The sequence below is a fragment of the Sinohyriopsis cumingii genome, unplaced genomic scaffold, assembly GCF_028554795.1.
Source record: "Sinohyriopsis cumingii isolate HCF-2022 unplaced genomic scaffold, ASM2855479v2 utg001603l, whole genome shotgun sequence".
In the NCBI taxonomy this organism is placed as follows: Eukaryota; Metazoa; Mollusca; class Bivalvia; order Unionida; family Unionidae; genus Sinohyriopsis; species Sinohyriopsis cumingii.
The window spans coordinates 1,253,018-1,318,986 of NW_028316025.1; the positions used below are offsets into that span (position 1 = coordinate 1,253,018).

The window sequence follows — 65,969 nt, forward strand, 5'->3', positions numbered from 1 at the left end:
TTTCTGATGTGAAATCATGGATGACATGTAACAAGCTGCAGATGAATGATGATCAAACTGAGGCCATTCTGATCACAACACAAAGACTTTCTCATTCACATCCTTTACCTCAAACAATAAGTATCAGCAGCACCAACATTAAATTCATACAATCAGTACAAAACCTAGGTGTTACTCTGGACAGTACTCTCACATTGCACCAACATGTCATGAACATATGCAATGATGCATATCTTGAGCTGAGACACATCAGCTCAATTCGCAAATATCTTTCAGTTGATGCCACTAAAACACTTGTGTGTTCATTAGGACTTTCAAGACTGGACTATTGTAACTCAGTTCTGTCTAGTTCATCTCAATACCTGCTCCAGAAACTTCAAAAAGTTCAAAACACAGCTGCTTGGATCATACTTAGAGTACCACGATCAAAGCACACATCCACGCTGCTCTGTACCCTATACTGGCTATCCATTCGATCCAGAATCAAACACAAAATTTGTTCGCTGTGCTTCATTTCACTGTCGGACTCTAATCCAACATACCTATCCGACCTCACCCATGTGTACACACTAGCAAGATACTTACGCTCCTCTTCTGACAATCGTATACTCATTATTCCCACTATGAAAACAAAGTCATATGAACAGCGTTCTTTTGCACACCAGGGCCAAGCAACGTGGAATGAATTGCCCACTGAACTTATATACAAAGACACAGTGATCACATTCAAGAGGGCTATCAAAACTCACTTATTTCGACTGCAAGAACAAACTTAAAGATCTAATAATGTTTCCTACCTTAAATATTCTCAGCATGTTTTTTAATGTTTCCTAATTTCATGGTGTTTGTTTTTGTAATATCATTGTTTTTTTTTTTTTGTTTTTTTTTTTTGTCTTATAGGTGTTGTCTAATGTTGTAATGCATTTGGAGCTTCTAAAGATTAGGCGCTATACAAAGTCCTCATTATTATTATTATTATTATTATTATTATTATGTATACGCAATTTTGAAGGCATGCACATGGCCAAATAGGGACAAACGTCTAGTTTTCTTGCGTCCGTTCGTCTCAAAACAAATCGAAGCTCCCGTCTCTTCTCACAGAAACCATGTTCATTAGTCATCATAAAGACAATTCTGCTGCATCAGATTCTTACTCATTCAGAATAACATTTTGAAATTCGCTAGTTCCGCAGCCTCTACAATGTACAGAAAGTAATTTTTGCTGACAAGATACATGTATAGTGCAAGATAGTTTTTCCGTTGTTCATAAGGGCGCAATCTTTATTAAAAAAGATTTAATTGTAATACAGAAAAAAATGAAATTAATTTTAATATATTTTAGTAGAAAATTAATTTCAATATAATTTAATGAAAAGTTACTTTTAATATAATTTAGAGAAAATTTCAATCTTATGACTTTTACTAAACAATTCTGTCCTAATAATAATATTAAACAGGAATGAATGAATTTGTTTGCCAACCTACTTTTTATATACAAATTTTCACCTTAACAGTGACGTATCATAATGATATGTAAATTGACCATTTCTGATGGAACAATTCACAAAAATGGTCACATCTTGAATTTAACTTCAAGTTAACATATTGTTTACTTCTTAGAATTATCATATAAAATATGTAGACAAAACATTCCAATCATCAGGTATGCACAAAGTCTACCATCAATCGCTTATTAAGGTCAAACACACAATAAAAATTAAAAAATATAATACAGTATACATGGTTTACCATTCGTTGTTAATTTCAGTTTGCAATTTTTGTTTTTCACTTCCGTTTAATTTTAGTCTTTGTTGCGTTCTTTATTTATGCGGATATGTAGCGAAAACAAAAGATCTAAGTAATGTATGTATGGTAGGACTCATTTCGTGGTCTCATCACGTTTGTTTCTTCATCGACTTAACACAATTATTTAAAATATAGTAAACGGATCATTGTTTCCATCATGAGGTTATATCGTTCTAGTCTCAGATTTATACCACTTCCTGATTTAGTTATACGTATGAGCAAAATATGGGATGATAGTACTACATATAGCTTGCTTGAAGTCCTTAACGATTTCACAGAAGAGCAGATTAATAGATAACTCAAGAGTAATCTTACAAACGCCTCGTATTTAAATAATATCAGCGTCCCACTTTTCTTTGCACGGTCTGTTTATCCATGTTTTGATTTATTTGTGTTTTGACCGCGTGGCAGCCCAACTTGCTGCTGACAGTCATCCTAATCTGGGACCAGACGTAGAGACTCGGTTAGTAGTTCCTTATATGACACATATATCTCCTCAGTTTATTCACTCAGTCTGTTTGATTTTTCTCTCCATCTATCCATTACAGACAATAATGTTCAAGTGCATTGCCCAAAAGCGATACATTATACGCAGAATTGCAGGAATTTTATATATTTGGTTTTTCGTCAGTCCCTTCGTTTCTTTTGGCGACATTAGCCAAAAATGTTACCATAAGCATGTTAGGAAAACCAAAAACGTAATTTGTTTCCAAGGCATATATGAATATATGATTAAAGCGATTACAACCTCCTCTGACGTAAGTCATCCTGTACCTACTGCGATTGGTGACAGTATATATATATATATATATATATATATATATATATATATATATATATATATATATATATATATATATATTATGTGCTTAGATTTTGACCGTGATTGAGGACTGTTACTGTAATGTTTACCTACTTGACTTTTGTCATGGTTTAAGTATCACATAATATGTTTAATAGTATCTGCTTTCAAAGCCTTACTTTTGTTGCTACTCCCTGGTCTTCAACTAATTAACCGAAAATAGCAAATACAACAAGTTTTGCAAAATTAAACAAATAATTATCTCCTTAGAATGGAAAGTGAAACGTCCTAAAAGTTATATCACAAGTCCAAATGTATGAAGTTCCAACTGAATTATAATGGTGTCCCAAATAATTTCCAATACTGAATGTGTTGATTACAAGCACATGTTTGTTATCTGATTAGCAATGTGGTCCTTATGAATAAATGGAGACTACCTGAGGTACCCGCTGGCGAAGGGTGGTTGGTGAAATATCACATTGTCGTTCCGATGTCATATTGACAAGAAATTTTTAGTCTAGCCCAGAAAACTCCCTTAGCTGGTCAAATAGGATGTCAACAAAATTTATCAAACAATTTTGTATCATTATAAATACCCGAAAATTAAAAGTCATGTTTCTAAATATTGTGCATCGTGTCACTGTCATCAAATGATAGGAAAACCCAATCAAACGATACCAAAGGCTAATCTGCAAACCATTCCTGCATTTGAGGAACCATTTAAAAAAATAACGACAGATTGTGTGTGTCTCTTAACTAAGACTAACTCAGCAACCATTACTTGTTCCCCATATTGTATGCGTCCACAAGATCTGCAGAGGAAATTTCTTGGAGAAATGCTAAAACTAAAGCCATAAAACCTTTCATAAAGTATCCTACACGTGTTGGCCTTCCGAATTCTGTTCAGTCTGATCAGAGTTTGTGTGAAATTTTCAGCAGTTTATGCTTTCTATAGACTAAATTGTCTGCCTATCGTTTGCCGTTGTTTGCTGTTCAATTTTTTTTTATTTTTTTTTTATTTTTTTGTGGTGGGGGTAGTACTTTTGAACATGTATTTGCTTATATTGTCCGTGGATCATTGCACATACTAAAAGAGAAACATTATTTCAAACGAATATTAGAAACAAATTTCTTATTGATTATGCCTCTGATTTCAAATATACATTTTCAATGGCCTGTGCAGTAGCAGGAACTAATCGCCACACTAGTAAGACAAAAATTCAATTAAGGTTTGATGGAAACACGACAAAAAAGGAGTTTGAAGCCTGGTGATATAGTTAAGGCTCTCATGCCCATGCCTCCAAATCCTCTAAGAGAAATATAGTATGGGCCTTATACAATTTAAAAGAATGAATCACATAAACTATTTTATCAATATTCCAGGGAGGTGTAAGCAGAACTAGCTTTGCTATACACATTTTTATAAGAGTATTTTCGTAATGATACCCCGGTTAATTCGTAAAATTATTTGTTGTACCTGCCCTTACCAGCGAGGACAAAAACAATGGAATACAGTCTTCAGCATTCATAAATATTAGACAAGCAAGACCAGAAATATTCACATCTGCAAAGACAAGGAAAGAGTGAACTGAAACAACTTTTATACGAAGATGAACGCTCGTTTACGACGTTCCAATACGAACAAAATAAAATATATCATGACGTTGAGATAGTAGAATCTACATCAGTGAAACAGCATAACTGCAGACTGAATCCTTTCCATCCGGAATTGTTGGCAAAACATTCAATATTTACTGGAGTAGGATTTCACAGACACAAGTAAAAGTAACTGGAGTTCACCATTTATTCTTACACCAAAACCATGTAATGGTTTCCACATGTGTAGTGACGATCGCTGTTTCCGCTATAGGCATGTAGCATTATGTATTTAGCTCAAACTGCAAATCATAATTAGATCTATACTACTAAGAATACGTTGAATACGATCCGCTGTATACTAACTGTTACTTTAACAAGTACTATATTTTATTTTAGTGTGTAAAACTTCATATAGTGCTTGAATATTTCGAGCCATTCACATCTACTATTTTGTACCGATCCCTTAAATTTACAGTTGTACAGTTAAGATTACTCAAACATAACGTCAGAGATCACTCTAAATTTACAGTTGTACAATTAAGATTACTCAAACATAACATCAGGGATCACTATAAATTAAACACATGGCCACGATGGTCTGAAGGCATTTGTGTACATGATCTGTTGAAATGTATTGATGTTCTTTCAAAACAAGTTTGAGATTTTGCGACTTGGTCAATTTGCGTAACATTATAAACTGAATCAATCAATGGTAATATACCTCGCCTCTGCAAGATTTGTAGTGGTCTCCATCAAACACTTCTTTCGTCATCATGCAGATAATAACTTGAGACATACACTACATTAGAGCCCCTTTCTTCATCATCAAGTTTACTTGACAATATTTTAAGTTTGGTGTAACATACGTTTAAGTATATTATTTTAGAGCCCTTGCATAAATCGGAACACGGAACATTTATACTACATTGGGGATCCAATATCAAGGTCATGGTCATGGGTAAATGTTATGTTTTGCATCACACTTTCCAGTCCGTTCTATAACTTTCAAATCGTGTGAGATTTAAAAATGAAATTTATATACTTATCTACTATCTGGTAAGGGGCCCCGAATGGTCTAAAGCGCTCACCGTTCCGGATCACTGCCATCTCACCTCTGTCTGCAAGGGTGTGAGTCCAAGGCTCGGCTAGCGTAGGTACGTGGGAAAGCCTGCCAGTAGCTTCTCGTGGGTCGGTGGTTCTTCCTTGGGTTTTCGAGGATTCTTCCTCCACCAGTTATACTGGCCGCCATGTATAGCCTATCTTGTGCTGAAAATGGCGTTAAACCCTAGAACAACAACAACAACAACTATCTGGTAAAGGTATATCAGAGTGAGTGTCTTATCTTCAGGTCAAAGATCGCGGGTCATTGTCTAGTTTTCCTCGCACTTTCCTTTCTGCTCTGTGATTGAATAGCTGTTTCGGATTGCAGAACTAAGCTTCACATGCTTTTACGTCATCGTTAGGAGATGTGTCAAGATCAAACCTGGAGGCCCTATCATGAACGTCTAGATCACATTATAATGTTTTGCATTTACTTAAAATACAATCCATTCATTTTTTAGGTATATGCTTGAGACTTAGAAGGTGTATTTTGCTACAACAGTATGGGTCATATCTTTAAAATCAAGGTCATAGTATGCATAATACAAAGTTATGTTGGATTTCTTTGGGGTTTTTTTCAGTTATACAGAACGTATAAGTATATATGTGCAATATAGCACTGATGACTCCACAATTTAAAACGGACGTTTATAACGTCAGCTCCGGCACGTGCCACAATATCTGTGTTGATGGAACGTTGTTAAAGTTGATTTAAATAATGAAGGGGATTCGAAATTGCGCGTAAAAATTATTTGGTGTGCTTCTAGATTTTAACATAGTTGGGAGCATAAAACGAAACATCGAATGAAAACCTGTTTGTGTTTAAAGATTGTCGCAGATCAAAAGATCCCCATTTTCTTTTTAAACATTGGCGTGTGTAATGTTTTTGTTACCATGTGATTTTCTTAAATTGGAAAAAAGTGTCTAATTAAGAGAGGACGCCTGCTATATTGCTCATTAAATTTACATAAGTACTGTTATTAGTAAGCACTATCATTTTACATGGCAAAATATATCATCTGAAACGTACAGCCTCTGAGCCATGAAATCACTGGCACATGTCTCCACGTAAACAGGCAGCACAGACTGATCGTACGTTACACATGCAGTAAGGCCAACGATACAATGTTTTCATAATAATTCGATATTTTTATAAATAAATAACTATCTTTTGAATGAAAATTATGTGCAGATCTTTAAATATCATTTGTGAAACTGAATCATATATAAATCCACATAATATATGTGCTTTTATAAGGTTTAGCAAAAACGCATCAGTTTCATGGCCATATAGTGCCAGGTCAGTTCATGCATCACTCTAAAGGCACACAAAATGCCACGATAAAAACATACACTGAGTGATGTCCTTAAATGACAAAAGTCTAATTCTTACATAAACTGTATGTTTTAACATGTTCAATACCTTCTGAGCTGGAACATGGTCTAGGGACGCAAAATGATCGCCTGTATTTCCTCTTATCCACTGCGTATATGGTTGCATATGACACTAACTTAACCATCGTTGATTGTATATCTCTAGATAGATCTGATAGAAACCTATTAAGAAATATGTGTGGCAGTCAACGTTTGTATCAACTGGATAATCGAGTTACAACGTTTGTTTCAACCGGATAATCGAGTTACAACGTTTCTATTAACTGGATACTCCAGTTACAACGTTTGTATCAACTAGATACTCGAGTGATACACTTTGTATCAACTGGATACTCGAGTGATACAATTTGTATCAACTGGATACTCGAGTTACAACGAGCTATTCATGCAGCAGTGGCTTAATTGATCTGAGCACTTTATACACATGTATCTTAAACTCGTATTTTCACGGCCGTAATGAAGGCGAAGCATATGTAGCAGTTGCTTCAGGGTCACAGACCCGCCCGGCGGGAACAGGGTGGAGTACACGACTATGTGATATGGTATAGCAGTTTTTTCTTTAGAGGAAAGAAACTGAAAACAATTAATGTTACGCAACAATGGAAGACCCAAAACAATTACGATCTAATTAGCTAATGGGTTTACATTCAATATTAGGTTTCCTTTTAGTTATATTGATGGGCAGCAGACATAACCATATGTATCACCACAATAATATCAGAGAGAAGGAAAATCCATTTATATTATATTATGACATACCATTATTGTTATTCCCAACATGGTGTATTCCTAATTTAACGCACCGTAATAATCAATGCTCACTACTGTAGAAAAGCATCAGTTCTCATTTGGAAATTAAAACAAATCTCCAAATAAGAAATGCATTAGAATTAGGTATAATTGTTGACACATTTAAAAGTGTCAAGTTTTCATCCTAGCTTTCATATGCAAAGCACGTCATATAAGAACACAATTGTCATCTTCTATAATTTAGTAAAATGTTTACATATTATTGTTTTCTGGATGTTACTATTCATGTATTTTCCAGGTTCTTGATATTGTTTCCAATCAATGTCTTGGTGCTCTTAGTTTAATTATTGCAATATTTTTTTCCGAAATACTAACGTCGACTATGTATGACTGATTACGACAATTGACAAGTTCTATAAAACTCACGGAACAGTAAATGCTAGTTTTTGAATATTATAATCGGACACCATGGTATGCATAGTAAAATACACTAGATACTATAAGTTTTATCACGGTAGAGAGATGGTATTCGGGACCAGATAATATAAGTGTACGCATGGTAACCTAGGCCAGTAATAGATGGCTAATAGAAGTCTAAGCATGGTAGGCAAGGTATTATGGACCAGATAATATAAGTCGTAGCATGATAGACATAGTATTATGGACCAGATAATATAAGTCTTAGCATGGTAGACATGGTATTATGGACCAGGTATTAGAAGTCTTAGCATGGTAGACATGGTAGTATGGACCATATAATAAAAGTCTTAGCATGGCAGACATGGTATTATGGACCAGATAATATAAGTCTTAGCATGGTAGACATGGTATTATGGACCATATAATAAAAGTCTTAGCATGGCAGACATGGTATTATGGGCCAGATAATATAAGTCTTAGCATGGTAGACATGGTATTATGGGCCAGGTAATATAAGTCTTAGCATGGTAGACATGGTATTATGGACCATATAATAAAAGTCTTAGCATGGCAGACATGGTATTATGGACCAGATAATATAAGTCTTAGCATGGTAGACATGGCATTATGGGCCAGATAATATATGTCGTAGCATGGTAGACATGGTATTATGGACCAGGTAATATAAATCTTAGCATGGTAGACATGGTATTATGGAACAGATAATAGAAGCCTTAGCGTGGTAGACATGGTATTAAGGACTAGATAATAGACGTTTACGCATGACAACCTAGACCAGATAATATAAGTCTAATAATTGAATGCGTGTCAACCGAGTCCAGATACTAGATGTGTAAGCATGTTAGACATATTATTGTGGATCACATCATAGATGTATAAGCATGGCAACCTAGGTCCAATAACAGAAGTCTAAGCATGACAGGCATGGTAGCGTAGATCAGATAATAGATGTCTAGACATGGTAAACATAGTATTATGGACCATATAATATAAGTGTATGCATGGTAAGCATGGTAGACATGGCAGCATCGACCAGATAGAAGTTTAAGCATGGTGACATAAACCAGATAACAGAAGTCGAAGCATGGTAGATATGGTATCTTAGTCCAGATAATGCAGGTCTATACGTGGTGGGCATGGTAATGTCGACCAGATATCACAAAATCTAAGCATTGTTGGCATGGTAACCTAGACCAGGTAATATAAGTTTAAGCATGGTATGCACAGTAAACTAGACCATATACAGGTATAAGAATGGTGACAATTTTGCTTACTGGAAAAAACAAGACTATCATTCGACTTTATCGTGTACACGGGTTTTGTACATTTTCTTTCATTTATCGGCTTCGGTTTTAATCAATATTTAATTTTCATAATCTTTCTGACGATATCAAACAATGCATGACATAATGACAACTTTACTACATATAAAATCAAGCATGTCACTGTAACAAGTTCACCATATATAAATAATGCATGATATTATGACAACCTCACCATATCTAAATAATGTATGTCATTATGACAACCTCACCATCTATACAAATGCATGACAAAATGACAATTTCACTATAGATAAATAATGCATGACATAATGACAAATTCACCATATATAAATAATGCATGCCATTATGACAACTTCAACATCTGTAAATAATGCATGACATAATAATAACTTCGCCATCTATAAATAATGCATGCCATTGTGACAACTTCACCATACATAAATAATGCATGCGATTGTGATGAATTCACCATACATAAATAATGCATGACATTATGGCAACTTCACCATACACAAAAATATTAATGTGTGTGTGTGTGTGTGTGTGTGTGTGTACACTGCTTACGCCAAATTATCCATTTTGCAAATATAACTTGGCTCTTTTAACACAGTTGGCTGCGCCAAAAATCACATACGTATGTTACATAATAATCTTTAAAAATCAAAATATTGCTTATATACAAATCAGTATAAGGCTTTTAACTGACATACACATCAGTGTAAAGACGTTTAACTGACATATACACATCAGTGTAAAGACGTTTACCTGACATATACACATCAGTATAAGGCTTTTAACTGACATACACATCAGTGTAAATACGTTTAACTGACATATACACATCAGTGTAAAGACGTTTACCTGACAAATACACATCAGCAGCAGGGGGGGCGAATCCGACATTTTGTCCAATCGTTATTTTGCTTAATTAATACTTTCTGCACTCAACGATCTAGTGTCGTCAGCGCCTGGTAAAAAAAAAACGACGACGGTCCATCCTACACGATGGTGACGTCATTTGGTTTAATTAACACCTTCTGCGCGCCGATCCCCAGCGTCGTCAGCGTCCGGTAAGCACATCGACGACCGTGTCGATGTCATCGCCCCCCCTGCTGCTAAGTGGTTATTTACAATGATCTTACAAACAGAGTGATCACTAACTCCTCCTCTTGCAGATCAATTAGGTTATTTGACTGATCGGTAAGTCTAAAATTAATTCTCGTTAAAAACCGATCATGGCATCGCATATAGACCGGATTAATCGGACTCTCAATGATTAAAAATCCCGGAGGGGCTGTTGGTGAAAACGAATAAAGGATATACCCCTGTTGAGCTTGATTTGATTGTTTGGTATCCACCTGATAACTCCCTTCGATAACATCACACACTAGATTGATCGCTATCACCGATGCAATATTTACGTTGTATGGAGCAATATGCCTACCATCATCCCCGTTATCGTGTCTGAGGATAGTTGATGGGGGGGTGTCCTCGGGTGGATTCTTAGGCCATCCTAGTATGGTTCTTATTGAACTGTTATAAATATCAACCATATACCCCGGTGTGCTTATTTCAATCGTCGACGATAACGTCGGTTCATGAACCGTAATAGCGATTTTTGATTCTTTTCCTGTGATCGATTTTATCCTGCGTTGAAATTCTTTATTGATTTGCTCTATTTGGTATGACCCAGTTGGTATTGTAACCTCCTCCCAGTTTGGGGTCCCATCGGGTTTATTTGTCCGTGCAAAAACCAGCGAGTTATTAGGTTGTTGTCCGTTAAATGCGTCCGCTCGAATATTAGGCCAACTGTGATATATTCGCAATTTTGCCAGCGCTATTTCCTTTACTGGAACCGGTGATGGGAAGTTCACACTGAATTCGGGTTTCGTTGACGTTATCGATATCATATTTGTTTGTACCGGAGTGGTGTTCTCCGCGATCCGCTGAAGTAATTGAAACCCTTCGGGGTTCAGCGACATTATTATTATTCGTTGTTTTTAGTGTCTAATTTTAACAACCAGGTGGTTTCGGCTTCCAGTTGAAAATCCTCGATTTTTGACATCGCGGAGCTATATAACTGGACCATCGTGGAGAATTCAACATCGGATACGAACAAATTATCAATCGATAACGAGATCAACCCGGATAATTTCGAGTATGCGTCGGATACTATTTGATGTTTTACTGTATACTCGTTGAGTTTTTTCTGAAAACACGATGATATCTTCCTAGTGATTGCGTTGGCAACTCCAGCAACTGTTGTCATTGCGGAGACAGCGATTGGAACAGCGATCGGGGTTATCGTGGTCATCGTGGATAAAATAACACCGGCGCCAGCTACTATACCCGATACCGAGTACACGACCGCGTCGATGGCGGTTATTTTTCGGCGGTATTTTTTTATTTTTGCACGGTATTGTTCGGAAAGCGTTTTCAAGTTCGCGGAAAATTCTTTTGCGGTATCGAATCGATATTGATGTGACGTCGGTGATACCTCTGATTCAATTTCCTTGGTGGTCATTTTTATTTTAAAAGAGCTAGTGTTTTTAATTACTTAGATTCGCTACAAATTCCACATACCATGTAATGTTTGCCCTGGTTAAATTTCCATCAACGGCATAAATTGTAAACGGTTCAGTTGCGTCCTTGTCTATAATTGTTGATATTGTATTGTTAAACCCGGATGAACTCGACGATAATATATTAAACTGCATCATTGAAACCAGTGTCAGTCGATAAATGCCCTTAACAGTTGCGGTGATATTTACTGTATTCTGTGTAAGAGTCCAATCGAATGATCCATGCCGAATTGTGTATACTGTGTTGATGATGTTCTCATGAGGGGTTTTTATTTTTTCGAGTTGCTCTGCCATTCTCGGTAGTCTGTCTTTAATCGCTTCAACATCAGTTATAACTATTCCTACTCCCCGCCAACTCGCGTCTATATTATTCTTGTTCGCTGCAACATTAGTTTTGATTATTTCTATTTCCCGTGTATTCTCGGTCATACTTTTTTTGTTCGCTGCAACATCAAGTTTGATTGTTTCTATTTCATATGTATGCACGTCCATACCTTTTTTATTCGCTGCAACATCAGTTTTAATTAATCCTATTCCCCGCCAATACGCGTCTACATTTTTTTTGTTCGCTTCGACATCAGTTTTGATTGTTCCTATTTCCTGTGTATGCGCGTCCACACCCTTTTTGTTCGCTTCAATATCAGTTTTGATTGTTCCTATTTCCTGTGTATGCGCGTCCATATTATTTATGATCGTTGTAACATCAGTTTTGATTGTTTCTATTTTCCGTCCATGCGAGTCTACATTATTTATGATCGTTGCAACATTAGCGCCGATTATTTCTATTTCCCGTTCATGCGCGTCTACACTCCTTTTATTTGTTGCAACATCAGTTTTGATTGTTTTTATTTCCTGTCCATACGCAGTGATATCATTTATAGTTATTGTGATCTCATCCGGCTTGGTATTTTTTTTACCAAAGAATTTATCAAAGTTGTCATCGATCCTGTTAACATTTTTTCGCAACTGTGGTAAATTGGCCGACAGCGCCATAAGATCCGAAATAGCATTTTTTATTATTACAAGATTTGGTTCGTCTGCCGTCGGGGGTCCCCGAAAAAAACTATTGACAATGTGTTGCACATCGTCGAAATGCGTTAGCGTCAACACGATCCGTTCTTCATATAATTTAATTTCACTACGTAAACCCTTTAACGAATTTGACATGGTTATATAATTGTCGCCAAGTGTACTTATTTTTCCATTTATCGTCAAGATGGATTCACCCGGTTTGAGTCGTCCGTCGCTGGTATACAGCGCGATAGTGTCCTCGGCGGTATCACGCTGTCGTATTAAAACGTCATCCAGCGACACATTACTGGATTTCAATTTACCCTGGCGGTCTTGAAATACAACTATTTCATCTGGGTCAACACTGGTTAAGTTCAACGTATCAGCGATTTCATCCTCAATTAGTTTTTTTATGTCATCGGTGGCGGGCGTTTCCGTGGGCTTTTTCAGCGCCGAAACCGGTCGTCCCCAGATATCAATCATTATTATTGTAAATGTTATTCTCTAAAATCCGTTGAGCTTCTACGACCCCACTAGTGTATTCGTTTACAACCACATGAGGTGGTTTTCGCGATGATGAAATCGCCGCAAGTACGTTCAATACCTCGCGGCCACATATCGGTGGGTCACTTAACTGCTGTGTTGGCAGCGTGGAATAAAAAACCCGGGCCGAACACGCCCGGGCTGAACACGCCCGGATATACCGCATGAACTCTTTCGGCGGGGCTAACCCGTATGAATCAAAATAGACGATCGCACGCGGATCAATCGCGTATGCAACCCAATGAGTTCCCGCTCCGGAGGACCCATCGAGGTTAATTATGCCTGTTTCAATATTCCTTGGTGCCGCCGGTAATTGATCCCTCATAAAAACACCTCTGAAGTTTTTTATCGCTAGCGCGTTCGCGGCGTCTATTAAATCAAAATTAGACATGGGAGTCATTGACTCAGGAGTCATTGACTCCCGAGTTAATAAACGGTTCCCGGTAGTCTTAGACCCTTTCCCGAGTACCATGAATACGGGGTTCCCGGTAGTCTTAGACCCTTCCCCGAGTACCATGAATACGGGGTTCCCGGTAGTCTTAGACCCTTTCCGGCTACGGGTCGTTTTTTTTTGTAGCCTTTCCCGGTTGCCTTCTTTAATGCCATCCCCGCCGCGGTACCAACGGCCCCCAACGCAGCCGCCTTAGCCACTGCTGGGGCCGCCGCGGCAATCAACGCTGGAATCGCAGCTAACAGCGGAAATATCCCACCGGTCTTTTCCATGTTTTTGATTGCTGCGGCTGAAAAATCTATTTGAACACCCTTTTTATTCTTCATCGCATCATTGAAATGTTTTATTTGACGCGTCGTCAACGATATCTTATGATTACCACCTGCCATCTGCGACGGCTTCAGCGTTATTGTAGTCCCGCATTGTTTAGCCGACTTTGATCGTAATTTCTTGACTTGACCATCAGTCAACTCTACACTGACGACACTATACGACATTTTATTGTAAACGCGTTTATGCTTTCAATTACATGTTTTCCACTGGCGCATCAACGATTCTCATTCGTCCACCAACGCCTTCTAGCAGCATTGATTTATCGCTGAGAATGACAGCAACCGCTCTATAATTGGCACCAGCCGGGGCTATATGAGCTCGGAAGTGTATATCAACAACGGATTGTCTCGTTAAATCAAGATGTTCCAGCGAAAAATAATAAATCGGATACAGGTTTTTAAAATCAAGTTGTGATATTTGCAAACCAGTGTCGACGTTTTGATCACGACCCATATACGACAGCAATCGATGATACACACGTGCGATATGGTTGTCGCCGTAATTAAGCTGTATGTCCTCGGATGGTTCCTGTTGTCCGTTTATTCTCAGCGAAACATCCCTGACTCCTAATTGATCAAATATCATATGGCTGCGTTCTTGACTACCCAATCGTTCCCTATTCTGCAGCGCTATGAATATATGACGCGGGGCTGAAACACCTTGTTTTGATGCCAGGTGCCATGTAAACGTATCGGCGACGTTATCCTCTTTAGCATCAGTTGTTACCGCTAGCCAACTCAACAACGATTTCCCTCCCTGTTCCATAAATGCTAACAATCGTGCTTCCGTGGTAACTGATGGAGTCAGCACCGGCATCCACAATGCCATTTTAGTTAAAATGACTTTACCGGCAGCGACGCCAGCAGCACGCCATATTGCATTGTTATCATCGCCCCTTCGCGTCAGCGCGATTGTGTGCTTGGCCCCATAGACAACTTTTCTAACATTTCTGCAGAATCCAAATATGTGATGGAGTGGAATCGCGCATGAAAACTTTCGGCGTGGTCCTTGCAACATTCCTACTCGTGCTGCGAATCCCATATTGTAATTATCGTTAAGACTTTTTATAATATTGAAATTAGCGACTGGTCCTGCTCTGCGGTCTGGATTGGCTGCTTCAGCCTGTGGGTCAGTTGCGGTATCTCTTTCCACCAGCACGTTGATGTACTGAAGATGGTCAGCGTTATTGGTGGTGTCCTTCGAAAACATCATAGATGGGCCCGCCGATCTTGTATAATCATCCGAGTATCTCGCCAACCCAATTATCGTTGTTGCAACATCAACCTCGCGTTCTATTGATTCAATTTCTCGCCCGTCAATAAGATATCTGGCGCTCTCAAATAACGCCATGATACCGTTGTTGACGAAGCCAACTCGAACACGATGGTCATCTGCGTATGGTGCATTATCGGCGGCATTTGTCACGAGTTCTCCCTCGATTTCGATAAACGCTTCACACGGCAGAAAGTATTTACTGGTATCTTGGACCTGAAGTTCAATTCGCGATCGTAGGTCGGGTTGCGCTGCATAATAAGAATAATATTGATAATCGCGGACAGAATCATCCCTGTGCACTGGGGCATCCATATCAAACGCGGGATCAGCGGTTCGCGCAAACATTTTATTATTTATCATGTTGATGTTTTCAATTGCGATTTTTTCGTCGTAAATTCTTTGAATTTAAACCACTCCCCGCTATCGCGTTCATGAGCGCGTTGGTTGACGCATCGGCGGATGGCTGAGCCGCCAACGACTCTAATTTTTCTTCCACGGCGTTATTTATTACTTTACTGACATTTGCAGGCATCACTGTCGTTGATGGCATTACCGGTGGTTTCTGTTTTTTTCTCTTGGATTTCACCAATGACATTAGTTTGTCCCGCGCGGCTGAAAGCGCCTTTCCGGCAACATCTCCAATAGCACTAATTCCCTTATCACGAATAACATCAATAGCCTTCATTCCTAATTGTTTGGCTAACGGCGCTACTTTTGGAGCCATTCTTGTAAATAACCCCGCAATGGTGCTACCGAGACCATCTCCATAGTACGCACGGTAAACAGGCAATCGCGAGTTTACCACGTAGACGAGTACTGGTTTATCGTGATTGTAGTGTATGATCATCCTTATTAAAAACACCAGTTTTCCAATTAATCATCCACGAGTTCGTCTATGAGCGTTCGATATGCATTAATGTCCATAATACCGCCTGCAAATAAACGCTTGCAAATATCAGCGGCCTCATTGATTATTTCCGTAGAGTTATTTCCGGCTCGTTTTCCTCCGATTAGTACTTCCAGCCGTGATATATCACTGAGAACACTATTAGGACAGGTAACGCCATAGGATTCTTTACCAACAGAGTATCCTTTTCCTTTTTTTGGTGTTATACTCTTAACTTCCTTGTGGAATGCGTCGTAATCGGATTTACTATGATGTGGTAATGCATCTTTATGTTTACTTGCTAAATACACTATTCTTGCCCAGTCTTTTAACGACTTTATATTTTTCTCGTAACCGCTATTGATATGCTTCTTATCTCGTATGCTCTTAGCAAAATTGTTGGCAGTAAAATTAATTAATTCTTCCCTGTTGCTGAAGCCTCTAATTTGATCTATTGTGCTCTTCTTGAGTACAATACGGGGTATATTCCCCTCTTTTTCTTCCGGTATTTCTTCTTCTGGTATTTCTTCTTCTGGTATTTCTTCTTCTGGTTCTTTCGCAGTAGCGCCTGGTTCTTCTTCATCGGCCATTGTAACATAGGGTTCTTGTGGTTCGGTTATAGCGAGTGGTGGCGGCCTCCGTGTTGTAGCAGCCGCTATTTTTGCAGGAAGTGTTTCTAAAGACCTTTTTGTTTGTTCGGTCTGAGCCGCTATCTTTTCAAGCGCACCAAGAACGGGTACAGTTGCCGCCGTAACATCTTTGGTCGCTTTGGTTACCGGGGCAAAGAGTTGTTCGCTTCCAACAGTAAAATCGGTTTGTAGTTGCTGCCGCGTTTGAAGTTGTTCTCGGACCCTGTCCCGTAACGGTATAAACCTTCTAAGCGCCGCTAGCCGCTCTCTGGCTAGCCGAGTAGTAAGTGATTCGCCTACCATTATTGCAATTGCTTCGCAATTTCTAATTTCTCGCCGGAGTTTTCGTCTATAATCCTTCTAATGTTTTTGATCTTACTAGAAATCTCCCGGCGTCGTTCATAAACACGTCCGAGTTTTTTTCGTATTATTTCAACGGCAGTAAATAGTCCAATGAATGCATTTGCGTCATTGTGGTACAAGTTTTCATTAATCGTATGTTGTAATCGTTTTATAAAAAAGTACTCGCGGGCCAGGGTAAAACGCCCCCGTTTCGACTGTTCGTTAATAATCTCATAATCGGATAATATTTTTTCACTGTCGAGACCATCAGATAATTCAATTCCTTGATTTTTTAATTTTGAAATCTCGGCTAATATATTATTGATGTCTTCGATATTCATTATTCTTATAGAACATCTTGTTTTTAAATAAAAAAAAATGAAACCCCGTGTATCAATTCCGAAGGTGTTCATACTTTGTTTTCTTCCGGAATGGACAATAACGTTTCACACTGTCATGGTGGCCTTGTCAGCGCCATAGGCGCCGGTGACTTCGTCACTCGCTAATTTCTGTTATATATGAAAATCGAATTCTATGCCCGGTCTTTTTTGAGATCGCTGTTTGATATACTCGTTCTGCAACAAATTGTATTGAGGCTCTACAAATATCGAAATATTTTCCTGCCTCATTCATCGACTGAAATATTTTTTCCTCGTGAGTTGTTGTATCAAATGATTTTACGCTTTTTGCTTTTTTTGAGCATTTACCAGTTTGGCCTTTTTTACTATTTTCACTCTGAGAGATGGCTTGCAAGTTTGTAAGAGAATTATCAGTCTTATTATTATTAATATGATCAATAACAAGCCCATTCTCGATTAATCCGTGAAAACATTCATAGATGATTCTGTGACAGAGATATTTCTTCTTTCCGGCACCAAACATTAAATACCCGTGATTATTTACGGTACCAACCGGCTTCTTCAGTTTGCGGTTTCTAACAATGCCGTCGCGAGACGCCTCGTAACTGACGAACACAGGATGCGGCTGAAATTCTTGGTCCATTTGTATAATAATACTATTTGTCTAATTTATTATTTGGTTTAATTATAAATCTTTCAACGTAGTCTTGGGGGGTTTTGATGACGAAGTCGGCGGTGGGGTCAATGACGGCGTTTTTAATTCGCTTGTCATAATAGCGTTTTAGTTCCCTGTATCGCTTTCCGCCACAATTGATACACAACTGCGATTTTCCTCTTACACCAACGTGGCAAACCAAGCACGGGAGGGGGCCAAGAGAACCATTACGAACGCTTTGTAAATGATACCCGCAGAATTCACCTCTACATGATTTATTGCACGGGGTTGTCGACCCAATCATCAACCATTTGCAGTGATTCATTATACTATATTCTTTCATTTAAATACTTGTTTTAATTATATGGATGAGTTTGAGAGATTGGCAGCAATTAAACCCCGGAAAAATATTAGGTTTAATCTCGATAGAGTCCTCAAGGACACACCAAAAGCGTTAATAAACGATAAAACCCTGTTGAGTAAAATACGCGATTGTATCAATGAATTCAAGCGTGATGGCGCATCTCACAGTTGGTCAACATTTCGAATTGATGGTGTTGTTGATGCTATCATGAACGACAACCGCGCAGCAACGATAGTATCACAACTTGACGGTAAAAGATATTTCTTCAGAGTAAAATTCATTGTCCGGGTGGAATCAGGCGATTGGATCATACGTGATAAATTTGAACCAGTTCTCAGCGATAAGAAAACAGTCATTGTCAGCCGCGACTCCAAGCCGGGGTTGTTAACCGGAATTGACAAACCATACTATGAACGAGCGTATCCTGAAACAGCAGTTGTTTATGGAATATACCCGTTAAATAAGAAACCTGATATCGGAAAACTGAAACCGATGAAACAGTCAACGGGGATAAATTGTGTAGCAGAACGAATAATAGAGCATTTTACAAATGCATGTCGAGGAAACAAATTGACTGATTTACGACGTAGCAAAATCAACCAGTGGGAACTAACCGTAAAAGAGCGTGGAGCAACCATCAGCGACATAGCGAGATTAGAAACATTGCTGAGATTTCCAATAACCGTTACAACGATAACCGGTGAAGTATTATACGAATCAAAGTACAAATCAAATGGAGCCCCAATCAAAATTATTGATCATAACGAACACGCATGGACGCCCGCGATCACAATATTTCCACGGGATAGAACAGTAAAGTATATCCCGGGGGAATTCCTGGAAGAGAACGGTTTTCTCGCGGAGAGGAAACTATTTGATGCTATTGCTTGTTTGTGTAAAAACGACCCTGTATCAATGTGGTTACTTCGCAGCGCTGAAAACGATGCGGATACCTTTGATCAGTTTGTAAGACCAAACGGCGAATTATATCGCACTGAAGCATTTCACAACAGGATGAAAAAAACCGCCATAGAATTTGAGGAGCATGATGAACAACTGCTAACAAATTGTTTTACGATTCCATCGGTTGTAGCTCATGTTGCAGCAAGGAAAAATGCGTGGAGACCAACGCGCAGGGAATTTCTACCGGATGTACAATCCAGTTGTTTGGAATACTATCACGGTGGACTATGGAACACTGAATACAACCGCGACGCTATGATCTCGGTTGATATGGTTGCCTGTTATCCAGCGAGTTTTCTCGGGTATGGATCCGCCGCTGAGTACTTTAGACGATTTGGACACCCCAGTCATGAAATGACTCGTGTTGCTATTAATGGACCACTGCCTGATTTTGATTTAACCGGATTCGCTCGCATAGTATCATTTGAATTCGCGGCAGGACTCCATCGCTGTTGCTATATTTGGATCGGTAGACACATGGCTGAAAAGAGATGGTTGCCAATAGCGCTGCTACGGTATATGATTGATTGTAGCATGCTAGTTTCGTTGATTGTCAGTGACGCGATTATATCATACCGGGCACAGACTGAAGTCTGGTTACCAGAACCGGAGCGTCTAGATAGCATAATTGACGAGTCCAGAAAAAACATTGATGCCGACGAGGAATATATCATCGAATGGTCCAGGAGGATATTTAACCAACGAAACCGCGAGGCAAAAGATCTCGGTAGAAGAATAATTGGTAAGTTTACACAAGGTGGAAAAAACCACGACTACAAACGATATTGCTCACGGCTGATTATAGATGACGCAGAATATGATTTCGTAATCAAGGACACAGTGGCAAAAAATAGATACGTGAACTGCAAAACAGCTTTCTTGTCCAATGGAACGAGGTTGGGTACAGTTGTTACCTACAGCGATGGAGACAGCCCGGCGTATCCACATTTGAGGGCGTCTATGCTGGGATATGCCGCTATCAATTTATTCTCAATGATAAATAGATTCCCCGATACCGCGGTTAGAGTAGCCGTTGATTCGTTTTATATTGACGTAGCGTATAAGGAAAACGTAGCCGAGTTTACTAGTCCGAACGAGAGTTGGGGTACATGGAGAATTAAAAATGAAATACGACGCGATTATTCCCCGTCAGCAGATGTCACCGTTGAGAACAACTACTTACGTGGTGATAAATTGTCAGAATGGTCTAATGCACCATCGTGTTCTGATCCAATTTGTAGACACAAGACGGTTTATTTAAGCGGCTGTGGCGGGTCAGGAAAGACGACTCGGGCAATTGAATTATTTCGAACGCGGGCAAGTATAATCGTGCTTACACCGACCCATAGACTAGCGCGAGAGATAAAACAACGAAATGTTGACGCCGTTACTTATCACAGCTTTTTTCGATACAGCGGCGGTGAGTGGACTCCTGATCGAATGGGTGAAAAATTTATTCCCGACATTATCATCTGGGATGAGATATGTACTGTTTCGTTAGATACTTTACAAATGTTTCTTGAGTGGTTGCTGCGCGCGAATACAGCGGTAATCATGTGTGGGGACCATGGCCAACCACCACCATTTGTCGGCGAGGGTCCACATGATTGGTTAAGGGGTTTTGTGGACTATTATGAAGAAACCGATACTGATTACCGAGCACTTGATGAACAACTGCGCGAGGTTAAGAAATTAATCAGATTACAGCCGGATAGAATTCAATGTGAAATAATTCGCGAGGTGATTCCGGAAACGCCGTTAAATGAATTCTGGGAAACATGGAGACCAAACGATTTGATTGTAGCGAGTAGAAAGATAGTCAGAGACACACTTCAGCGGAAGTTGTTTACGTTGCATAAGGAAAAGTTTCCAACGCGTCCAGTGCCGTTATGTTATAGACCCGCGGACACACGGCGGCAGAACATTGAAGTTGAAATTCCAACCCCGACAGCGTCGGGGACAAAAAAACAAATTCTCGTGCTGAATGATATCGTGCTCGTTGATATCAGCGTCGTCGAGGACGCGCTACGTGCTGATAAATCCCCGTGGACGCTAGGATACGCAACAACAATACATTCCTCGCAGGGACTAACCATCACGGACACAATTGTTTGGATAGTTGATAATCGCATCGAATGGTCGAATCTAGTCTATCTTGCAGTGTCCAGAGTACGAAGGATAAATCAGCTTCGAAGAATTGTTATTGACGAAGCCGGTGACGGAGTCACTGACGAAGCCGGCGACAAAGTCACCATCGATGCAAGCGTCATTGATAGAAAACTCTCGGGTTACCGCCAACAGGATAAAAAAAAACAGCGGCGTTTTGATATTGATGCCGAATTAATAATCTCGCTACGACAACAACAGAATAATCACTGCGCGAGTTGCAATTGTATAATGAGTTGGCGTTATTCGGATAAAGACACTCGCCAATTTACCGTGGATAGGATCGATAACAGTCTCGGTCATGTCAAAAACAATGTGAGGTTGACCTGTCTTGAGTGCAATAGACGCAACGGCGCTAGTTAAGACCACGTGGGGGTAATTGAGTATCGTTAGGTATCACTTGTAGTTGCTCGCGTGTAAATCCGCGCTGAGGAGCAGTTGAATCCAGTCTATAGATCGGTGGTCTACCAGTTGATCGTGTTATCGTTGATATGTTATGTGTGGTAACACTCCAAATAGGATCGGTAGCCCTTTTTTTACCGCCTTCAAGCTCTCCTGGTTCATATAGATATCTAACAGTGACATCGCCAAGAATCGGCTTAGAAACGCTATTTATTTTTAATTTTCCGGGTATATACTCGTATTTAATCGCGTCGCTGGGCTTCATGTTGATTACTCGGGTAATCTCGTTATTTAACGCTGCGATTACACCTGGCAACCTTTTAACCCATTCACGAGATCGTTTTTCTTGGATGAATTCCTTCGCGTATTGATATCCAAATAACCGTTCAGCGAGAGTCCGATTGAATCGTTCAACAATTGCCTGATCACGATGTAGCGCAGTATGACCTCGTCGTATCGCGACGCTATGATGTTTCAGCGTTGATAAAACAGCGCCGCGAAATTCACTACCAGGATCAACTTGTAATAGATTTGGCCAGCGCAGAGGACCTCTTCGATAAATCCGCTCAAACGCATCGGCTACTTCAGTTGCTGACTTTGTTTTCAACGGTTCCGCTTGTTTGTATCGACTCGCAACATCAACTACGGTTAGCGCGTATTTGTAACCGTTGTCATGCGGCAGAAATAGTATATCAGCCTGATGAACTTCATTAGGTACGCTGACATCAAAGCGCGAGAAGTTGATTTGTTTAGGCGGTGGTAGATAGATTTGCCATATAGCCTGTTTGGATAACCAATTAGCCGCAGTGGTCTTTGTTACCTTTGCAGCGCTTGCAAGCTTACCAATTGCGGCCTTCCCCTTCCAGTATCCTCTCGGAGAATAATAGATGGAATCCATCGTTTTTCTTGGATGATTGTTATTAATTACCAGCGCCAATCATTAATTTACCTTTCATAGCCGATTTTACCAACCATGAGGCCAATTTTTCTTTGACGGATTTATCAGGAATAGCATTTAGCGCGTGAATTAATTTTACATCCGCGATATGACGCTGTTGCAGATCGCTACTTTTGTAAGCAACATCATGAGCATGACACGCCTTATCAATAGCATTTATCGGATACTCACCTGGATTGGGCTGATCCTGAGCATCGAGTCTAATATCTAATCGTGTTCCGGGGCCACAGTAGTTATATCCTGGGAGGTGTTTTTCTCCTGGATACTTTGCCCACGGTGTTCCGGGGAGTTTTGCCAATTTGGCTGCGATGTCACCTCCTCGCTTTTTTTTAAAACATCTCCGGGTCTAATAGAAATAAATCTAAATTTCTTTGTACCGCATTGTACACACTTACCAGTAAGCGCCGATCTGTTATTTCTTGTCGTAACGGTTGTCATATCATTTGTGCCAGTACGCACTCTACACTTCACACAATATAGATCCATAATTTATGTATAGAGATATGAATATAATTGATTTTTCGGCGACTAAAACAAAAGAACCAGTTAAGCATGTTGCAGCGTTACCAAACTCGATCCGGATGATTATCATCGGACCATCTGGATCCGGCAAGACGCAATTGTTACTCAATTTAATAATGAGATGGATGAAGTGGGATAAGTTGTATTTGGTTGCTCCTAGCGTAGATGATCAACGATGCTACGAGGTGTTGAAAGATTTCAACGAGAATGCATCAGCGATCGCTAAAAAGAATGTTATTGAGTTTATTACGGATATCAATGATGCACCGGGTATTGATGATATTGATGGCGACGTTAACAATCTAGTCGTGTACGATGATGTTATGTTAGACAATCAAAAGAACCCAGCTAGGATATTTTCCAGAGGCAGGCATAAAAACACTGACGTGATATATGTCACTCAACGATACACTCAGATTCCAAAAGTAATCAGAGATAACTGCAATATTCTTGCTGTATTCAACGGCGTTGATACACACACGCTACGAAATATTTGGCAGACATGGTGCGGCGGTGACATGGACTTTAATGTTTTTCGAAACTTTTTTAGTCATGCTCAGTCGACCCCACATGGATTCATAACGATAAATTTACATGATCCTCGGACACGATATCGTATCGGACTTGACCAAATATTCGGTTAGTTGTAAATAATTTTCATTGTAAATAACCACTTAGCAGCAGAGGGGGCGATGACATCGACACGGTCGTCGATGTGCTTACCGGACGCTGACGACGCTGGGGATCGGCGCGCAGAAGGTGTTAATTAAACCAAATGACGTCACCATCGTGTAGGATGGACCGTCGTCGTTTTTTTTTTACCAGGCGCTGACGACACTAGATCGTTGAGTGCAGAAAGTATTAATTAAGCAAAATAACGATTGGACAAAATGTCGGATTCGCCCCCCCTGCTGCTACATCAGTGTAAAGACGTTTAACTGACATATACACATCAGTGTAAATACGTTTAACTGACATATACACATCAGTGTAAAGACGTTTACCTGACATATACACATCAGTGTAAAGACGTTTAACTGACATATACACATCGGTATAAGGCTTTTAACTGACATACACATCAGTGTAAATACGTTTAACTGACATATACACATCAGTGTAAAGACGTTTACCTGACATATACTACATCAGTGTAAAGACGTTTACCTGACATATACACATCAGTGTAAAGACGTTTACCTGACATATACACATCAGTGTAAAGACGTTTAACTGACATATACACATCAGTGTAAATACGTTTAACTAAAATAAACACATCAGTGTAAAGACGTTTAACTGCAATATACACATCAGTATAATTACGTTTAACTGACATATACACATCAGTGTAAAGACGTTTAACTGACATATACACATCAGTGTAAATACGTTTAACTAACATATAAACATAAGTGTAAAGACATTTAACTGACATAATATCATCAATATAAAGGCACTTAACTGATAAGTAAACATCAACGTAAATGCATTTAACTGACATAAATATCAGCGCAAAGACATATAACTAAAAATAGGAACATCAGCGTAAAGACATTGAACTGAAATTGAACATCATTATAAATGCATCTAACTGACATATAATCACTAGCGTAAAATTATTTAACTTACAAAAGAAAACCTGTTTTTGAGAATGAATACAGACTATTATTAGCTTCTGAGAAAAAGCCATAAAAACACGAAAGCAATACAAAATTGACATTGTTTTACAATCACTATCACTACTTAGGCTCCACTGGTCAAGACTTGTGTAGCGAAATTGCATGCAGTAACTTTTGGACGGAAATACATACGTTTGACTGTTGATATCGTATACTTGCGCAGTTACTATTATGTTCTTAGAGTGAAGTATATTTAACACAATAATGCAAACAATACTCTTCGTATAATTTCATTGGAATTCTTGTTTACTTAGGTTATTTCACAATTGTCATCTATTAATGTGTCCTTCCTGACATCATTTCGACAGTTTCGGTTTCACTTTTTTCACTAACTTCACAACCATGTGCGAACGAATTAAAATTATCTCTGTCCTCAGTCGCATTGTTTCTTTGACTACCATTTTCAGTACTGACCATGCCAAGTATGTTATCCTTATTTGCAATGTCCATAACCTTATCCGCTTTGGATGAATTACTTGTATTCACGGAGTTTATATCTCCTTCAATATCTACACATATCTCATGCAACCTGTTGGATGTAGAGTTCGCTTGCTCTTCACTGAATATGACATCTCTTTGTACAGCGTCTTTCATAGATTTAACAGAACATTTTTTGTCATTTTTCAGTTTTGATAAACCCGGATCGGAATCAAATATGTTATCTCTTCCGTTTATTGTCGAAACATCGCTATTTGAATCTTCCATAATTGGGTTTTCCTTTTGGCTTGGATTGAAATCGGACCCGTATCTCCGATTCAGGTTTAACATCATTGACTGGCCTCTAAGGTCATTCTGCAATAAGAAGCCATTAATGCGATTAATAAAATGTTATATATATAATGGCCAAAAGTTATGATTTTGATATGCTGATCACAATTTCCGAATCACGTAAAGCGTTTGGAACAGATCTACATGTAAGTATTGTACAAGCAAGTACTACACTTTAATACCGTGATCATACTTATTTCTGGCATATGAGTCTAAATTCTCTCGAACAGTATATATATATATATATATATATATATATATATATATATATATATATATATATATATATATATATATATATATATATATATGTGTGTGTGTGTGTGCGTGTATGTGTGTGTGTGCGTGTGTGTGATTAGGATTTATAACTTAGTTTTAACAACTTTTCAGTCAAATCGCTACGATGTATGCAGTGTGGAAGTTTTTAGTGTAGTCTAGCAATGGGGCATCATGTCGCAGACATGTGGCGTGATGTCCCAATCTGTCACATTAACCAGAAACCCGGCCGACCAGTCCTAACACTAACCTCCTAATGCTGAGCGAGGAAGCTGTATATATATTTATATATATATATATATATATATATATATATATATATATATATATATATATATATATATATATATATATATATATGCGCGTATGTGCTTTCGTATGCATGTGTTTAGTAGCCTATAAGAGAACACGTTGTATTTCTTTCGGGAGAAGAATAGCTGCTAATGATATGTTCTAAATGACGCTTCTCAATTTCAATGATATGAAAGATGTAATCTGATGAATGGTGAAGTTCAGCAGAACATGATCAACATGTTAGATACTGATTTTCATCAGAATGCTTCGTATCCAAATGTCCTCTTGTCTGTTTGCCTTGTTATCTTACACTAATGAGGGAGGGCATGGTGGCACAGTATATTTTGTTCTTATTATCTTGCACTAATGTGTGGAGAGGCAGAGTCTCAGCCCACATCGTTATCTTGCAATAGAGATAAACAAATATCTGCCTACCGTGCTATCTTGCGCTAGAGGAGGAAAGGATTTTCCTAATTTGTTATCTGGCAGTTAACGAGCAGAGCTTCTGCTTGCCCTGTTATTTTGCACTAGATGGGTAGAATATCTGCCTAACTTGTTATCTGGCATTAAAGGGACAGAGTATCTGCTGACCATGTTATGTTACACTAGAGGGGTAAATTATCTGCCTGTCTTATTATATTGCGCTAGCGGGACGCCATATTTGCCTGCTTTGTTATTTTGCAGTAGAGTGGCAAAATATCTACCTACCTTGTTATCTTTCGTTAGAAGGGCAGAATATCTGTGAGGATAATCTTCATGGTGATCTTCTAAAGCAGTTTCCACCAGAAAGAAAGCTGCGACTTTTTTTGGATACTTGTAATCGGCCAGAATCATTAAGATTCCGAACAACGTGGTGATGATGCCTACAAATGGATGACAAACATATATGAGTGATGCTACACTGAGAAATGTAATAATTCGAATTCATTCAGTTTTAGTTTAAAGAGTTGCTTCTTCAAGATGAACAATCCAGTTTGACCCACTCTTCAAAATCAAACACCTAATATATTGTCATGCATGAAATGTGCGATTTCTACCACTGCCGGACGTATTTATTGAAATGACCTTGCCTGATTCGTGTTTATGATTGACTGAGATATATCGATGTAATTACTGAAATAATTTTCTGCCAGATTAGTGTGCGGGATGCATTGTGGAATCTAAATTTTCATGGTGTCTTGTAATGCTTGGAAGTTCTTATCATAACGTTCTTGCATGGAAATAAGTGTCTGCTAAATTAAACTGGTATATTTGAACAACTGTATCATATAAATTCTTCCTTCTCATTATCTTTTAGTGTCAAATAATATCTTCCCTTCATTGGCAATATGACAGGGTTTCTCTCCGCACCAAAGAAGACGAAAATTGTTTTTCAAAAGAGAAGAATATCTCTATCTGCTAAAACGCGTGTTGCGTATTTTCTCTTTTATTTAAGTAGTTGTTGCTCGAAATAAACCATTCAGCTATGACATGACATAATTATTGAATTATCAAGAATTTATTGATTTACATTTTTCTTAATAAATGATTGAGAAATTGCCAGATGCGTTATAAGCCTGAAATGATCCATAGCTGTGTAAATCTGTTTTCTTTACCTACACGATTTATTTATTTATCCATAAATCAATAATTCAACCCAAAAATCAATCAAAATTCATACTTAGAGCTCTTTATCAATCAATAAATCAATTACACAAGCAAAGAAAACAAAATTAATATTCTCTCGTACGCAGTTGACTAATGCACTCTTTCCATACTTTCAGCATACGATAACTATTATACTGTCCTAATCAATCATTACTAGATAAACCAATCAATATATCAATTATGCACCTAATAGCCGATTAATTTACCAAGCTATTATACCAATGGATCAACCAACCAAATACGCAGTCAGTTACTTACCTAAAATTAGATTAGACCAGAGACACCACCCGTAGCGTAGCTGCACATCTCCCTGAGATCCGGGTAGCCTGAACCCTTGGGACGGGTTCAGATGGTGGTACACCACTATAGCTAAAATAACACACACGCCTGATAGAGTGCAGAAGACAGCTCCATGCCAGACTACGCTAAAAAGAATGATATTAGCAGCGATCCAAAACGCAAAACTAGTCCTGAAAGTGAAACAGTGTTACGTTAAAGTTTATTTTTTCTGAGAACAGTTTCATCATATTTATATTGGTTCAAGGTTTACATCCAACGAAACAAAACAAGCTGTCACAAAGATGAACTTTCAACAAAACTGCAATTTGCAACATGTTAGTATTAAATTTTCAATTTTGTAACCTTTGAAATATTTTGTATCAGCAACATCGTATGCGGCCTCTTTATTAAACAATAATCCACAAAACAAAACTACCAATATTTTCAAGGGGTTATTATCTTCACGTTATTTACTAAATAATAGCGACTATCCTTTTTCTGGGATAAAAATAATCCTTATGTCGTGGCAAATATTGTAAAGTCTGCAAATTGGATGTAATCAATACCCTAAAAATACGTTTGTGATGTATCAAAATGAAACTGAATATTTTTGTATTGTGTTCAACCTAAAATTGATATAGAAAACTGTGAAACTGATTAATTGCCCAAAATAACTCCCTTAAAATCACCTGGAACATAACTAAATAATCGGAATAATAATATATGGTTGTTATCGTATGCATAACTGACATAACCCTTTTCTTTCTTGGTAAAATTTCATATCATTACATATCGTTTATCATTCTTGGCAGAAAGTCCGTTTAGATCTTGGAGAAGCACGAAAACTTCAGGCCACATTATACAGAGCTGTTTTTCAAGCGAAATTTCGTACTTTCGTAATGTATTTAGTTAAGTACAAATCGGAAACTGCAGTTATTCATTGGTTAGCGTGCCTTTAGATCAACCCGGGTCGACTACCTTGGTGTGTCGTGTGCAAGACACTTTGCTACAGTATTCTCGGCATTATTTAACCTTCATGCATGCCTTTGAAGTATAACGCTAAACCCGACTAAATCAAAACAAATCCATAAAATTCTCATTAATTCTTTCGGAATAATAGGCTGAAGTGAGTTCTTATGTATGTATGTATGTATGTATGTATGTATGTATGTATGTAGTATGCATATATGTATGTATGTATGTATGTATGTATGTATGTATGTAGTATGCATGCATGCATGCATGCATGTATGTATGTATGTATGTATGTATGTATGTACAATATGAATAAATATGTAAATATGCTTAACAATATTACATGAAATAAGCTTAGAAAGTATCACTTTATATTAGTCATAGTTAAACCCCAATAATGATTTTGGCGAAAGAAGGTCAAGAAAGTATGATGCATGCTAAATGCTTAATATGTAAAAGTGAATGATTATCTACACATATGGGTGTTTCCTGATTAAAGTCCATGCGCTTTTATTTGCAATAACGATCACACCCGTAAGGTTCTTAATTTTTGGTTAGGAACATAAAGAATGTATTACTTGCATTGATATCTGCAGTTAAAATTATTCTTCAATCAGGGAGTGAAATCTCAGAATATGAAACTATACACCAATTCGAAATTTTCGTAATGAATTTATATTGGAAATAACAAATTTGGGAAGAAGTATTTTATTAAGAACATTATACGCAGAATTTGGACAGCATCTATCATACGTGACTTTAAATATTTGAATGATTACCATTCGGCTCTCACACTTCATACTGCTACTATGTCTGCAGTGTGGCAGTTTATAGTGATGTCTAGTACTGGGGCACCATGCCGCAGATATGTAACATAATGTCCCACCCAGTCACATTATCCTGACACCGGGCCGACCAGTCCTAACACTAACCTCTAAATGCTGCGCGGCAAGCGAAGCAATTGTTAGTACCATTTTTATAAGTCTTTGGTATGGCACGGCCGGGGACCGGATCAACGACCTCCCGCATCCCAGGCGGAGTCAAGTCTGATATATATATATATATATATATATATATATATATATATATATATATATATATATATATATATATATATATGCGCTTACTTATTAGGATATGATTTTTTGTTTCAATACAGAAATGATCATATTAGTGGTATAAGGAACCATATTAAAACCGTCAAAATATATCAACACAACCAAAATTGCTTATCCCTTTGAGAAAAATCTTTGAAAGGAAACACATTTAAAATGTATAAAACAGGTATCGTACTGGAATAAAATATAATAAAACATTAGTATTTGCTATTGGGATTTGTAAAGCTTTATTAGATTTAAACGATTATATTGTATTTTTGGAGCCTGTGTGTTGAAGATATTTGTCAATCTGAGTAATGGGCAACTTTATAAAAGCAGATGTCGTTATGTATTTACGAGATTTTATGACAGCATAGATTAGTGTCGCAAAATGGGTCCTCCCTAAGTTGTTAAGGCAGGGAATTATCTGGATATTTTTAGAAACATGTTTAATAAAATTGAGATATGAATAATTCTTTACATTGAGTGTTTAGGTAGTGTTTTGAATTTCATGTTGTGAAGTATTAATATTCAGCCTGGAAAGGCTTTCTAAGAAGTCATACAGATGTGACACAAACAGCAAGCAAATGTGAAATTGGAAATATGGAAGGTGTACCCATTGTGTGATTAGAGAAAAGGTATTTGCAGTATTCGCGTTTTGAGGAACCTTCCAGTTCACATTGACTGTTGCTTTGAAGTCCTGGAAAAAAGGGAAAAATATTCGGCTCAAGCCAAGAAAGATTTTCTGGTCTCGGTGGTGGCATCCTGGATAGTATTGTGATACGTAATTTTATACTTTAAATAAAAACAGACTAACAGCGGTCTATTCGACTTGCATCCGAAAGGAAAACGCGCAATCTAAGAAGTTTAAAGCTTCCTTGAAAGTTCCCTTCCCGATTGGCAATATTTTTTGAATGAAAGATATATTACACACTTTGTTCTTTATGAGCCAGTATTGTTACCGGATGGAACTAATTGGGAGTTGGAACAGATTATAGATATATATGGATGGCGCTACAGATTGTCTAAAAGTGGGTCTTTGAGAAACGTTGTATCGCGCGACCTGTCTCGAGGTGATTTGAACAACATTTTCACTTATAAAGCACGTCGCTGAAACCCCATGCTCTATAACGGGTGAAGTAACATTATCATAATTATTTTGCAATGAGTTCCTTCCATTTTCGGAGTCATGAATATATAACGTGTTTGATTAACAAAAGAAGAACCTTGCGAGAACTTTGTTGATTGCCCCCACCCCGATTTTTTCAGTAAGATGATAACTCGATATCGTTTCAATTAATTTTCCGAAAGATGGAGTTTTTATAGAATTCTCCATATATGTGGACATATTAATGAATAGGAATCATTAGCAGGCTAAATTGGTTAAACAATAATACGTAGTTTATGGTCATTATAATAGCCACGCGTGGGTGCGCTTACAGATAAGCCAATACCACGGTCTGTTTAGAGGCGACTATTGTCACCCATACAGTGCAATGCTACTCCAAGTAGAAGTAATGTGATTATTAAATCCGAACATATCTTAATCACATGACCCATCTAAGCATGGTGTAATGATTGGTAATTGGTACGAAATCTAGAATGGTTTGCCCTTGGCTGCATGCTTAAGGAAGGCTGTCGTCCACGTTTTGATAGCCCTTTCATATCAAGCCTGGACAAATCAAGTACGGGAAGTTAAAAGCTTCCTTGGAAGCTCGCTTCGTGCCTCGTAACCAAGATGAATACAACGAGGTACAAATCTGTTTCAGCCAACTCATCAGTGATTCCAGTGATAAGTCTGAACCCATAGTCAAGCTGAATTCTTGTTGCTTCGAAAGGCGTCAAAAGTAATTCTTGTGTTAGATTGTTTTATGTCTACATACGCGGAACACCAGCAATACTGAATGCACACTAAAGGTACAAGTAGTGAATATTATGTATATTTGGGTTGTCATTGCATTTTGTCGCTGAAAACATCAGAGTCCCGGCAGAGAGGGTAGTTATCAATCAAGTATGGGAAGCGAATATTGAAGGGGGGGGGGGGCTGTCTGCAGAGTCATTACTAGAGTCTCCATCGATGTTTATTAATTAAATCAAGCAACCATTTAACACTCGAACAAACAACTGCTCTAGTAGCCATGATAATGAATTTTGCTGTGCTTGCTAAAGATAATGACGAATTGGATATAATAAATTTGATACGACACTCTGTTAGGACATTAAGTGCTTTATCGATCAGTGACACGTTCAAAAGTTTGCCGTTCTATAATATGTTGGAGACTGACACAAGTCGAAGTTCTGTTAATGAAGGCAATCAATGAAAATTCGGTAAGCTCTTTGGCTGCTCCAGCGGTAGCTAAGAAAGATCTAATGAATCTATTATATGTGGACTATAAAGCTCTGACTTCACTTAAGGATAAATATGCATACCTTCTTTCTTGAATCTACGAAACAATTTGATTCTCTGTCGGGCAAAATAAATTGGCAATCAAGCATCCTGGCCATCCAAAGAGGATATTTACAACCAAAACGTGTGAACTAGTGCAAAGTGATGTCCTATGGCTTGTCCAACGTGCGGTCCCGAAGAAGCTGTCTTAATTTGTGTCCGAATATAGGAAGGCAATCTGGCAGCAAACGAGCAAGCGCATTATAAATTAGCACCCGTTATTCTGCATCCAAAGGCTACCTACGTTCTCAAGGTTCAAGGTCAGTCTTTCTCTGATGCTGATCTTGTGTGGTTATATCATACTCCGGGAAAGAAAATGAATTCAACTTAGCTTCAGGTCATGAGGAGGAGAACATTGCGCATTGTTAAGAATATAACGGATGCCACGTACCACAACGCAGGAAATGATCATAAGACGACACAGATTGCTCGTTTCAATCGATTCAAACCCTGCGTGTCACCATAAAACTACCAACAGCCACGAAGAGTCGGCATATTCCATTCCGACTCTGAAAGGTAAGCTTGTGGCACCGCGACGGGCACGCCTTGAGTCCAAGAGGAACGAACACGAGAACTGTAACAATATCTGGTCAGATATGCAAGTTAACTGAGTGTAGAAGTGCATGCCAAGGATACGGAAAATGTTTTTTCTCGAATTTTAACCGCATGTTTCATACGCAGTCTTACGTTCCTCCATATTTATTTTTTCTTTGGGGGGTATTAACTAACTGACCAATTATAGAAAGAAAAATGAGGGTGGGTACATTTTATGTCCCCGTGACTGTTGAATTGTTGGGCTGTAACAATGAGCATGTAGAACCCAGATTGCTTGGTTGCGCTGGTGGTTGATTTTACCGTCGTAATAATTTGCAATTCTTGGCTACAAGTATGAAGCTTGGCTTCACACCTGGACTTGTGATTTTCAGGGGCGTGGGTGATGTACAATAAAACAAAAAACTATGATATCCGCCATTTGTATTTACGTATCCGTGTATAGCTTTGTTAGAATTTAATGATTAGTTGTTATGTGGTGTAGGTGATGATATTAGCTCAGACGTGAGACTCCATCCGTGTCATAATATTTAATCGAAATTATTAATATGAGTAAGTACATTACTACCATTCGGGACGTCAAAAAGCCAATAATTCATATGACGATAGCAAATGTACTAAGTTCTATAAAAATATTTTGGTTGGTTAAATCCATTAAACCTTGAATGTAAAAAAGTAGGGCAGTGAGACCGAATTTAGTTGAAGTATATTATTGCATACGTTTGTGTATTTTGAAATAACAGACATTAAGTATAAAAAATAACAGTATTTGTTAGCAAGTCTATGAATCGAATATTGGTCTCAGTAGGTATATACGCAAGTTTTGCAATTAAACGTACCGTAACCCTTCAAAACATTACCTTCAATAAATTAGAATTCATTTTTCAATTATCAGTACAGAAATAACTTTCTGTATCAAAATGGCGAATTTCACTTTTATTTAATTTACCACTGAATTTAATATCTATACATTCAATTCTATCTCTCTCTCTCTCTCTCTCTCTCTCTCTCTCTCTCTCTCTCTCTGATATTGTTTTCGGTGGGGGGTGCGGGTTCTTACCATAAAAGGATTCCTGCGAAGTACCCAGCAAATTTACAGCTCCGGCCGAATCTGAGACCACCCTCATCGATATCGAAGTGTTCTAACACCATCAATATTGGTTGAGGGAGACCACGATCCAGAGCATTGTAAAGTTCCGTCATGGGTCCACCTACTAATAAATATTATAAAATGATTGGTTAAATATAAAAGGAAATTATTTTGTTTCTCACTAAAATCAATTTAGGTATTTTGTATATAAGTTATAATGCAAGGAAAAGTTTGACACAAACGCATGAAAACAAAAGGGAACTGATGAAAATGTGTCAAGTCATACCTGATAAAAGCCAGGTGTATTTGTATAAACATGCATTGCTTGATTTTGATTCCATGAAGGTAGGACAATGGACCTAATTTTAAATCTAAAATATCGTTAAGGAAGAACAAGCGTCATATAAACTAAAAGAAAACAAATGTACCATAATTCTAACTCTAATATTCTTTTGAGTTTAAGAACATGTCATTAATTCATTTTGTGCAGATGATTTTATGCGAGATCAGCTTTTGCTAATCTCAGCATAATATTGGCAAAATGATGTCAAATAAAGGTAGAAGGTCAAGAATGTAAACTAAACTGCGCACAACTAAAACAGGTAAACCATTCTAAATGAACACAAACCCGACGAACAACAAGAACAGAGATAATTATGGATTTTACATTGAACATATGTAACATCCTTAAAACGCATGGGTAATTTGATATAAAACTACATGTAAGTACATTCGTGAGAATAGTGGATGTGTATCGGTGTATGAGTGTTTAGGATTTTACGACAAAGTCTATAACTGACAAAGTCTATAAATGACAAAGTCTATAACTGACAAAGACTATAACTGACAAAGTCTATAACTGACAAAGACTATAACTGACAAAGTCTATAAATGACAAAGTCTATAACTGACAAAGACTATAATTGCCAGTCTATAACTGACAAAGTCTATAACTGACAAAGACTATAACTGACAAAGACTCTAACTGAATGTTAGATACTGTAATTGCCAGTGTCGCTGACAACATACAAATTCCGTGTACTTACTGTCCTCTAAAAACACCTCTTCGTTGTAATCGACATTGTTGCCTTCGTCTTTAAAATAGCCTGCAATTTTAAAACTCGTCCAATGAATTATATAAATTCGGCATAATATATGTTCTAGCTTGATATCTGGATGATGCTGTGTTGAATTTTGGCTGCTGTGAGTTAAAATATGGTATTCTCTAACAAAAGAAGATTATACACAACAAACTTTCTCTGAATACATGTCTCTCTGGCAATATCTCAAACTCAGACATACATATTCTACACAAAAATACGTTTCAACATTGTTAAATCAGGCGTATGAATGTGTTCATATCCTTTTATCAAAGTAGTAGTCAACGCGGCGTTGATGCCGTGGTATTTTGTTGGATTTATTTTTCACGGGCCGAATGCTTATGAATAAATTTACATCCTGCATTGTGTTTTATAGCTGAAAACGTTAAATTGTGTTTTCTTCTACAGTTACAAAGAAGATGAAAATTTTCCGAATAGAGAAATGTTACGCACTCTCTTGCCTTGATGCATTTGTTACTACAGGATCAGATGTGTATTATCATTTTGCATATCAATAAAGTAAAGTTTAGAATTTGTAGCTGCATGTAATCCCTACGAAATTTTGAAAGTTGTTTGATTTTTGAAAAATGACAGATTTTATGCGTAAGGATTCACTAAAGTTCCTATTCTCAAAGGATTAACTAAAGTGGCTATTCTCAAAGGATTCACTAAAGTGGATATCCTCAAAGGATTGACTAATGTGGTTATTCTCAAAGGATTCACTAAAGTGGCTATTCTCAAAGTATTCACTACAGTCGATATTCTCAAATAATTCACTAAAGTGGCTATCCTCAAAGGATTCACTAATGTGGTTATTCTCAAAGGATTTATTAAACTGGATATTCTCAAAGGATTCAACTAAAGTGGTTATTTTCAATGGATTCACCAAAGTGGTTATTCTCAAAGGATTCACTAAAGTGGTTATTTTCAAAGGATTCACTAAAGTGGTTATTCTCGAAGGGTTCACTAAAGTTGTTGTTCTCAAAGGGTATTTAGAACCGTGTCTCTTGGGAGATGTTTATTTTGTCAACGGTTGTACGTCAGGTGATCGAGAGCACAAGCTGTTCTACCAAAACGAAGAAGAACCTGATGTTGACTTTTTTCTATTTATTGATTTATTTGTATTCTTCCTGTATCAACGTTAGTTAACTCACGCTGGTAAGGTGAAACAGTCGTTATTGTGGCTCGGGCTTCATTATCTGCCTCGTTACTGGGAGAACATTAATGTCAGAAACAATAAAAAACATGCATGACTCCTTTAATAATTCACAATAACTGATAACAATACCTCTAGCGCAACATACACATTGCCATAAAATATCTGGGAACAATGTCTTTAACATAAACACACACATAAGGACACAATAGCTTCTAATAATATCACTAACTTCCATATACAGCTTGACACTCAAGCGCTGGCAACAATACCTCGTTAATATGGATAGTAGTAAACATGATTTGATTACGATATTATTATTGATTAAGTTTCAAAATATACATCAGAAAATCTTATTCATCAAACATGCTATTAAATTTTACAGTATATATTTACTGAAGATTAAATGTTGAACTTTGTGAATTATGAAAGATCGTATTATACTGGGAAAAGTTTCTAATAAAATCACCTTATAAGGAGTTCCATATGCATACATTTTGTTTACATGATATTATCAAAGCAGATATTCGATGCACATAAACAGTAGCAACATGTATTTACCTGAAAGAGTTATATTGGCTGTATAAAGACCAATCTTGATATCAGTCTTGCCGTCGATAATGCCTTCGGACCTATATATGTACGGTGATCTGATATCTGTGTATGCAATCTGCCAGCTGTGCCCATAAATGCTCACTTGATGAAATAATAATAATAATAATAATTATAATAATTATAGCATTATTATTATTATTATTATTATTAAAAAAAATTATGAATAACACCATGGTACGGCATATTCGGCGCTAAATAAAAATGGTAGCCCTGGAATATTAAATATGGTCGTCATGGCAACAATATTTAAAATTTCTAAATTAAGAATAATATAATAAAATAGAGAGAAACAGTCATACATATAATTATATTGTTATAAATGATATACAATATATCAATATATAAAAATATACAATTTTATATAGTTCATTGGCATTAAGGCCATTATGATACAAAGTATCTAACCTATGAATCCAATAAGTTTCTTGTTCGAGTCTATTCAGTTCACCTTCGGGCGTTATTTGCTGTGTGAGTCGGCAACTGACAGTTTATACCACGATAAACTCAGAAAAAACGATGCTGAACTATTAATTCAAGTATCTTTTTAATCCTGTCATAAATATAAACTTGTTATGATGATGCATATCATTTATGACGTTACGTTATAACGTAATTGCTATTTTAAAATTAAGGACGCCATCCGTTTCTTTCAAAACATAGTATTATGGCACTTTCTTCTAAATGGATCATCGTAACAACACGCGGTTTGCAATAAATTGCATATTTTATTGATTCTAAATAAACACAGAACCAATCAGACCGGTATCTTGCGAATATTTTACTCAAATATAAAAAAAAAACAGTTTTACATGAGTGTGTGTTGGGCCCATTCCCACTCATGAGAGCCTTCATTCAGGTCGTTAGAGAGATATGGTCCTACGACCTGACGGCTAAATTAGCAGTGCTCCTTGAGCACATAAACGCCTGGGGGATGTGGCACTAAGTCCTTCCTCCGGGAACATTTAGCATCCCGCTGTTGTGGGATAAACCCGTCGCACATGCCCATCTGGGCGCACGCTACGTAAATCCAAGTAATCAATCAATCAAGTTTTTTTGCCAGTTGCAATATGCCCTCTAGACTATCATAAATGGTTTCCAAGCTCAGCAGTTAAAATACAAAATGGACATTTCCGCCAGTAGAACTATAAGTATTTCCAGCAAGTGTGACTGGGTGTTATTTTGATTTATTACTACGATTCTTCACTGCTTGCAAATTTATAGAAAGGCAATGAGTTTAAAGATGTGTCTGTTATTTTAAACTGGGCATTGTCTTGTTTTGTATGTGTGTGCATCAGAGAGAGAGAGAGAGAGAGAGAGAGAGAGAGAGAGAGAGAGAGAGAGAAAGAAGCTTACCAAGAATAACACTTCCAATCAGCAAGAAGTATATCAGACGAATCAAAGTGTACCACCTCTGCAATGTAAATTGTAATTGAAAATGTGTTTTAATGTTGGACCCGAAAAACATTGAATGATGTCTATCCGGACACATGAAATGTACCATACACGGAATCTTCCGCTGAATAATTTTTATTTTGAGTATACTATTTCAAATGTTTATATCTAAGACAAAATATTTCAAAGTGTTTTAAAATGTCTTTAATTTGAACCTTCATCGTCATCGTTCATTTACAGTTTATATTATTAAGTAAGACGGTGGGTCGATTGATCGATAGGTAGGTTGGTTAATTGCATAGTATGTTGACATTTTGTCTTGTGGTTTATTTAGTTAGTGGATTTGTTGTTTGGTCCTTTGGTATCCATACGGTTAACTAACCTCTTTTCCTCGTATTCCCACAGCGTATATCAGGAAGGCTGTTGATATGAGCACGCAATAGTAGATGACGAGAGTTAGGGGAACATCCAACATAACAGGCATCCGCTGTTCACCATAGTGCGCGTAGCCGAATTCATTCCTGAACGCCTTGAATAGTGCCATGCTGAAATAGCGCAAAGAAACAAATTATCACATAACTGTGTATGTTTGACCTATCTTTAAAAAATTGTTTCAGAATAATTTCAAATGGCAAGTACATTTTGTTCACGTTTCTGTTTCTGTATTAAATTTTCGCAGTTTTTCTGTACGTCCTTTTATTATCGGTTTTTCCTCTAAGCATATATTAGTTTCTGTTTTCCGGCAGTCAGTTTGTCCTTGCCCTTTTCGTCTCTCTCTCTCTCTCTCTCTCTCTCTCTCTCTCTCTCTATATATATATATATATATATATATATATATATATATATATATTTTTTTTTGTCCTTGTATTATCCACGTGTATATCACTCTATCCGGAGTAGGGGGTGTTTGGTTTCTGTCAATTTGAATATCTGATAGATGTGCCTTTGTGTTTATTTGTCTATCATGGTCTAGTATATTGCCATATGGCATATAAATGCTTAATGCTATATCGTATCAGGAACATTGAGTACCTTGAATTGCCTAAGGACAAATTGCAGTTAAAGATTTGGGTTGATCCGATGATAGGAACTGAGCCAGCGGGAGCATTATGGTTCACTGACTTAGCATTTCACAAATTGCAGCATACATCACATGGTCATGGTAGTTCAATTTTTTATTATTAATTTGTTTAACCAGGTATACTACTAAAATATATGGATAAGAATATCGGTAATACAGTAAATAGTTTAGACTACTAGATCTCTTAGCATTGCTGTGTGATATCTCAACAATAGCATTTTGAAGTTGGAATAAAAAGGTATGTTTTAAAAAAGACTCATACATCACGCTTCCAAAGTAGTAGCATTACTACAAGTCAAAGTTCATACTAATAAATATATTTTCCATTAATTTCCCAAACCAAACGTAAATGAAAGAAAGTGTTATTCAGTAAAAAATCCATTTTACAACTCCTAGCGTGATAAAATAAACACGTATACATTTACATATCTTGACATAATTATATTTCCCTCGACATGTCATGTACATGTATTACTGGTCATTTCTTTTAATATACCATGTAATATATATAATTCACAAGAACACCATGAAGAGTTGCTGCTTTCACCTCGTAATTTCACCAATGGTTCAAGACGGAATCCAGAACATAGTAATTTAATAACACCTCAGGAATGAGTGTGGAGTGGGGTATTGTCGCTGCTTGTGTTTTAATGGCACTTATTTTATTTAAATTGGTTTGATCTAAAATGGTTGCTCTATTATTGTAACTGTTGTGTAATCGCGTGAAGTATTAATCAGAAAAGTCGCATTTAAATACTCCACACATAATGCAATCAAGCACAAGACATTCTAAAAAAAGATAAACTGAATTTTTTTTTACTGTCATACATAATGTGATAAAATTGCTCTCTCTCTCTCTCTCTCTCTCTCTCTCTCTCTCTCCCTACTTTGTAATTATACCTGTGTAGAAACGATTCACCGATATAATTTTATTTGGCTACATTCGTAAAGAAAATATTGAACTCCTCCCATTCTGTGCTAAGCTAAGAATGAATATGAAGAGAGGCCCCATGTGGGCAAGTGGTCTAAGGCGCTCACCGATCCGGACCACTGCCATCCCACCTCTGTCTTTGTGGATTCAAGTCTTTGGCTCGGCTTACGTTGGTATGTCAGAAAGCTTCCCAGTAGCTTTTCATGAGACTGTGGTTCTTCCCGGGGTTTTCCAAGGCTCTTCCTCCATCAGTTATACTGGCCGCCATAGATAGCCTATTTTGTGCTGAAAAATGGCCCTACAACAACAACTACGAAGACACAGCCAACGACATAAATAAAGGCAGCTATGTGCATGTGTGCAAAATAACCCAAACAAATATATATGAGTGAATGAATGAATGGAAAAAACTCAACTAATAATGTGCACATACAACTTACTGTTATAGCTACCTTTGATTTTCAACTTTCCAATTTCTTTTTTAATTTATTTAAACGATTCCTGAAGATTGCGCCCCTTCGAATAGTTAATTTGAACAGAGACCTATTAAACTATTTACGTGCGTCGTATTACATCCATTTATGGTATTTGTCGGTGTCAGTAACCTCAATAAACAAATGCCGCGTATGTCAACATTTTGTCGTTGTGATATTCCTATATGTAAGCAGTACATCAAAGGTGCGATGTTTATCGGTTAATTCTAACAACAGTTTCATTTGTTTCGCATGGAACAGGTGGTGGTAGTGATGACAAAGATGATCGTATTGATGACGATGATTGAGAACGACGATGATGGCGATTATTCTAAAGACAACACAAAGGATTATAACGATGATTAATTAGGTCATGGTTGGTTGATGTTGCTGCTCTTGTGGATGTTTATGTTGTCTACACATGGAATCAGGCAGAGATAAGAAAAAAAAGATGCAAAACTAATCAATAAAACATGTGAATGTTTTAAGAAGCCCTTAATACTTTAGGAAGGTATTTAAAAATAGTCTGATCTTTTGTTTGTGTGGCGGTCCAATGAAACTGGGTTGGATTTCTAATGTTTACATATACACCACTAAATACATGAAGCTGTTGAATCTCTTTGTTTCAGTTACTGCGATAAATCGAGTCTTAATACTTCCGGTACTGCCATAATTCGAGTCTTAATACTTCCGGTACTGACATAATTCGAGTCTTAATACTTCCGGTAATGCCATAATTTGAGTCTTAATAGATAAGTTGCTGCTATATTTCGAGTCTAAATACTTCAGATGCTGCCATAATATAGAGCTTTGATAATCGGTTACTGCCATAATTTTAGTAAAAATAATTCAGTTACTGTCATGAATTGAATCGTCATACTTGAGTTACTTCTATCATTCGAGCTCTAATACGCCAGCCACTACCATAGTTTGAGTCGTAATATTTCATTTACTGCCATCAATTGATTACTGGTACTTCAGTTACTGCCACAGTTCGAGTCTTAAAACGTCAGTGACGGCCAAAATTCGAGTCCTAACACTGCATCAATTCGAGCTTTAAAACTTATGCTAGTAAATGTAAACACCTGGAGTACCCATATAATATGCAACGGACTATATAACACATTTGCTACAAATATACTTGCATTACATACAGATAATAGCCAATTGTAGTTCACCTAATATACAGGACCGCGATATTCCGGATGTTCACAAGATAATTCCTAATACACACATGCCAATAATGCTTTCGAGCTATCGATGTCCTCTTGAATATTCCACAGAAATATTAAAATTTGTTTGTGTTTGTGGGTTTTAACATCATCTTCCCAGCACATGCCATTCTATACGTGATGGCCAGTATATTTCGTTGCAGGAAGACCCGAGGAAAATACCGAGAAGACCCACCGACCCTCGAGTTGCTGCTGGCAAACTTTCTTACATATCCAGGTTGGCCGAGCCTGAGTCTCTGACCTACACAAACATGGGTAAGATGTGTCAATGATCTGCAAAGGCGAGACTACTAGGCCACTTGGCCAGTTGGGCCATTTCAGAACAGCCAAAAGACATGTCATTCGGGTTAGTTTAATGTAGTTCTTTTCAAACGATGCATTAATCATAAAAAACATAAGGAAAACGATTTTTAGTGTAAAAATGTATTCCAAACGATAATCCTTAAATAACATGCCGTTATGTGGACTCCATAATAATCAAGTTATACAAGATCGTGCGCTTTGGCCTGACAGCTACGTGTCATGTTTTTAAAATAACATTTTGGCCTTACAGCTACGTGTCATGCGTTTACAATAGCACTGTTAGTGATTGCATCAGTGAATATGTTCTGGTCGTATTGGTCTTATTTTAGACTGGAATTCAAAATTGAGGAATTCAAAATTGATGAATGACTTTAAACTTGAGTATACAAAAGCTAAAGAACTGTATCATTTTTATTTTATTTTCATATCTTTTTGAGTACAATACCTGTTACTACTGGTGCTATAATGAAAAATAATAATGAACATAATAGATCATTATTAAGCGTACCAGCTACACAGTCTTTAAAAGCCGATGACGACCCAAAAAGGCTTAAAATGTCAAAACAAACTTATGCAGCGTCAAGGTATATTAATTAAAGTATGCCAAGAAAATTCATTGTATTATCGTTATAACCAATATAATGGCAGGGTATAATTTAGCACTTTTATAAACGGAACGAATAAAATTAATATATTGCCCTGATAAATAGAACGAGGTAAATCAATTGTGTGATCTGAAGGTGACATTTTCAGACAGAATTCAATTCAACTTGTAGGAGATATATATATATATATATATATATATATATATATATATATATATATATATATATATATATATATATATATATATATATATATATATATATATTACGTGTGCGAAATTTCGTGTCCGTAAAATTTCTAAAGAAATACCTGTAAACTGTGAATGTCTCATCATTCAAGCTGGTTCGTAAATTGTTTTCATTCCATCTAGAAGACATCAATCTTTCGGTTTACCAATTATTTCGAAAAGCAATCTCTATCTGATCGAGTGGTTGTAGTACCAACACAACCTGCATCACCACCACTTCAAAAAGCACTTCCGAAAAGTGAGACCCGAGTTTGTCTTGTCACAGATACACCGAAAATAGACCTTAGCAGGTAATTGTTTCAGTGTAATAAGAAGACAGTTACAAAAAAGAAAAACCCTTTGTGGAAGTGTCCCCTTCCTGTGCATACCGTATTGACCAATATGTTGGAAGCCAATGTTGATTTATATACACCGTACTGAACCATATCATGTAAGTCAGGGGTACACATCTTTTTTCGGTCACGGGCCAGATTGCATATTCTAAGACCACTCGAAGGCCGCAAACACGACGCTGTCTGTTCTATGCAACAAGGACACGGTAAATGAAATTAACATTAATAAATATTGTAATAAACTACTGCCTGACATGAATGTTTTCTATTTCTTTAATATAATTACTGTTCACGGGCCATATTTCTGTGTTGTTTTAATTTGCACGGAGGGCCGGACAAAACACGTTCGCGAACACGATCCTGCCCGCGGGCCGCGGGTTGTGCACCCCTGATGTAAGACAATGATGTGACTACCGTACTGATCCATATCATAGACACCGTTTTGATGTGTATCCCCTACTGATTCCTAACATGGAAAACATTTTGACGTGCGTATGGTAGAGATCCATCTCGAAAAACTTGGAGGTGATGGATTATCGGCACTTAAGTATTACATAATACAATTCCTTAATAAAAATGCATACGATAAATAGGTCAAGCAGATAAATTAGCCAGTTTTAAGGATTGAAATAAGAAAAGGTCACAAGTAGACTTTGATATTTGAATATTGTTCCTAACTGTGAATCATACAGTAGATGTAACAATGTACGGTATTCGGGATGTCCAACTGGGCGGAATAATTTTTAGCATGGGTTGAGGCTGGTTGAGGGAAAATGTTAACTTTTTGTAAGCTACATCGAGTATTTGTATATGATTTAACCCCATAACAGTTGCGATGCGAGATAGCTCACGTTAGCTTCTGAGAGCTTTGTATGCTCACTCGGATGTGTGTGTTTGGGGGGGGGGTGTCTTTTATAAATTATTATTTGTTTGATGGGACGGAACTAAGTTCGGTCGTGGTCGTTTTGCTACATGAGTTCACTTTGTGCGAAACAGTTTATGGATTAGCATGACAATTGATACAATATAATTACTGACATGGCTTGATACAGTAAAATTACTGACATGGTACTAGATAAAGTAAAATGACTGACATGGGACATGATACAGTAAAATTATGACATGGTACTTGATACGGTACAATTACTGAACTTGTACTTGATTCAGTAACATTACTGGCATGGCACTTGATACAGTAAAATTACTGACATGGCACTTGATACAGTAAAATGATAGACATGGTACTAGATACAGTAAAATTACTGACATGGAAATTGATACAGTACAATTACTGACATGGAACTTGATACAGTAAAATTATTGACATATCACTTGATACAGTAAAATTACTGACATGGTACTTGATACAGTAAAATTATTGACATGGTACTTGATACAATAAAATTGACACAATAAAATTATTAGAATGGTACTTGATACAGTGAAATTACTGACATATCACTTGATACAGTAAAATTACTGACATGGTACTTGATGCTGTAAAATTGCTGACATGATACTTGATGCAGTACAATTACTGCCATGGCACTTGATACAGTAATGTACTGACATGATACTTGACACAGCAAAATTACTGACATGGAACATCATACAATAAAATAATGACTTGGCACATGATTCAATAAAAGTACTACCATGGTATATGGCACAGCAAAATTACTGACATGGCACCTGATACAGTAGATTTACAGACATGGTACACGATACATTACAATTACTGACTTGGCACTAGATACAGTAAAATTACTGACATGGTACTTGATGCAGTAAAATTACTGACATGGTACTTGATACAGTAAAGTTGCTGACAGGGCACTTGATACAACAAAATTGCTACCATGGTATTTGGTACAATACAATAATTGACTCAGCACTTGATACACTAAATTTATAAACATGGTACGTGATACAGTACCATTACTGACATGGCACTTGATGTCATACAATTACAGACATGTAACTTGATACAGTAAAATTATTGACATGGCACTTGATACAGCAAAAGTATTGACATGGCACTTGATACAGTAAAAGTACTTAACATCGCACATGGTACAATAAATGCACAAACGTAGCTCTTGATAAAGTATGATTTTTAATATGGCACTTGATACAGTAAACTTGTTCACATGTTACTTAATACAGTAAACGTATTAGCATGGCAACTGATACAGTAAACGTTTTTGCATGGCAACTAATATACTAAAAGTAGTAGCATGGCACGTGATACAGTAGACGTATCGACACAGCACTTGATGCAGTAGGATTTTTAATATGGCACTTGATGCAGTAACAGTATTATCGTGGCATTTATTAATATGGCACTTGACACAGTAACACTATTGATATGGCAATTATTGAAGTGGCATCTGATACAGTAAACATATCAACATGCTGCATGATAAGTAGAAAATATTAGAATAACATTTGTTACAGAGACAGGAGAGGGGCACGTCGGCGATTTCGATTTCCGTTCTAAAGTATTAGATTATTCGTCAGTCTCGCAGCGAAGAAACTGGAAACTAATGAGAGCAGATTCCTATACAGGATGCATCCGTCAATTTGCCTACCAGAGACTGGAGATTAATAATTAATTCAGTTTTATGAAAACTTACAAGGTAGAGTTTAAAAAAAAAGAAATACGTATAGGTAATTGAAGGAACCCACTGTGTCATAATGGCTAGGCTATAAACAGGAAGTCATCAAATTATCTTACGTATTTAGAGAGATCGAGTGGTGTTCCTTGTGATAATTATATTATTAAATTTCGTCTTGCTGATCGTGGGGACTCACTGTGACAGTAGAGACTTAATATGATCGCGAAGGCAGTTTGATCGTAGAGACTCAACGTGGCCGTGGAGAATCAGCGTGACCGAAGAGACTCAAGGTGAGCGTGGAGACACAATGTGACCGTGGAGTCTTAAGGTGAGAGTGGAGGCTCTCTGCGACTGTGGAAATTCAAGGTGACCGTGGAGACTCAATGTGAACGTGGAGACTCAAATAGACCGTGAAGTGAGAAGGTAATCGAGGGGACTAAACGTGACCGTGGAGGCAACGTGACTATGGATACTCAAGGTAAACGTGGAGACTCAGCATGATCCTGGAGACTCAAGGTGATCTTAGAGACTCAAGGTGAGCATTGAGACTCACTTCAGCATTAGATTCTCCAACGCATTAGCTTTAGGGGAAGGGGTTAAGTGTATACATCATACGAAGTCTGTTTCATCATCAATGTAAGATAACGAACCTATGTGGAAAAACTGGATTGTTTTCGGTTAACAAATCTGAAGTACTTTTGCTTCTTTTTACTACAACTTGATGTAAGAACAATGGACACACAGACATGCTTCACAATTAGTATGTTGAGTGAACTTTGTTTCATGATATTTAGATTTGTTGGCTGTATCTCAAAAACATGGAAGGGGATGGTCGTGATGATTGTGGCAGACAAACTTCTGCAGTAATGATCTCAATTTGATCCACCATTGGGAAGATGCAAACAACCTTGCATATATTTTACAAATATTGCATCGCTATCTTAACTCTGTATCCCATAAAGGTGACTTTGATACAAATCCTTTAACCTAGAAAACACAAGTTGTAGGCCATACTGATATGCATGTGTCACGCAGCCTGTCATCATCAATAAAGTGACCAAACCCATAAAAACAAGTTTTTCATCAGGCTGATATAAAAAATGAACGTATTATATACTTAATAATTCTGGAAAATGTGCTTGTGTATGCAGACTATTTAACGCTAGTGTCGTTGCCAAAATGGTCAAATGCCGAAGCTGGCATTTCGGTAGTGTTATCGACATTTATAAGCGATTATCACATGAGATTCGTCGAGAATAAACAACACGCTACAGTTGCCCAAACTGTTTTGGAGATGGAGAATTTCCTGGCAGTCGAAGCTGAAAAGGGTGTAATGCATGTACACACGCATCCGCAATCAAACGATAATGTGGCAAGATGATGATCATAATTTCAACTAAATATTTAGGCAATCATAACTGAAGAGGATGAGAGGGAATTTGATGAGTTTTAATTGCAGATCCTAATCTGGAGCTGTTCAAAAAGTGACATACTTTTGGTATCCTAGTTTATTTTTATTTTTTTTTTGTACCTGACTTATACAAAAGTCAGAAGTATTGGTTGTGGTCTTTATTAATTGATATGTTGTACTAATTATCACCAGACTCTTAAATTACTCGAATTTAATCAAGTGCAGTCACATTCACAGAATATGTCCTAGAAGAGAACGATAACAAATTAGCCTGGTATATGGTTTATGACATATTAGTCCATCTTCGTCATTCTCGTCTAGGTAGATTCAAGTATTTATATCAATTAACCATAACCTTAGATAAGGTTAATACTTATCTTGTAATTATAATGACCTGTACTACAATGTAAATTTATTTTCATAAACCAAGAAAAGACTGTTGGGTAGTGCATTTGAACATGTATACAATACATTTACAATAGCAAATCTTTCTCTCTTCCAAAGACATAGTAAACTAACTTTAATAAACGTAACTGATAATAAATCAATTTTATATCGATCAATTTATCTTGTGTTAGCATTGCCTGGATATCTTTAAGGATGGGTGCGAAAATAAACTAGAGTAAAACATTTTACTGCTGAAAGGTAATAGATGTGACGTTTATAGATTTTTAAAAAGCGTTTGATTTTTGTACATTCCATTCTCTAAAACCTGTCTAATGGAAAATTCAAAGTAAGTTGATTTTGTCTTTATAATATTATATCTTGTTTGAGGGTTCTATGCTAGTGACCTCTAAACACTTCTTTCAGTCAAATACGTGTAATTAACACAGAAATGCCAAAACAAAGAAGACAGTGAAACATTACACGATTCGTCCGTGCATATATATTGGCGTTGTACATTCTCACCCTAGATGCAGTAATTCTGTTTCATCTTTCCAAAGGAAGTTTTATTTAAATTAAGGTTAGCGAGTTACGTTGCAGTCCGTGTATTTTATTTAATTCAAAAGACATACACTTGACTTAATTAAGTGACAGTCAATAAAGTGGTCGGTGGGTCCATCCATATCCGGACCAATAAAAATAATTGCAAGTGACAAAGACGATAATTGCTATGCATTCGTCGTGTTTTGCTGAAGCAACCAGTGTTCCTTTTGAACAGTTTTATGGCATCACCCCTTCTTAAGTTCTTATTAGTTGATGTATTGTCTTCATAAAAGAATGTATAGAAAATATATTTCTTGTGGTAAATGCCATTCGATTTAGCTTTAAGCGTATTCGTTCTAAAATATACTTGGTAAACAAATAATTGATCAAAGTTAAAATAATTGACGGTGATTCTCCTATGTAATTATCGACATTGATAGGTCATTAACAGTAATCTAACATTGTAAAATCCAGCTGGCTTATGCATTTGTTTTGATGAATCGTGTCACATGTGCTCGAATCGTTGTCCTCGGAGATAGCACAAAGAACACAGTTTCTACTTATTATAATGTATCATTATATAGACGCTCTTTATTATTAATTTCACATTCGATTTTAAAGGTTTTAAACGTTGGATCATGAGTGTCCAAACACAGAGCTAAGCGTGTTGCTTGGCTGTTAAAGTCCATCTATATTTCATGAACATGTTTGAAACATACACCTTAGGTCTTGTTTTCGTTCAGCCAGATAATGAGAAATCCCGCGTTATCTTCCATTATCTGTAATTGTCAAACAGCTGTACGAAACTTAAAATATTAGTATTTGAACAATGTTTATACTATGCAAATGCCGAATAAGAAAGAATTTTTTTTAAAAAAACAACTCTTTTCTAACACCTTACATTCTTACGTCTAAGCAAAGTCATGCATCAACGCCATGCTTGTTGTGTACGTGGGGTGGAGTCGATAAACAACTTTGAAAGAATCGTATAAGACAGCATCAAATAGATATAAAGTAGTATTATAAGGAATACGCTTAATCGAATCGATGAAAGTGGAGGTTCCAGGTTGTGAAATGGAAGTAGGTAGATGTCACGTTTGTTAAGCCCCAGTTCGTAAGTCGTTTATAAACTACGGTATTATTTCAAGGCATGTTTGATGTCTGAACATTGCCACATGCTAGATGTAATCTCTTACGCAAGGCTCCTCTGACCAGTGAGAAGGCCCGGCATCTTAAATTGGCACAGACGTTCGACAGCGCGACTTCCTATCTATGTGTTACAGCTTTGTCCTAAGATCAGAGGAACCCGTGCTTGTGAATAGGGCGTGTTCTAAACCGTCTCAAAGTGAACAGACAGCGAGGACATTGTCCGCTAAGTTTGATTGGATCGGGTCAAAACGACACCCAATTACAATTGTGATAACAAATTCGATCCGAATTATAACTTTTAACCAGCAAGCCAAAATTTTGTCTGAGCAATATAAAGTTACCCCGAGGAAGCCACTCGTAGTTTCGCAGTAAAGGTTAGAGAGGAGATGCTAAGGAAAGAAAAAGCTTTGTATAGGTCAGTAATTGAATAAATATGGCAGACGTCGAACGATCGTACGACTGGCTACATGAGGTCATACTCAAGGAGCATGTCCTGAGTACTTGCCGTCAGAGGTCTTGAGGCTACGGACCGACCCCGACCAATGATTCGTTTCGAGTGGTTGAGGGAGAGCTGACTATCCGTAACCGTTAGGGCGACGGGAAGGTCGAACGGAGATCTATAGGTAAGGATGCTACCTATAGACCATTACAGGCCTTACCCACGAAGCTGGCCTTGCAAGAAGTCGAAGGCCGCCGACGTGCTATAACTGCAAGCTCTCGGTGAATTTGGCAAGGGACTGTATCAAGGGCAAGGAGACCTTGGTGAATGACATTGCTAGGAAGGAGTGCAAACCGGAGGCAAGCGGTAAACCAGCAAACCTTGCGTCCGCAACCGTCAAAGGAGAAGATGCCACCCTCATGCACGACATTGGGTGTAGCGTTCCCAAGTTAGGATGTTAATTCCGAGGACTACACAGGGAAGGTAATTGCGTTCCAGTACGCAAACAGCGCGCGTGACTCGTTGCCAGTGGATGTCATTGATCTCGATTCACCGTACGTGAAGCGGAAAATTGAAAATGAGTACTTGGATGGACTATCACATGACATCATACTCGGATGTCGTTATGTGTTGCCACAAGGGAACACCGGAACCTGCTCACCGACGCCGGTGAGTGCGCTCGAAACCAGGTCCATGAGTTGACAGACAAAACCGACTCGATGGAAGTTACGTCCACACCCATCAGTAGCGTATTTTCAGCCGAGTTGAGGAAACCTCAGCAAGAAGACGCAACTAGGAAGCAGTTGCACAAATACGCTGAAGAAGGAACGGAGAAAGAGACTCCGAATGAGGTGGTGAAGTTCGTATACAAGAAAGGGATCTTGTATCACCACGCCACGAAAGGAAAAGAACAATTCAAGCAAGTCGTCGTACCAAGGGAGAGGCGAGGTGGCTGTTGTTGTTGTTGTGGGGTTTAGCGCCATTTTTCAGCACACGATAGGCTATATATGGCGGCCAGTATTAATGGTGGAGGAAGAACCCGGGAAAACCTCGGAAAGAACCACTGACCCACGAGAAGCTACTGGCAAGCTTTCTCACATACACACGTTGGCTGAATTCGAGACTCGAACCGGCGCAGACAGAGGTGAGATGGCAGTGATCTGTAACGGAGAGTGCTTTAGACCACTCGGCCAATCGGGGCCCTCGAGAAGCGAGGTGGAGTGTTGAAACTTGCGCATGAGAGTCTCTTGGAAGAATGCATGGGAATTACCAAGACGCGTTATCGTCTTGTCAAGGAATTATACTGACCAAGGGTCCAAGGAGATAATAAGCGGTTCTGTCTCTCCTGTGACAAGTGTCAGAGAATGGCACCGAAAACGGATCATTGACCCGTCCCCTTGGGGAGTACACTTGTTATCGATGAACCCTTTCGACGCGTCCCAATGGATTTGATCGGACCGATAAAAGCGGGGTCGTCGCGAGAAATCGGTATATATTAACGGTCGTAGAATGCGTTACACGCTTTCCGGAGGCTGTCGCGTTTCGTAGTATTGATTCGGAAGTCGTCGTTCAGGCGCTATTTGGGATTAGGTCAAGAGTCGGAGTGCCTGACGAGAACCTGAACGATCAAAGGGACACAGTTCATGAGTCGCGTGATGGCAGATGTGAAATGATGTCAATTAAGCACTTATCAACTACACCGTATCGTCCCCAATGTAACGGACAGGTCGAGTGGTTGAACAGGACTCGAAAACACATGCTTAAGAACTCAAAGATTGGGATGGGCATATTCCAGCCATGCTGTTTGCATATCGGGAAGTACCAACAGCGAGTTTAGGGTTTCCTCCCTTTGAACTCTTGTATGGGAGGACCAAACGTGGCCTAATCGCCGTACTGATAAAGCTGTGGACGGACGATCACGCTGTCGAAGAGATACGTACTACCTATCAGGACGTCGCGAATTTGCGAAACAAACTGAAGGTTGTTTCCTAACACAGGAGAACCTCAAGTGAGCTAAGTCGCTGCAGGCTAAGCATTACAGTAAGTGCGCAAAACCACGCCAGTATGAAGTATGGGACAAGGTGTTGTTGCTCTTGCCCCAAAAACACGACCAGCTGTAAGTTTCTTGGATGTGGCCGTACGTTGTAACCTGAAAGGTCGGAGGTCAAACCTATCGGATACGGCTACCGACTAAGAAGAAGCTGTACCATGCTAATCTCCTTGAGAGATACAGAGAAAGAGAGACCGTCAGCGATTTTGTCGTCGCCACGATCGTCACAGAGGACACCTAAGGCTATAGGAAAGGTGCGAACACTGTCCCGAGCTCTCCATTAACGAGGGCTGAGACACCCTCGGACATGGAGTGTGACCCCATGTTGATTGCGATGCAGCGGGAAGAGATAGAGACGTAGCTGGCAGGGTATTCAGATGTGCTTACGGAAATACACGGGAAAACGTCACTTGTCGAGTTTAGGCGACAGGACAGTTAAGCGGAAACCATACCATTTGCCCCACGCGAAACGACAAGTCGTAAGAGAAGAGATAGAGCAGATGATTGTTCTTGGAGGAATCGAGTCCACCGATTCTCCGTACAGCTCTCCGGTAGTCTTAGTGCAGAAAAAAAGATGGCAGACATCGGTTTTATGTCGACTACCGGAAGCTGAATCAGGTGACGAAATTTCAGGTCGAAATGCTACTTGACCCAGAATGTATTTTCGCTTCTGTTACAAAAGAGAAATATTTATCGAAGTTGGATTTGCCCAAGGGCTATTGGCAAATTCCTGTAAGAGAGGAGAATTGAGCAAAGCTCGCTTTTGATATTAACGACGAGACCTACCAATGATTAGTCATGCCGTACGGAGTCCAGTATGCGCCCAGCGTCTTCACTAGAATGATGCGGGAGTTGTTGGAGCCCCTGCGCGATAGGGATGTTCTTAACTTCATGGATGATCTCTTGCTAGTCACAGGTACGTGGCGTGAGCATCTCACTCTGCTGGCTGACGTTACATAGCGGCTACGTTAGATGGGATTGACGGTGGCCCTTCCAGATGTCACCTTGGATTCCGGACGTTGAACTATTTCGACTACAACCTTAGTCAAGGCACGCTGTCCCGAGAGAAGTCGAAGGCGGATCAGCTGGGAAACGCATCACGCCCTACCAAGTAAACTCATGTGAATTCATTCCTGAAATTGGCCGTGTATTACCGGAAGTATGTGACCAATTTCAGTGCGATTGCAGGGTCGTTGTCTGACCTGTCCAGGAAACGGGCCCCAAGTAGAGTTATTCTGACGGATGCGTGTGAGCACGCTTTCTTAACGCTGATGGATAGGCTGACATCCGACGCTGTTGTCCATCTACCGGATCTGTCAAAGACTTCGTGCGTCGGACTGATGGATGTGAAACGGGCCTGGAATCAAGACTACTGCAAAAGAACGAAGGGAGGCTTTCTCCTGTCGCTTACGGCAGTCGGAAACTGTCTGATGCCGAGAAGAACTGCTCCGTATCAGAGAAGGAATGCCTCGAAATCGTGTTCGGGATGTCACGGTTCGAGCGGTACTTACACGGTCGAAAGTTCATATTGGAGAAAGACCACCAACCCCTCGCATATCTCGCACAGGCAAAGTTGTCGAATGGACGCTTGATGTGATGTTCGCTTTTCTTACAGCAGTACCGAATACAGATCAGATGCAATAAAGGAACCGGGAACGTAAGCGCCAATTTCAGGAGCAGGAGAACTGACATGACATAGATCGTTCAGTAGATAACCGTATGTTGTGTGTATATTCGTGTTCTTACTCAGCGTGTAGCGTCGTTATGATTTTGTTTCTTTAATTCCATCTAGTAACGCATATTTGCATTTGGAGCTATTTTGGGGGAATAAAATTCCGATTGTATTCTCATGCGTGGGGTGTTTCACGTTTGGTCAGCCCCAGCTCGTAAGTCCTGTATAAGATAAGTTATTATTACAAGCCATGCGGAAGGCACTCGTTATTTTGCAGTAAAACTTACAGATGATATTCTAAGGAAAGACAAAGCTTCGTAATGGTCAGCAAGTTATTTCCTTGATTTGTACAGAATATTACGGCATTGTAATTGTAATTATATGTAGTATGTATAATTAATTGATATGATCGTTTAGTACGTAGAATTACCTTTGTAGTGTTTAATTTACATCCGTATTTGAGAAATGAGCTTAAGTATTATGTAGAGAATTATGTAGATTGTTAGCTTGAAATCAGAATGTTTTAGTTCGTAGTAAACTAATGCATTTATTCATTTGATATGTGAGATTTTGCACATGCTTGAATTGTGAATTTAGGAAATGGTTGAAGTGTGTAAGGTTAGTTAATATGGATATAAGGATATATCAGAGTATGGATATTTGAATATTTTTTTTTTTGCTATGTATGAATTGTGATGTAATGAATTGCGTCTGATTGTTGTGATATTGTTTAGTATAATGGAATTATGAATATGTATTGATGTGATGCAATTTATTGATGTATGTATGATAAGTAGTGGGTACCGTGCTTTTATTCCATTCAAGAACGTATGAGTATTCTGATGTGAATGAATGAATGACCGACGAAATTTAATAGCCGTTATCTGATGATAGGCTAGTTGTAGTGTGAGATTAGAGAGCTTAGGAAAATATTGTACTGTCCTTGTGTTTTCACAGGAAGCATTTTAGAGAACAGAACTTCCGGTTCAGTTATGTCCCCAGTCTCTAAGAGGGGAGACGGAAGTGAGACTAGGAGAGCAGTTGGAGTTCACATGTCTAGTCGGTAGAGAGAGTCAATGAGGAGAAGGAAAAGGAGTCGCGAAGGAGAAAGTGGATAAGGATAAGGGGTATAGAGAAGTCGATGTGGAGAAGGAATTTGGAGAAAGTTGGGAGGAAGAGGAGAAGGAATTGGAGGAATAGGAGAGAAGAATGCATAGATGAGTAGCATACAAGGACAGGTGGAAAGCTATCTCACACTACTAATTAAATGCTGCAATAGGTTATGACAGGTTCGCACGGAAGGAGCGGGAGCACCCCACCCCAACCATAACACACCTACCACAGTGGCGGCATAACAACCCGTCACGTTACAGTATCATTCAGCAATGTGTATGTCTCTTTGACTCTTTATTTTGTCTACCTGCCTCTATTTATTGTGTGGTACCCGTCGTTGTCTTCGTATGCCTCTACCTTTGAATACTTAGGTCTCTTTATATATGCCACAACACATTTGATATTAAAGCTGATGTTATTGTTGTAGTTGTTGTTGTTGTAGGGTTTAACGCCATTTTTCAGCACACGATAGGCTATACATGGCGGCCAGTATTAATGGTGGAGGAAGAACCCGGGAAATGCCCGGAAAGAACCACCGACCCTCGAGAAGCTACTGGCAAGCTTTCTCACATACTCATATTGGCCGAATCCGAAACTCGAACCATTAAAGCTGATAATATATCTATCTAATGCTTTCTCGATCATTGGCTCACATGCAGCTCTCTCTCTCTCTCTCTCTCTCTCTCTCCACTGACGAATTTTACATTCTCATTCACCCTATTTGTGATATTCTAGACCCACTAAAGTATGATGTTTTTCTTTCTATCCCTTCTAACATTTAATAAATTGCCCCTGGAATCTTAAATTTTTGTGACAATCTATTTTTAAAACTATATTTAAGATAAAGTAACGCAAAACGCGAAAGCAACAAAGTTTGGTAAAATTCAACAAATAAGTTATTTCCCTAAAAATAGAAAGTGCAAATTTGGAAAGAAATTAGAGAATTATGAATTAAATCCCATTTAGTCCATTGAAGTTATATTTGTGCCAATGGCATGGAATGTGATGATGCAATAACGGTCTGGATCTAACACAATGATACAGTCCAAAAGGTCCATGAATGCGTTCACAAACATTCCAAAAATAACGATTTCGTACAGGAAGTTTGAATGAGAGCTCTTTAGTTACAGTGAACAATTTAAATAAATAAGACCATAAAAATTAAAACGTAATACAACAATAAGACTATTTTTGTACTTCCAGTGTTATTATAGGAATAAATAATTTTTCAAGTAATCAACATAGATATAAAATTGAGACATTAATAGTGACAGGATGGGTGTCAATTTCCTTTCTAAAACATTCAAAGTTATCAACCAATTTAGGATTTCCTAGTGAAAAAATAATGTCATAAACTTGAGCCCAAATACAAATGTTTACCTCCAATAAAAATGATCGGAATATTGAATCTATAGTCATAGAGAAATTTTTGCTATGTATTATGTTGTTTAAAAAAATAAATGCCACTGGTCAAGTGAACCATTAACTTCATCTCGGACAAAGGTTAATTGCAAAATACAGCTGTACATAACACAAAATCATTAAGGAAAGCTAACAAACAATACAAATTAAGTATACATAACACTGTTCCTAAACTTTGTGGCATCTTCCTATGTTTAATATGCGAGATAATAATTGTCTTTGTATAAATTATATTCATCTGCTGTAGACTATGTCGATATTTTCAAATCACACTAAGTTGATTTAGATCAGTATTGCATAACAATAAAATATAGACCGGTTCTGAGAGAGTGCCAAGGCACGAAATGGTCTCTTAGAGTATTAATAAATATCACGTTTTGGTCACACGTTCGATTTATGAGGAATATATACCTATTTTAAACCATTATGATGACCTGGGGTGGTCGAGTGGTCTAAGGCACTCGCCTGTACAGATCAGTTACATTTCACCTCAGATCCCGCAGGCTCGAGATGGAGTTCGGCTGTAACAGATATGTGAGAAAACTTGCCTTAACTACCTGTGGGTAGATGGTTGTTCATGTGGTGTTTCAGTGTATATTGGCTATCGTGTATAGCTTATCAAGTCCTGAGAAAATGTCTTTAAACCTAACTCAACCAAACGAAAATGGTCATTAATCCTTCAAATTTAAAAGAAAAAAAAAAAAAATATATATATATATATATATATATATATATATATATATATATATATATATATATATATATATATATATATATATATATATATTAGCTTTGATATTGTTCTGTCACTAATGTATTGCAATAACTTATGTCTGTCACTAATCTACTTGTTAATGCAACTAAATCATGCGAAATAATTGAAAAGACTCATTTTTATGCAAAGACAGACACGTTTTATATTCTAGTGCATATATATATATATATATATATATATATATATATATATATATATATATATATATGTATGTATGTATGTATCACATACCTTAAATCCCTCCTGATATTAGTATGCCCCAGTTTCTTTCAAGAGAAGCGCTTAATCTATTTCGAATAAGATCTAAATTTCAGTTCCATTTTATACACGAAACTACGGATTCGGTGCTAATTATACTGGAAGAGGTATCATTCTTATTGGTCAGAATTCATGTTATATCTTGATCCTGGAATAAATGGGTAGGTTGCCTGCGGTTACCGTCGCACATGCCCTGTTTTGGCACACGCGACGTAAATCCAAGTAATCAATCAAACAGGTTATAGCAATAAAATAATTACCGGTTCGTACTGGGTCCATATCAAAGGGAGAGTACACGATTATGAGCGTAACGTCACGTGCACATAAAGTCTTCTAATAAATTCGCAGGTGCTGGAAACAGTGAAGACTAGGAAGAGATTTTATGATATAGTAGTAATGCATATATTTAACTATGAGCCAAATTAAACAGTGATTCTTGTAATGAATAGTGTATTGAAATCAAAGCTCTGCATTAACTTTACGCAAGAAAGAAAGAAAGAAACAAAGAAAGAAAGAAAGAAAGATAATGAAAAAGAAAGAAAGAAAGAAAGAAAGAAATATAAAGAAAATAGGAAGAAAGAAAGAAACAAACAAACAAAGAAACAAAGAAATACGTGTATATTTACATGCATGCTTTCTTAGTTTGCGTGCAGAAAATTTACGAATTATAGACGAAAGGTCTTGAAGCTAGGCCGATTCGATTCCCATCAGAGACTGTTAATGGAATCTCCTCTGAAGTTTATACGTGCGTAAAATTCCAGAATATAAAGGGCATAGTAGCATACTCGTTCATTCTGCGCTAGCGTAGATTGAGCAAATCTAACAATTGCAGTTGTACAACCGTTTATATAAAGAAAAAGGAGACACCTTTCTGTTCATTTTTTTCTTCTAATTTTCTTCACAGCTCCATTTCCGTTTGATGGAGAAATTTTTTTTTTTTTTTTTTTTTTTTTGCAAACTGCAACTAAAATGCTAATGTTGGTGATACTAAGAATGCTAGCATTTCTCGCCTGCACAATCATTGCTCTTCCACTGTAGACGCCCGGGCTATTGGAATCGCAAAACTTAAGCTATACTTGGCACATGTCACGATATATGACTGTAAACGGACGGTTCGCTCTCTCGTGGCAAAGAACAGTAAACCTGCTCATTGCTCAAGCATAAGTAAAACGGTCACAATGACTTAAAACTGATACCTGCATATTACAACAACAACAAAAAAAAAAGCCATTACTGAAGACTTTGGCATGTGACCCTTATAGCAGAGACTTGAGCTAGTACTACGCAAAGTACAATACCGTCTCTTTTAAGCAATGCACTTGATAGACAGGGTGCTGGATGATCAAACAGCACAAGCATATAGTGTAGAAACAACTACAAAGGTAGTTGAAAATGTAGATTAGCACATAGTGTTCGTGCTCGCCGTTGTTGTCATTTTATGCAATACGTAATAACTCTGGCTACATTTGGCATTGATTTACCATTCTTCTTTGACGCTTTAAGTGCAATGGTCATCAGACTATAAATTTCATAAATATTATTATATTTTATCAAACTCGCTAGAGGTTAAAATAAATGGAACCATATAAAATATTTCCCCTAAATTACAATGTATATGGCTCTATACTGCAAACAGAATGTTGCCGTACGTCCTATTATATTATTCCAGTCTTAAACGAGAGAACTTGAATGGATTTTGTTCACTTTATTTTTAACTGGCCTGAAACTATCCACAAATAAAATAGCGAATAAAGGACTGACAGCAGGTAGGAAGTATTGAATGTGTAAATATAGTTTTGTGTAATTATCATTTTACTCCTGTTCATTGGTTTATCTGGAGATCTGACCTTTGAACCTGTATTGTAGAAACGCCTGAGTACCACCCTAAATCCGGTTTCACTCGTGATACGTGCGTGACTCAGACGTGATATTTATCCACAAAGAAATGACAAAATCTCTCTATGCATTTATGCATGCTTTCATCGAGTTACCCATCAATCGTGCCATCAGTCCACGTATCCATCAATCCCAACATAATTTTCGAACTACCAACCTACCCACCTAATTACCTATCTATTTGCGATGCAAGCAAGCTACATAACTTTAACAATCGATCTAGCGACCTACCTACGTACTCAACTTATAAAGACGTTGGTTACAATGTTTCAGCTTGAAATATGTCTATCTCTTCCACTCTCTAACCATGAAGCAAATAATGAAAGTTTTATTTGATATAATGCTTCTATTTAATTAGTGCATCTAAGTCACATACGGATTGTCCAGAATATTACATTAACATAAATTATACATGAACAAGAAAACGAGTTTATTATCATACGCAGAAACTTTAACATGCAGCACGTTCTAGAATTTAGTTTTTACAACTCAAGAGGTTTAAACAATCCTAATGCCAAAGTTTATTATCATGAACGAAAGGTAATTTTGGCCCAGATAGTCCGGAGGTGGGCAAACTTTCCAGTGCAAGTGCCGCATACACAAATTTACACCTTATCGCGGGCCGCATAGTTCATTAAGTAAAATAATTAATATTTGAAATAGCAAACACAAAAGGTTTTTCTAAATAACATCATAATTAATTTTCAGTTGTTAATATGTTGTTAATATTTGAAAACTTAAACTTAAACTTCAAAAGAAGTACATTTATTTGATAAATAGAGTAACATAAACAGAGTCAGTGAGAATGATGACTTGTTCCCTGGCTGCATGAAAACCCTTAGTGGGCCGCATAAAAGCCCTTGGCGGGCCGCATGCTGCCCGCGGGCCGTAGTTTGCCCACCCCTGTCAGATAGTCCATTTAGTGAAGAGGTTTTTAAATTCTGGCACGAGGACCAACGGTGGTACGCGAGCGCCGTTCGGCGGAAACGTTGCGTTACAATCGTGAAAATGTGCAATCATCATTAGGAAAGGTCTGCAAAACAGAGTTTTAGAACCACTGATTTAGTGCATCAAATACAAACGCAATTAAGAAAACTAGTAAAGCTCATAAGGACATTCTCTAAAATAGCCAAGGTTTCATTCTTTCTGACGACTTTATCTGTTACGGCAGTGGTAGCAACATTAATATTTGAACCAAATTATATATGGACTATTCCAGGTTGATATTAAAACTTTTTTCTAGTGACTTTACAGGTTGCAAAGGTTTCTGGAACTTTAATAACAGACTGCTAGAAGACAGAAATAGAAAACCAAACATGAAAACGACCGTATTATGACTGACAGAGTGAGTCTGCAAAGATGGAAGAGCCGCGGTAGCTCAGTCGTTAGCTTAACGAACTCAGTACCGAAATGGTGCGGATTCGATTCCTATCGCCCGATAAGTCTGAGTCAGCCACCGTCTTTGGTCTAGGCACTTTAATCAAACTGTATCCACACTAAATAACCTACCTGTATTGTTCCGAACCGAAATAAAGAGGAACGAAAGATCTCGAAAATAAGAGAGAACAAATATTTCGAGACAGTATTATTCAGTCCAAAATTAAATATATAGATGAAGAGGAGAAATGGCGTCCTATCGTCAACGATTATGAAACAAGACATTACAAGTTAGATATAAAAAGTCTGAGTTTAAGATATAGGATTACAAATATGTAGTCGAATTGTTCTCCCAATTTTCATTGGACTAAATTGATTTTAATAAGTTTTCATATCTTAGTGTAGGATTGTATTCAGCCTCAAAAATATCACTATTGTCTTGCTTTAAGCTAAAACTATTTGTAGAAATTTAACGTCATTCATAAGACATTGGATCAAATGTTTGTTGCTGATAAATTTGTCACTCCTATGTCATATATGTATGTATGTATGTATGTATGTATGTATGTATGTATGTATGTATGTATGTATGTGTGTGTGTGTGTGTGTGATTTGGAATTGTATTGTAGCTTTAACAACTTTTCAGTCATATCGCTAAGATGTCAAAAATGTGACAGTTTATAATGATGTATATAGCAATGGGGCATCACTCAGCAAACATATAGCGTGATGTCCCACCCAGTCACATTATCCTGATATCAGGCCGACCAGGCATAACACTAACCCCTTAATGATGAGCGCAAAGCGAGGCAGCTGTTAGTACCATTTGTATAAGTCTTTGGTATGACTCGGCCGAGGACCGAACCCACTAATACCCGCATCCGAAGCGGACACACTAACGAATAGGCCACCAGAGCTGTATGTATGTATGTATGTATGTATGTATAGATAGGTCGGTAGGTAGGTAGGAATTGTGCATAGTTGCGTGCGTGCTTACATATGTACACAAGTGTGTGCGTGTGTGTATGTGATTTAGATTTAACGTAGCTTTATATAATTTTGGTCATATCGCAACGATGTCTGCAGTGCGACAGTTTACAGTGATGTCTAGCAGACATGTATCATGATGTCCCACCCATTCACATTATCTTGACGCCAGGCCGACCAGGCCTTACACTAACCCCTTAATGATGAGCGCCAGGTGCGGCAGCTTTTAGTGCCATTTTTGTAAGTCTTTGGTTTGACTCGGCCGGGGTTCGTCCCCGCGACCTCCCGCATCCGAGGCGGACGCTCTAACCACAAGGCCACCGGAGCGATGTATGTACAAAGTAATTACATATGTATGTATGTATGTATGTATGTATGTATGTATGTATCAACAAACCTGTCACGTATCATTCACGCGTATGTCATGGTCTCGTCATCATTCTTCATCGCTAAAACGCGCGTGGATTAGAATCCCACACATGTCGTTAAGAATGTTCGAGAACGAATGCAAAAGGACTGGCACGCCCTAGCATGTATTGCAAAACACACATATATAATGACACAAGCCAGACAATTCAGCAGAAAGAAAAATATAAAAGGAACAACGATCAAGGTTAACATGCTAGAAAATGTAGACTTCTTTGTGTGTGTGTGTGTGTGTGTGTGTGTGTGTGATTTGTAACGTAACTTTAAAAAAAAATTTCAGTCATGTCGCTAGTATATCTACAGTATCGCATTTTACAGTGATGTCTAGTCTAGTACTGGGACATCATGCCGAAGACAAGTAGCACCATGTCCTACCCAGTTACATTCTCCAGAGACCAGGCCGACCAGTCGTAACATTAACATATCAAGGCTGAGCGTCAAGCGAGGCAGTTGCTAGTACCGTTTTTTTTTTTTAAATATTTGGTACCTGCCGCATCCGAGGCGGACGTTATAACCACCAAGCCACCGGAACGTCCCAAACCTCTTAGAACAATTGGTATTATTTATAGTTCCTTTCAAGTGGATTATAAGTTCAGCTGTCCCTCGAAACAGAGTCTATCAGTTATAAACCACATACACGGTAGTCGAAAATGAAGTGGGTTCATTGATCCAAGCATATTGTTAGATATATTGTTCACAAAAAATTCGTTTTTTTTTAAAAAAAAAGTCTTTTCTAATCCTTCTGCCGCTAAATAATAATCCACATTACGGAATGAGTGAACGGCATTCTTAAATGAATAAATTGTAATAATAGTGTGAGACAAATTATTGTCCCAAATGATTTTCTAAATTGAGTGAACCCTATCACATTTGCATTTTCCTCGAAACACCCGGAGTCTATCAGTTGTAAGCCATATGTATGGTTGTCGAAATGAAGTGTTGTTTTTTTTACCTCAGCATATTTTCAGATATATTATTTGTTGTTTTTTTTCACGTTCCTTACTAATCTTATCCTCTTTCTATGTATGGCTGAAATGTCTGTTCTACGGCGTACTGCTATACACTGAAGATGAACAACAAACCAGTGACAAACTTTGCCAGGCAATCAAGCAAGGTCAAAAACTTAAGAATCGTCCTCCAGTAAACGCCACTGAAAACCTCCTTTCAGCATTACAAGGAAAACTTCTTTTTAAACCACAATTTTATTTGGTGTAGATCTCAATAAGCCACAAGCGAGGTCTGGATGAATTAGAATAAAGGTTTGTGGTTTCAGAATCTTTTCAGACTACTCAGGCAAACATTTGTGCAAGACGAACCGTGTATTATCAAAATTCTTCTATGATGAATTAACGTATGTACACTAAATGTCTACACTACCCAATTAAAATGTACATATGTACCAAATGTCTACACTACCCAATTAAATTGTACATATATACCAGATGTCTACATTACCCAATTAAAGTGTACATATGTAGTATATGTCTACTCTACCCAGATAAAATGTACATATGTACCATATGTCTACACAACCCAGTTAAAATGTACATATGTACCATATGTCTAAACTACCCAATTAAATTGTACATATATACCAGATATATACATTACCCAATTAAAATGTACATATGTACCAAATGTCTACACTAACCAATTAAAATGAACATATATACCAAATGTCTACGCTAACCAATTAAAATGTACATATATACCAAAAGCCTTCAGAACTTAGTGATAATTAACATGTATGTATAGACCAAATGCCTACATTACCCCAAGAAGCATGTGATGTACATATATCAAATGTCCACACGACCCAGTTAACATGTATGTATATATATATATATATATACACACACACACACACACACACACACAGAAGCTGCCAGTCTTCAGGATTGCGTTTCGTTTTCACAGCAAAGATCACATGACATGCAACTTCTAAAAGCCAATGGGGATAAGGCATGCAAATTAGTTGCAGTTCACTCAACTTGTTAAACTCGATGCATGCAACTTTATTATACCCAAATATTTAAATTAAAGGCTTGACTAATTAAGTCTTGGTTATTCATATTGCAGATGATCTCAGTTGAACTATACTGAGATAGATTTAATGTTTAAATACACTCATCTGCTTGAATGAGGTTTGCAGAAACTATACAGAGGTTCCAATTGCGTTGTCTGCTAGAGCGGTAGAGCAAACTGATCCATTGATCAGCCATAACAAATTGATAGAGCGTAACATGTGAAGAAAGGCAGTTAAAACAACACAATACGATGTGTCCACGGTATAGTTTGCCTTATTATATGCTCATTTTTTCCCCCGTTAACTTTACATTGTCCGAATCGTTCAATATTCCCCGATACTGAACGCGCGCGACAATACACATGTAGCATTCACGTGAATGAAGGAACTACTTTCTTTTGTAAACAAACAGTGACGCAGACACCAGCACTTTTGATTTGTAAACAAATCATATACACTTGCGTAAGAGGCTCTTTACGTTGTGGTTGTTTAAATTTGTTTCTGAATGAACTAAAACATGTTTCGTGGACAGCAAAAACCCCCAGCTGTCTTGACATTTTGCGTTGATACAATGTTACGGATTTAGACTAGCTACCTTATATAAATGACGGATTAGGTCCATACAAATAACAAGGCATATAATTGTTTTATTTATCTTGTGATAAGAATGGCAAAATAAAATATACTTACAGTTTTATATCCTGAATTTCCTCAAAATGTTTTTTCTTAATTCTGCAAATCCGAATTACACGAGCCATGTCATAGGTTTTCAATCTGGATTACACATTTCGAAAGTGTGCTGTAATTTCGATGATAGGTACCATTGCATCCTCCTTACTGCACTCAAAATGAAATATACATTCAATTCCATAGCGTCTTTTTGAAAATTGCCATTGAAAGACTTCATAGTTTTCCCAAGTTATGATTTCAAACATTCAGTGACAGAAACAGAAACACATTTGCAGACGTAAACACGCTTCTCCCGCGCCACTTCAATCCGATGTATTTCATGCATAATTTGCACATATGAATCTAGTCCAAAGTCACAAACTTTCGTCGAATCGAAACAAAATACCAAAATATATTCACTCCAGATCAAATGGAAAAGTCGTTGCAATGCGCATTCATTCACAATATGACTGCAAATTTCAATTTTAACTAGACACGCCATTTTCTTTTGAAAGTTATGTCGACCGCGCGACTAAGTTCAAATTTATCTGGGCGGAGC

The 65,969-nt window shown here is 37.7% G+C and overlaps 1 protein-coding gene across 2 annotated transcripts; it reads right to left on the reverse strand.

Moving 5' to 3' along the window:
- Window positions 1-24,038: 24,038 nt before the first annotated feature.
- LOC149771893 (dual oxidase maturation factor 1-like) lies at window positions 24,039-58,129 on the reverse strand. Of its 2 annotated transcripts, none has more exons than XM_089948095.1 (9): window positions 58,003-58,129; window positions 39,373-39,535; window positions 38,952-39,009; window positions 37,545-37,679; window positions 35,774-35,833; window positions 34,698-34,851; window positions 28,547-28,758; window positions 27,350-27,504; window positions 24,039-26,095 (listed from the first exon to the last, which is right to left on the reverse strand). In XM_089948095.1, exons 2-9 carry the CDS (start codon window positions 39,532-39,534, stop codon window positions 25,580-25,582), a joined length of 1,452 nt encoding a protein of 483 aa, XP_089804221.1. In that variant the 5' UTR covers window position 39,535; window positions 58,003-58,129; the 3' UTR covers window positions 24,039-25,579. The 2 variants fall into 2 exon arrangements, with proteins under 2 accessions (XP_089804221.1, XP_089804220.1); XM_089948094.1 differs by lacking the exon at window positions 58,003-58,129 and adding an exon at window positions 43,926-44,124.
- Window positions 58,130-65,969: the final 7,840 nt, after the last annotated feature.

What these genes read in the sequence shown, in the direction of transcription:
- LOC149771893 (XM_089948094.1), bottom strand. Translation starts at nt 43,993, where the DNA reads ATGTCTTCTAGATGGAATGAAAACAATTTACGAACCAGCTTGAATGAT. An exon ending in AGAGGTGTTTTTAGAGGACA is followed by an intron (nt 34,852 to 35,773) that starts GTAAGTACACGG and finishes AATATTTATTAG; the next exon opens with TAGGTGGACCCATGACGGAA. An exon ending in CTGGTCTAATCTAATTTTAG is followed by an intron (nt 27,505 to 28,546) that starts GTAAGTAACTGA and finishes ATCCATTTGTAG; the next exon opens with GCATCATCACCACGTTGTTC.